At 41.0% G+C, this 72,089-nt stretch overlaps 1 long non-coding RNA gene and 1 other non-coding gene across 2 annotated transcripts; one reads left to right on the top strand and one right to left on the bottom strand.

The window, feature by feature from the left end:
• Positions 1-5,578: 5,578 nt before the first annotated feature.
• Positions 5,579-5,650, bottom strand: TRNAE-UUC (transfer RNA glutamic acid (anticodon UUC)). The gene has a single exon. It is a non-coding gene; the product is annotated as a tRNA-Glu (tRNA).
• Positions 5,651-39,039: 33,389 nt separating this feature from the next.
• On the top strand, positions 39,040-56,311 carry LOC130540846 (uncharacterized). The gene is made up of 6 exons (XR_008954849.1): positions 39,040-39,267; positions 39,425-39,529; positions 48,523-48,627; positions 54,951-55,030; positions 55,573-55,634; positions 56,158-56,311. It is a non-coding gene; the product is annotated as an uncharacterized LOC130540846 (long non-coding RNA).
• The last annotated feature ends 15,778 nt before the right edge of the window (positions 56,312-72,089 follow it).

Here is a 72,089-nt window from a genome sequence, read left to right as displayed (position 1 = left end):
CACACCTGTAATCCCAGAACTTTGGGAGGCTGAGGCGGGTAAATCACTTGAGTCCAGGAGTTCGAGACCAGTCTGGCCAACGTGGTGAAACACTGTCTCTACTGAAAATACAAAAATTAGCCAGGTGTGGTGGCAAGTGCCTGTAGTCCCAGCTACTCGGGAGGCTGATACAGGAGAATCGCTTGAACCCAGGAGGCGGAGGTTGCAGTGAGCCAAGATCGCACCACTGCACTCTAGCCTGGGTGACAGAGCGACACTCTGTCCCCTCAAAAAGATAAATAAATAAAGTGAATTCTGCTTTTCTAGTGAGACATCCATGGATACAGCTTTTGCAAGCAACACTGCACTCAGGGAACAGACCCCAAATGATGAAAAAGTTAAGATTGTTTATCTTTCCTTGGGCATAAATACAGTAATGACCTCATTACCTGGGGAAAATGAGATACTGGTATTTCACACATGTAGTGGCAAAATATTAATTAATTAATTAATTAATTTTTGAGATGGAGTCTTACTCTGTTGCCCAGGCTGGAGTGCCCTGGCGTGATCTTGGCTCACTGCAACCACCACCTCCCAGGTTCAAGTGATTCTCCTGCCTCAGCCTACCAAGTAGCTGGAATTACAGGCACCCGCCACCACGCCTGGCTAATTTTTGTATTTTTAGTAGAGATGGGGTTTCACCGTGTTGGCCAGGCTGGTCTCGAACTATTGACCTCAGGTGATCCCCCCACTTCAGCCTCCCAAAGTGCTGGGATGATAGGTGTGAGCCACTGCATCTGGCCAAATATTTATTTAAATTATAATTTGGCATTACGTAGGATAAAGGGTCTCTGAAAGTTAAGGTAGTGGAACCAAGAGACTGCTACAATAAACCATTGTGATGGGGGGCTGGCTATTTCTGACTGCACTCGAGGGTTTACAAAAATTCTTAAATTCTCAGTTCAGTATATGATCAGAGAACAAGAGATCTTGTGATGGCTCTCAGATGATCCTCAGACAATCCATTGTCCTTTGTTAGCCACAAGAAATAAGAGATGTAGTTGAAAATCAGGCCCATAATCTGATTCTGCAAGTCACAGAATTCAATATAAGTTAGATTCATAGCCTGTCCATATCGCTGAAGTGAAAGTCAGGGCTCTAATTTAGAAAGAATGGGGCCTCCAAGAAATGGAATGGGGATATTTCGGTTGGCTCAGATGAATCTGAGAATCATGAAGCCCCAAATTTCCTTGAGCTTTTTGCCAGTAGAAGCGGCCTCCCCTTCCTCTGTCTGAGAAAGATTGTCTTCTCTTGCTTGAAGCCTTGATCAGTGCTCTTCAGACCTTGGTGTGCATAAGAATCACCTGAGGATCTTGTCAAAATCAACATTTTGGCTCACTAGGCCTTGAGAGTGGCCTGAGATTCTGCACTTCTAGCAAGCTCCTAGGCGACACCATGGCTGCTGATTCACAGACCACGCTTGGCACACCAAGGGACTCAATAAGTGCCTCCCCATAGCAGTTGAAAAGAATGCCAATTCTCTACCAGATCTATCCTCACCATCTGTCAATATTTCCAGACCTGAAATTAGGAGGTCAAGTATAAAGTGTAACCAAGCATGAGATAGCATTGAAAGAGTTGTAACAATGTGCCAATTTATATTAGAAGGAAGTTAAAGAAGATGTGAGGAAATGGGTCCTAAGATTGCTAGACCAAGGAGAAAGAAGATAACATTGAATTAGGCCAAATTTATCAAAGTAGATTCCACTTGTTAGTTTGAGAGTCGGGGAGTAGTTCTACCTCCCAGCTTCTCTCGTTAGTTGACTGAAACGTGGACTTAACAGTGACCACTTTCATTGGGGTTGTAATGTTGTACACCCATGGTGTGAGGTGGACTAACACTTTTAAAGGCTTAGGCACATAGTTACATTGGAGTGGGATTTATCAAGTGTGACCCACAAACCTGCCCATTCACTGCATTTCCCAGATGGGATCAGACTTTCTTCATTAAAGTGTTGAGAAATGCATTGGTGAGGAGAGCACCAGATGCTTGAAAACTCTTTTGTAGCAATCTTCCATGAGCCAGGTTGGTGAGAAAATCCACAGTGCTTCCTGGTTCAATGGGAATCACGGAATCTCAGAGTGGCAGGGTCTAAGTATTAGATACAGCAAAACCACCAGGAAAAAATGGGCTCAGTTACTGAAGTATTGCTGGGGCAGCAGGGATCTTTGGCAGTGATGTCCTAAGAATGAAATAAATGGGTGGTCTACCGAATGATTGTTTGATATATGCAATTTTATTTGATTGATTTCTAATTTTTTAAGAGACAGGATCTTGCTCTGTCACCCAGGCTGGAGTGCAGTGGCCCGATTATAGCTCACTACAGCCCTGAACCCCTGGCTTCAAGGAATCCTCCCACCTCAGCTTCCCAAAGTGCTGGGATTATAGATCTGAGCCAGTATGCTTGAGTGGTCTATGCAGTTTTAAAACTCTAGGTCTGGTGGCCAGAAACATGACTCAATTTACTGGAATGGAGATGTTTTCTGTCATCCAGTACCAAGAACTGAGTCAGCTCACAGTCCAAAGTTCCACTGGAGGAAGGGGAGACTTGGTCTACTTGAAGAATGGCCCCTCTACACTGCAACAGGAATATGTTGTAAAGATCCCCCTTCCCCATTCTCCGGAGGACCTGTGGTCATTTGTTCTATTAATTTACACTGATTTTGATGTGGCACTGCTTCAATCCCTTGCTGCAGGTAGGAAGCTCAGAATTTTTATTGTTATTTATTCCTCCTTCTCTTCCAATACTTTTGTGTGGTTCCTTGGAGCTTAGTAAGTAAATGATGTTTTGGCCTCAACCTATCTCAGCATGGTTCCTGTGGGTTGCAGACCAACCTGATTCCATTATGTACAATTCAGATATACATACTTGGCAGCTGACATTATTGTAGTGCTCCCAGAATCTTGCAGTGAGGACTACTATGGTGAGAAAAGACAAATGGTGTTCCCAGAACTTCCCCCTTCTTATCAAAATGGTAAAGCCAAAGTGATCCTGCTTCCCAGAGGGAATCAGAGAGATTTGTGCCACCAACAAAGACTTGAAAGATGCAGAGATTTTCCTACCATCTACCCAATTATTCACTTGTCCACTTGACCTGTGCAAAAGACAAACAGATCTTGAGAATAACTTGACTCATGCACATTTACAGCCCCCTTCACCTTGCTAACTCATCCTTCAGGTCTCAGCTAAAATATCATTTCCCTGAGAAACTTCTCTGACATATAGAATAAGTTGTGCACACCCTCCCCCTCCCCCAAAAGTCAGTAAGGCTGAGCGCATAATGGTAGATGACAATTTACACAAAAATAACACTTGTATAGGTTGGTCTAAAGCCAGGAAAACAGATACTTCAAACAGGTAAATCTAACAGAGGAAATTGATTGCTAATTTTTTTTGAGGAGCTAGAGGAGCAAAAGGGGCTAACAATTAGATTATTCAGCTATTAGTAACTGCAGATGCCACCATTCATTTAGGGTTGAAAGAACAACAAAGGAGGATGGTATTACCTGCAGGTAGGAGTTTGCCATGCAAGACCTCTGCTGGGCACGCCATTGCCACTGGGACCACACCACTGTCAAATCCACTTATGCTCTGCTGAAGCTTCCTGGCTCGTGGAGCCCACGGCTGCCCACTACTGCCACTGCTAGTGGCTCTCAGCTGATGATAATCCCTGTCAGAATGTTCAGTGCCACTGGATTGCACAGTTGCTGGCAGCCATCAGGGAATGTCTGCTGCCAAGGACATCATCAGAAGCTCTGCTTTCTTGATATATTCCAATCTTCCAACAGAACCTCCCCGGGGCAGGTGCTAACCCGATGTCTACTGGAAAGGGAGTCTGGGGAATGGGGTTTGCAGAGATCCAGGCCCCTCAAAAAGGAGAATACTATAAAAGATTCTAAAGAGGACACAAACAAATAAGAAAATGACCAGAGCAGTCAACCCTTTTGGCTACTTGGCATCCATTCCCAACCTTCCACTTGAGTTTCATTTCTGTACAATACAACGCTCAGAGTAGCTTGCTGGATTTATGGAGCAAGTGAAACATTTTCATCTACTTTTTCAAAAGGTGAGGCACAAAGTCCCATCTATAGCTGTCCCTGAAGCCAACCCTGGATGAGGCTGACAAGTTAGTTCTGGCCAAAGCCAATGGTACCCTGGAGTTGTGTAATGGAAGTGGGAATGGAGAGTCGCCTCCCACTCCCACTACATAATCTTTTAAGATTGAGTTTTTGTGTGTGTGTATGTGTATTTTAGTAGAGATGGGGTTTCTGTAAAGCATCCCCTGTAAGTATGTCTCAGATGGCAACCAGTATGAGAGATATTTACAGGACAAGTTTTTCAGAACTCAATCATAAAAGAATTGTCATATGTCACATAATAGAAATGTCTAATGCAATAATTGCAAGGATTCAAATGATCTTTTGGGCCAAATCTTATATTGCCTCCAACACAAACTGAGAGCATAGAATTAAAATTCGGTCAAGGAATGGAAGTGACTATCTCTGCATGAATAATACAATTTCCCCCTACATAAAATCGTATCCCTGTCTGCAACTCATGCTGTTGGTTTATCAATGGTCCAGGCTCTCACTGGTTCATGTTCATGCTTTCTTGACGGATTTTGATTTTGATTTTGATTGTCCGAATTAGGCTGAAGCATCAGCACTGGGAGTAGTCACAAGTTGGTCAATCCAAGTGAGTGGCACAATGATTGTTTCAAACAATAGAACTTTCAAAGGATGCCCCTGCCTGTTCTGGAAGCGGTTGGCTCTCCACTACTCACACAGGCTTACATTATGGTTAAGAGTATCCAAGCCTAAGCACAGAAAGAAATATTTTAATCCCATTTGGGAAATGGCTTAGAAGCTAAGAAAGTTTCAAGAACTTTCCACCTCTGAATATGTGCATTTGCTAGGAGTATTGACCTCAACTTAGCCACATGTGTGATTCTATCCAGAGGCTGATCCCGTGCCTCAGTTTCCCCAACTTCTGTGAAAGCTGACTTGGTGAATGGGATCTGGTTTCTGTCCTTGCCCTCTACGTCCCTGTGCAAACCTCTACTGAAGCTATATTTCTACTTGCAGACCTCTCACTTCTTTATATCCCAGCCCTAGTGACTCCTGCTTCAGGAAGCGCCTCCCCTCCCTTCTCAGTCCTCAAACAACTTCAGAGGGAGGCTCCTGTGGCATGGGATCTTCCATGCTCCTTCTTGTCCCTCCATCCTGTTCACCATCTCGCTATCTGCCGGCCGGAAACACTCACTGGGGGCATAGAGAACAGTGAATTGCCTAGAACGTAAGAATTCCTTCGTAAGATTTGACCCCTAAATATTATCATTTGTTGTGAAAATTTGGTATGCAAACACAGCAATGCTGATTACACAGCCCGTTTTGCCGGGGTTGTGACCTACGAGGTGAGTCTTCAGGTCTCCACACATCCTTAAGGATTATGTAGCTTTTCACAGTCGTGTTTTAAGCTTCTTGCTAAGACTTATAAATTTACGAGTTTCACTGTGTTCCAAAAAAACGATTCGGCCATTCCCACACCGGGAGTCGAACCCGGGCCGCCTGGGTGAAAACCAGGAATCCTAACCGCTAGACCATGTGGGAGATGACGAGAAAGGGTTGATTTCTAAACCAATTGAATCATTTCCGCCTGCCCTTGCCTTCCGCCTTCTGCCACGCCTCCGACAACAAATCCCTGTCTGCGCCTGCGCTTGCGCGGGCTTTCGGCGCTGACCCCTTGTTGATAGAACTGTGCTCCTTCTCGAAAGGCGGAGGCAGGGCTGGGCGCTGTGGCTGCTGGCACTGCCCAGTTCTTCAGCAGCGCTGTGCCCGGAGGCCCCCAGCCCCTCGCCCCCCGACTCGCGGGAGGCGGCACCAGACCTCCTCAGGCCCTGGTCCCTAGGAAACTGCAGCCCGGCCTCAGTTTCCAGAAAGCTCCTCCGTGCGATTTGGGAAGAGCACGGTTTGAATGGTTGAAAATAGAGGGGCTGAAGAACCGAGCCGCGCGGGCCTGGCTCCGGGGCTGAGTTCCCTAGCGGGCGCCGAGCGGAGCCTGCCATTAGACCCCATTCTGCCAGTCAGGGCATTTTAACCGAAATTTTGCATTTAGATTAATTCTAATTTCGTGAACCAAGCCCGAATGGATGAAACCCCGAATAACCCATAGGACATGTTTTGGAGCGAAAGGCCTTCCGAAACTGCGGGCTTTAAGATCTTGTTCAGAGAGCATGCTCTTTGCAGGGACGTGGTTGGAGCTGGAGTTCTTTATCCTCAGCAAACTAACGCAGGGAACAGAAAACCAAACAACGCATGTTCTCACTTGTAAGTGGGAGCTAAATGATGAGAACACATGGACACATAGAGGGGAACGACACACTGGGATCGATGGGAGGGTGGAGGGTGGAGGAGGGAGCGGATCAGGAAAAATGGGTACTAGGCTTAGTACCTGGGAGATGAAATAATCCGTGCAACAACCGCCCATGACCCAAGTTTACCTACGTAAGACACCCGCGCGTCCTGCACATGTATCCCTGAACTTAAAAAAAAAATCTTGTTTAGGGATGGCCTTACATTATTAAAACAAAAATAAAAACAAAACACCTAAAATCGTATGGGAAGAACCCACTAATTGCACTATGGTAACAGCACTTCCATGGCCAAAAAAAAAAAAAAAGTAAAAAACCAAACTGCTGAATGGCAGATAAACATGTAAAACCCATAAAAGAAAAAAAAAAGAGACTGATATTAAATAGATCAGAAACTACACATGAATGATAATAAGACAAACACTGCTATATTAAAGTGAGAACTTAATAAGACCAGGCCCTTCATGGAGAGCAAGCCTATGGCTAAAAGGCATTTGAGAAAGATCTCAGCCTCACTGATTCACAGCCAGCATTTGGCCAACAAGCAAAAGTGTGGAAATGTCAGGTACCGGCAAGCATGTGGAGAAAAGGAATTTCCTAGAAACTTGTAAAGCTTGATCAGGGAGGGAGATTGTCAGGATTTCCTAAACGTGCCTATGATCAAGCAATTCCATTTAAAAATTTTTTGCAAAACCAGTATGGTTCTGGAACTGCTGTGCATACACGGAACACGAAGAAATACTGCTTTGAAAATACCTGTGTCAGACACAGCCTAAGGCACAGTAGCACTACCACACTGCAGCCGGCAGAACCGTCCTAAGCAAAAAGCACAAAAGGATGGAGGGGTTAAGAGATTCTTAATTTCAGCTGTAAGAATTTCAAAGGTCTATGTGATAAAATTAAATAATTCTTAAGTATTTCAAACGTTTATGGGATGAAATCACTATAAACAATGCAACAGCCAGCCCTAGGCTGGGAGAAAATATTTGAAATATTTTTGATAGGAAAAGGTGACTATCCTTAAGGCACGACTGAATCTAAGCATGCAAGAAAAACCCACAGAAGGGGCTGAGGCTGTGAATAGAGGATTTAGAGGAGAGGGGTTCTGATTGGTCAGCAAATGGGGGCTGGAGCCAGCTCTACCTTGCTGGTACCATAGCAACACAATTTAAAGCAGTTCTAAAATATCCAGCATTAGGGAGGAAGTGAGGCCACAATCTCAGACAATGACAATAGGTACAGCCCGTTTGGGGCAGGAGCAACCTGACAATTAACTATCAAAATAGGAAGGTGCACCTTCAATCTAGAAATTTCAATTCAGTGTTGCCCAAGGCCAGGAGCCCTGTGATGGCCAGGTCTTAAAGGAGTCAGTGTGAGGGGACAACTCTGGGCAGTAGCAAGCAGTGGGGACTGGGGAACCCTGAGGCCTCTACATCCTGGTCTGCTGCTCCTACAGCAGGACAAGGCCATTCACCTTTCTCACCTTTCTGACAAATGAATAGAGTGGCTGGCTTTCTCCTGCTGTGCTGCGCAGTTTTGCTGGGAATCGCCTGCCCAGGCAGAGGCGGTCTTTCCCAGCTGTTTCTCTCTCGGTGGTGACATGGATGGATAAGGGGTGAGTGTTGATTCCAGGCCCAGATGCTTAGACAACTGGCGATCCTTTCCCACTCTGCTAGTCCACTACCTGAATGTAGAGGATTCTGAGGGTGCAGGAGGAGCCAGCGCCACAGATGGAAAGAGAGTGGGTCCCTGAGTCACTGCGTGGAAGCCACTTCCAACCACCAATGAACACATCGGGTTTTTAAAGCTAGAAATAAAGTTTTATTGCATTCATCATTTAAATTTGGGGCTGGTTTGTTATCACTACCCTAAGCGACACAACAGGATCCTGGAAAAAGGGCAAGCACCACAAAAATGAAACAAATGTTCTAGTAGATGATTACGTGGGGGTGGGGTGGGGAGACATGGGGGTAAAGTATGGTAGAAACTGAAGTACAACAAGAAGGCTTGAATAGTTTGCTTCATTTTACAGAGAAGTATATCAGGATCCTTCGCTTCAGTTTGGTAATATTAATCCAAATAATTTTTAAAAATAAGAATTAATCATACATTTCTATAATTAGTTGGACACTTGATGTATTTTAATAATTTAGAATTTAGATTTCAGAAATGTTTAGATCTGAAAGATAACTGGGGATTGTCAAGGCTAGAACCTGAAAAATATCCAGGAGGTAGAAATCACTGGCCCCAAATCATCCAACTGAGAGATTTAGTGACATCCTTTTAGCAGATCATCCTGTATTGGTCCCATGATAAAAATAATATTGGAATATGATGAAATGAATGAAAGTCTAAACAGCATTTTTTCCATCAAGGAATGGAAAGTTCCATGACAACAAACATTCTGAACCAGTGTCTATTAGTTGTAATTTGGGTGCTATATTATTACTGGTAATCAATGGTTTATTAACTTGAGCAACCTGAGAGTTAAAGTAGAATAATATGGATTGTGTATGTGTGTCTGTGTGTATATTCATGTGTATAAGTTTCCTCCCTCTTTTGAAGTCAGATGTCCCTGGCATAAATGCTACTTCTAAAAGCTGACTAGGGCCGGGCAGGAGAATCGCTTGAACCTGGGAGCAGGAGGTTGCAGTGAGCTGAGATCGTGCCACTGCACTCCAGCCTGGTGACAGAGCAAGACTCCGTCTCAAAAATAAAAATAAAATAAAAATAAAAATAAATAAATAAGAGTTGACTAGCTAATTTTTGGGAAAACTACTGAACCTTTGAATTTGAATTTCCCTCTATAATAAAAAGAGTCACTGTGAGAGCACTGAGTCCTTGCGAGGGTGAGTTCTTAGTATCATGCCTGAAATGAAGGTGATACTTACTGTGGGTTAATTGCCAGTGTCCACTCTCACCCTACAAATATTCTGTGGAAAGCCTCAGTCTGGCCACCTCCACTCAACTACTGAACAGGGGTTAGCAGGGACCCGTGGCTCCTCCAGTGACAGATCTTGTGGATGATCATTTCTCCAGTGGTGTTTGGTTCTGACTGAGCAAATTACCTGCATTTCACCCCTATTCTGTCTGCCCAGACCTCTGTAACAGTATCATCCCCAGAAAGCTGAAGGGACTTGCTTAAGTGCACGCAGCCAATTTGGCCAAACTGCTGGGAAAGATATCGTGTGTTCTCTGTGTGTACATGCGTGCTTTCCTCTTCAGCTCTCTTTCTTTTGCTGGAATCTTGCAGTGCTTCTTGTCTTTATTGGTTATTTGATAACTGTTTAAGGCCTTGTGGTTTTTATCATCTTTAAGCCAATTAATCAGAGCTCTTTCATATGTAAACATCACATGTGCAATACATGTAAATACACAGAAAGACAAAAGAAGGTCCAGTAGTTGTAAGATTTTTCATTTGCCAGTTTTTAAGTTTCTTAAATGTATGTTTTCAGAAACCTTAAATTGAATGCAAGTTTCTTGGGTAAGAGTCATGTCTGCACTGTTTTTCTGCCCTGTCCGTGGAAAAGCATGGAGCCTAGTACACAGGTGAAGTGCAACTACTTTTTTTTTTTCTTAAAGAAAGGGAGTCTCACACTCTTGCACAGGCTGGAGTGCAACAATTTTTTTTGATAGGTTTATTTCCTTTTTAATGATAGTTAAGGTTGTAGAAATAATTTTTGGCAAGTCCAACTTTCTCAACTCATGTTAAATAAATGTGTCCAGTGGGGAAGGAAGAATGATGACTACCCTTATTCTTGCTCTAACAAACACACAAAACAAAACAAAAATTGACATTGCTTCCAGAGAGTGTCTTTGGTGGTTCTCTAAGCCAAGCAAAACTTCTGTTTTGAAAAGTAATTGTTTAATTATATTAGCTTAACCTCATGAAATTGTCAAGAATCCACTGGTTTTGACTTACTACAATGGAAATCTCATATCGTTCAACTTAATTCCTCTACCCCTAACTGTGAGTGTCAGATCTACCTATTATATTAACAGGGGAGACTAAATGGAAAGCTCACTGTTTAATTAAAATCTGAGGTTCTCCAACATCAATAAGAACAGCGATAACAACAAAAAATTGTACTTGCTTCCAAAATTACAGATACTTTGATTTTTAAAGTGAAAGAATATTTCAGGGGAAAGAGACATTTAACTGATGGCAATTAAAACATTTTATTTTGCATATTTTTACAAAAACATATGACCCTAAGAAGATATTCCAGGAGCTACTCCCAGGGCTTAGAAAAGGCCGGAACAACTGAGGTTCCCGGAAGCTTAAGCCTCATTAACTTTGTGAGACTTCACCTCCGGCTGAAAGGAAAGAGTTAAACATTCCTGTCAATGTTCTCCCTTAGGTCCTATTATCAGTGAGTGTGGGTCTTCACTGGGTCCCTCCAGAACTGTTGGATAGGCTTCCTCGCTGGTCTCTCGTGCCCCAGGTTTGTCCTCTGTCTAATACGATTATGCAAGTCCACAGTTTAAAACCCTTTAATGGCATTAATCATATCAGATCACGTGCAAATTCCTTAGCAATTCGGGAAGGTTATTAGCATCTGACTCATGCCCCAACCCACAGCCTCACTTCTCTGCTTCAGATCCTTGAAGCTTCTCCTAACACACCCAACTGCTTGAAAACATTTTTCTTTTGTCTGATTTGTTTCTTCCTAAAATCCTTGCTTTCCCCTATTTTATGCATGTTATTTGTCCATTTTTCTCTACCTAAGAAATGTGTACCTGTCAGCAAGACTCAGCTTGAATGTAACTTCATTATAGAAACACTCCTAAATAAATGAATAGTTCAAAAAAGAAATCCTCCTGGAATTGACTTCTGTGCCATGGTGCCTCCATCCCCATCCCAAGAGGATTATTCTCATCATACCACTGATTAAAGAAAAACTTCAGCTGAATTAAATGTAAAGGGGTTTAAGCAATGAATGATTCATGAATCAGGCAGCCTCCTGAGCCAGAGTAGACTCTGAGACTCCAGCACAGCCATGGGGTGGAAGAAGATTGATGGACAGAAAAAGGAAAGTGACACACAGAAAATGGAAGTGAGGTACAGAAAGAGCTGGATTGGATACAGCTTGGTGTTTGCCTTATTTGAACAGTTTGAACAGTTGGCTACATTTGATTGGCCAAAACTCAGTGATTGGCACAAGTGTAGGCTGCAGTCTGTTTACACCTCCACTTGTTGTAGTTCACCATGTGCAGAGAAACCTTTAGGCTGAACTTAAAATATGTAAGGAGGCAGCTTTAGGCTAAACTTGATTTAACAATTTCACCCCAAATTAGAGAGATCAAAACTTTAGTCATTGATGTCACTATAACCATTGTAAATATACTTATTTGGTCTTTAAACCCACTGGGAAATGGTAGAACAGTGCGTTTTGCAAGGTAGGAGCAAGGACTGAGTAGAAGGTACCTCCTTATGCCGGAATGTCCTGTTTACAGGAGAAAAACAAAACCTGATCTGTTCTAGGATCTGTGTGTTTCCTTAAAGTCTTAGTTTGATTATATCACATTTAATGTTAGTGACTCCATTTTGATTTGGTCTGGTCCTTTTGGGGCCTAGTGCATGAGCTCAGTCCAAAACAATGGCCTCTCATAATTTTGTTTAAAAATTCCTCCTTTTGGGTCAGGTTCTCACTTAGGTGAAAGTGTGACCAAAACTTAGGGCTTTAGTGCCACTTTCAGTACCATCAGTTTGGGTTTCTGGTCTCAATGTGGTCATTCATAGGTTACGATGTCCTCATGGTCACATATTTCTTTCAGTTCTTGTCATTCCAGTTGAAGAAAGACCATTTGACATTTTAGAGATGGCTGCATGCAAACATTTAAAACTTTTGAGAGAATACAGCATACCAGGGAGACTACTATTATAACTATCAGGGGGATAATAGCAAGAGTTTGGAGTATGCTCCTTACCCAAGACCCCCATAAACCAAATCACCTAAAATTAAATAGATCAAAGAATGAGCTAAAGAGTCGACTTGCTTAATTAAGTGGTCTCTTTGCTAATCCTTTACAACTGAATCTCTGTAATCTACTTTTGATATATTTCTCTATAGGCCACAAGTGTCAACAGTGACACAGATAGTCTTCTGTTTAGCCAGTTCTATTATTTAGCATAATTTTCACAAGATAATTTAAAGTCTGCTGTGTAACCATGGCTTTTACAGTAGAATCTGCTATAGAGCCTATCATGAGGGAAACATTTCTAATCATTGCCTTTTTTACTCGAAACCATGGAAAAAAGGACCTAACAAATGATGCCCTTCTAGAAGAGTGAAGCTCTCCTGGTAATGCTGTCTTTAACCCATGATGTGGGTTAAGAGGAGTGAGCCAATGCTCTGTTTCTGACTGATTGTCAGGCAAAGTGTGTACCATTAAAGTTTCTGTTTCTCACCTACATCGGGCCTTCATCTTTCATCTGTCAAGATATAAGGTTATCCATGTATAAGGCTGGCTGCAAAATCCTTCATAACTAAAAGTATACCCCATGAGTGCACAAAACAGACCCCTTTTCCACTTGTATTGTTCGTACAGGCATAAGCAAGGGAAAAAGTATTCAAAGATAAGAGTCTCATGATAATAGAAGTCTTGATCTGTGATGTTGGGAAAAGCTTTTTGCATCAAGGATGCCATCTTCTTCTTAGGGAGAAACTTCCCTGGTTAGCTTTACCTTAAGGGTTCCAATGGGTGTACAGCTCCAAGAGTGTGGAGGGACCCTTCTCAGTTGTGAGATTATGAACCCAAGGCTCGAGGTCCTGAAGTTTTACTGCAGTGAGGATGGCAAAAGCAATCTTTCTCTGATGTCTCAGAAGATCCAGTCTTCGGGTTCTAGATGGTAAAGGAGTTGATTGTCCTCAGTGAACCATAAAAAGGTTTTTTGCCTGTGACATAATTATTGTTATAACATCAGTCCTCTTGCATGGTAAAGCTTTCATACAACCAGAAAATATGCACTGAAAATGACAATTAAATGAAATCCCTCCATAAATGTTTAAATGACCCATTGGGTAGCCAAATGTACCTGAAGCTTTGATTGTCTTCCCAGGAGTATAGGTTTGAAAAACCAAACATTGGTCATAAACTATTTTAGCAATTTAGAATTCATCATGCCAATGTATATTTAATTTGGGTCATTTTATCTTTTCTATGATGAGTCATGGAATGCAGAGCTTTTAATAAAATCTTTAAGGAGTCAGAAAGGACAAGGTGACTGTCCTGGTTCTCCATGAGTCCATGCTTAACATTGGACTTATGTCTTCTCGAATACCAGTTACTTCTCCAATTTAGATACATAACGCTGATAACTGATGGGTTAACATAGGTAATTTGACTTAGACCATGGAGTTCATTCAAATTGTATATCTAAACAATTTCAGTATTGGCTGATTTAGCGTGAAAATCTTGCAAAGTATTTTCTTGGTATTCAATTAATTTTTATTTTACTTGGGTTAGCAGTTTTGTAACCCAGTCAGTCTTTTCATTAAAGTTCCAGGAATTATTACCCAGTCCAAATGATATGATTTTCAAGTTACCAGAAACCTGTATACAAGAGTGATTTTCAGGGTCTTTTCCATCCTTTCATGAACCTCCCAAAAGACACCATATTCTAGGATTTGGTGTGCTTGTGAAGTTTTCAGAAACTGCGTCAGCATTAAGCAATTAACTGTGGAAATGGCTTTAAATAGTCATAATTAAAGCCACACTTGACAAGGAAATTTGGTTATTTCTGTGGTCTAAAATAACTTAACATATTATGATTGATAGCATATACCAGACATATTCGAATTTTAGCAATCCCATACAATTTTGGAACATATATTAACATCATTCACTAAAATATAACATGAAGAATGTTAAACATTATTTTTTATTTTTACAGAGCTTCCCATATAACTTAACATGTCAAATAATCCTGTTGACCTCTTTTAAAGTCTTCAGGGGCCCTCTGTAGCATGTCAAAGTTAGAGGTCAGAAGAGACGATTTTGAAGCTGAAATTTGATTTTGGGAAGCCTGTGTAACCACCCAGTGGGTTCACCTTGCCCACTGCCTAGACAAAGCCAATTTATCAAGACAGGGGAATTGCAATCAAGAAAGAGTAATTCATGCAGAGCCAGCTGTGTGGGAGACCAGAGTTTTATTATTACTCAAGTCAGTCTTCCTGAGCATTCGGGGATCAGAATTTTTAAGACCAGCTTGGTGAGTCAGGGGAAGCCAGTGAACTGCAAGTGCTGATTGGTCAGGTCCAAGGTGAAATCATAGGGAGTTGAAGCTGTCTTCTTGTGCTGGGTCATTTCCTGGGTGGGGACCACAAGACCAGATAAGCCAGTTTGTCAATCTGGATGGTGTCAGCTGATCCATCAAGTGCAGGGTCTGCAAAATATCTCAAGCACTGATTTTAGGAGCAGTTTAGGGAGGGTCAGAATCTTGTAGCCTCCAGCTGCATGACTCCTAAGCCATAATTTCTAATCTGTGGCTAATTTGCTAATTTGACTATAAGGACAGTCTAGTCCCCAGGCAAGAAGGGGGTTTGTTTTGGGAAAGGACTGTTACCATGTTTGTTTTAAACTATAAACTATAAACAAAGTTTCTCCCAAAGATAGTTCAGCCTACACCTAGGAATGAATAAAGACAGCTTGGAGATTAGAAGCAAGATGGAGTCGGTTAGGTCAGATCTCTTTCACTATCTCAGTGACAATTTAGCAATGGCGGTTTCACCTATAAAATATGTTAACGGTTTGAAACACTTGATATTATGAAATAGAATTCTAGGTCACCATAAATCATTCATTTAGTCAAAATACTAACTCGAAACTTTTAAAAAGGCAAAAATCTTCACTCATTGATAGAAGGAAGACTTAGCTTTCCAAACAATCTGTCTCTTGTTTTTCCCTTCTTTATTCAGTAGTTTATTCAAAAGGCAAAGTAAAATCTTTCGTTATTGTTTACATGAAACAATTCGTTTTTACGAATTGTTTACATGAAACAATTTCGTTATTGTTACATGAAAATCTTGTTGAAGAGAAAAAGCCAAGTTTCACCCTTGAATTAGGATACTATTAATGTCAACCCCAATCTTTAATAAAACCTTATAGACAAATCTATTTAATCTTAATCAGTTTGATCATAAGGTGAGATTCTCATAAGCCCTTTATAACCCTTTACAAATTTTTGTTAAAGAGCAGATCAGTGCTCTAAGAAAACCCTGTTGAGCTTTTATTCCAATATGTAACTTATGGAAAAACTGAATAAAACCCCTTTAACTTTACTGAGTAAGTTCACACACAGAGTTACTTTTACAAGATTAACTTTTCACAAACCTTCCACAACTTGCTTAAACCTTCAGCTTTATCCTTATCTAACTGAAAACAATCCTTTAACCCTTTAATCTAGGCAAAAATATCCACATTCCCATGACTTCTTATGATCTTTTACTAAAAACACATTTCACTTTCTTTATACCCCCTGCATGTAAAACTGTTCCTTCAGTAGTCTCAATTATATGTTACAATGTTAACACTTAGCAACTTTTTTTTTTTTTTAATTATTTTTTTGGAGATGTAGTCTTGCTCTGTTACCCAGACTGGAGTGCAGTCGCATGATCTTGGCTCACTGCAACCTCCACCTCCCAGGTTCAAGTGGTTCTCCTGCCTCAGCCTTTCGAGCAGCTGGGATTACAGGCACTCACACCACTCCTGGCTAAGTTTTGTATTTTTAGTAGAGATGGGGTTTCTCTGTGTTGGCCAGGCTGGTCTCAAACTCCTGACCTCAGGTGATCTGCCAGCCTCGGCCTCCCAAAGTGCTGGGATTATAGGCGTGAGCCACCGCACCCAGCCTCACTTAGCAAGTTTTATTTTTGGTGAAAAACCTGGTAAGTGAGCGATTCTGATTATGTACCAAGTCTGGAACCTAGAACACCAGACAGAAGTGCAGATAAAGTCTGACTCTTTCCAGCATAGCCAGGGGCATGGGTAACTCCACTTGTCCCCAGGCCTTATTTAGAATCTAATAGCTCTGAAGCAGTTCAGTCGAACACTTTTCAAAAGTCAAAGCAGCTTATGACCTTAAAGTATTTAGTAAACCTAATATCTGACTTGCCTAATTTAGACCAAATGTCTTTATTTTACCAATAACCTTTATAGCTGTTTCTATTTCCCAAAGATTACTGAAGTCATGTGAACTAAAAAGCATTACATTTTTTACTTTTCTGACAAAATATTTGATTTAAGCACTTATTATTTTTAAGCCAATTAATCAGAGCTCTTTCATATATAAACATCACATGTGCAATAATATAAATACACAGAAAGAAGAAGATCCAGCAGTTGTAAGATTTTTCATTTGCCAGTTTTTGAGTTTCTTAATTGGATTACTGGCTTCATGGTGGAGTCCTTGGAGGAACAGGGCTAGGATAACACGCAGTTATTTTTTAGGGTCTAATAAACAGGCACAGCTGGAAGGCAAAACAGATCCCCCAAAATTCAGGGTTCTATTATCATACTGACTCCTGGATCCCCAAAAGAGAAATGCTGTGGAACAAGACAGTGCAGTGATTTTCCTGTGCATTTGATTGCAAAGTAACCCAAAGCTGATCAGCCCATTCTGTGATCAGCCCATCCCCCAGGGGAGTCTTATCTCTCAGCCGGGGTGGGGGCATTTCCATACTTTCTAGCTGGCCGGGAGCATGCTTTTCTGATCCAAATGTGCAAAAAGCTGTGTCCCCCATAGTTACCATTAGCCATCCCTAAAAGCATATTTAGCCATAGATTCTGAGAGGGATCTATCTGCTTTCAATTCCTGGGGTTTCACGAGGAAAACAGGTTTTTCCCAAAGCAGGATCTATGGCACCTCCTCCATTTTCCCCAAGGAGTCCCAAGCTGTTAGAAGTTCTCTTAGATCCTCTCTTGTGTGCATCAAGAGTGGCAAGACAAAATGGAGAAAAGCAATTCAGCCAACTGAGAAGGAAAAAAACCTTTTTTCTCCAGAAAAGAAGATTCAAGAAGAGAAAAAATAATAAAGACCCTTTAAATATATGCGTGGCTTAGATATCTGCTTTTAATTAAGCTGACTTTTAACCACAGCGCTCTTTAAAATTTCTTATTACCCTACTTTAGCCAGGCCAAATGGTGAATATTTCTGGCTTTTAAGCTTCATCAAAACTAACCTCACAGGCAAAACCAGCAAGCCTCAATTAAGGTTATGACTTAACCATGACTGTATGAGGTATTTTCAAAGAGGTGGTTAGCAGTTTTTAAAAAATCTAGACTCTCCAAAGGTAGATCAGAGAAAGGAAGATTCTACAAGGGAAGCTAGAAATTGTCCATGGAGGGGAAGAAAATGAACAAATGGCCAAAGTTACACAGACATCAAACCAGAAAGGACTCATTCTCTTGGGCCAGAATTGAACCCTGAACCTGGGCCACCACTGTGAAAGGACAAGGTCCTAAGCCTGCGTTCTATCCTAAGGTTCCCCTCTTCATGACAGAATGACACAGAAAGACAAATTCATAGCACAAGGTATACCAGATTCGCTACAGCTTAAGACTGGCCTCACGAATCCTTTTGCCCGTTAATTAAAACTTTGCAAGAGAGAGTGATTTTTAACCATTCTAACAACTGGTTTGCAGAGAGACAGAGAAAGACAGAAGAACTGCCTGCAGCAGGGTGGGGAAGGTGAGGAACTCAGGGAACCCAGAGAAAGACCCACCCGTTGCAGTGATACTGAATCAGAAGTTCAGGCGGCCACTCGTCGGTCATGAAGGGATCTTTTCCAGCAGTCCCATCAGCTCTCAAGGTTTCCCCTTTGGGAAGGAAAAAGCTCCCCATGTCCAGTGAGCCTGTACATGCCTAATCCTGTCCCCCACAGCCATCAGGAAAAAGTAGAAGGCAGATTAATCCCAATAAAATAGCAGTTAACATCCCATAGTACCAAATCCATTTTTAACCGAGAGGGACTTTACTGAGGGGAGGGCCTCTAACCCATTCCTATCTTTTACCCAGGTAAAATGTACCCCACTACTTTCCCAGAGTCAGCCAGTTGGTGCTACAGCCCATTTCCTTTGGCTCGAGATCACAACTAAGCCAAAAGTTAGCAGATTTAATTTTTTTAAATCAATTACTCACTTAAGCTTTTTATTTGACTTTCATAAAGTCTTTAAATAAAAATACTGAAATCCATTTAGAAGCTTCTGCCTATCAATAGGCATCTCTAGATGAGACTAATTTGGGAGCCCTCATTTTCAAACGCACTTCAGTGCAGTGTTGTTCATTTGGAACATTCCACTATAAGTTATGTTTAGTAAGATTTCACCATTTCTGTCAGACTTTGTGGCTTCTGGGGCCTAATACTTATGCATGTATAAGCCAGAAGGAACTCAGTTCTTCAGAAATTAAGGATCCCATTTTCACCTAAAATATTGGCTTTCTCTCAGGTACCCTTTATCAGCTTTGCCAATGATTTTTCCTATCTAAGCACTCAAGAAAAATGACACAAAGGAGTAGAACACAAAAATCCCTGCGAATTCCAAAAAGCCAAATTTACACTCCCTGCAATATTGCCATTTACCACCATTTTTTTTTCTGCCCCAGTCAGATGTAACAGGCCTCTAAGTCAGTTAATTACTGCATCCAACCCAATTATGCACGCAGTGCAGTTTCTGTCACGACTTCCAAACCAAGTTTACATCAGAAATTTGCTCAAAGAAACTCGGAGAGCTCAAAACACAAATCCATGGAGCTTAGGAATCTGAGCGAGATCTTACCACCGCCCCCTGCTGCCCTGAGAGAGCAACGGGCACAAGGAGCCCGGCGGGTCCCTCGCTTGGTCACTCAGTGCTCACGGGGGTCGCTAGAAGCTCTACCTCGATCTGTTCTGACGCCATCTGATAAAAGAAAAACTTCAGCCAAATTAAAGGAGTTTAATTGAGCAATGAATGATTCGCGAATCGAGCAGCCTCCTGAGTCGGAGTAGACTCAGAGACTCCAGCGCAGCCACGTAGTAGAAGATGATTTATGGACAGAAAAAGGAGAGTAACATAAGGAAAATGGAAGTGAGGTACAGAAACAGCTGGAATGGGTACAGCTTGCCGTTTGCCTTATTTGAACATGGTTTAAACACTTGGCTACATTTGATTGGCCAAAACTCAGTGATTGGCACAAGTGTAGGCTGCAGTCTGTTTACACCTCCACCTGTTACAGTTCACGATGTACAGAGAAACTTTTAGACTGAACTTAAAATATGTAAGGAGACAGCTTTGGGCTAAACTTGATTTAACACCACCAGTCTACCTTGTACACGTTGTTGCAATTCACTTCCCATCCCATAGTATGCTTAGTTAATGCTAATTCTTTGCTTATATCTATTTTCCCCCAAACTTTACTTTTTGAGAAAGAAAAAAACAGACCAAACTAAACAGGCCTGATGTCTGAAAAGCTGGCCTGGTATTCCCAGCTAGACCATCCTGTTCTCCTTGTGCACACACTCAATCCTGCAAACACCAACTTCAGACAAGGTTACTCTGAGGCCATGATACAGTGAGACAAAATAAGCCCATTTCATAATTTTATTTAAGCACAGACAAAAACAAGTTTGCTGTGCCACCACAAAATACCAAACATCCTTCTCTCTTGGCTAAAATGAGTGACGACAGCTCCTTATCAATTACAATATTTACACTTGCACTAGTCTGGTTTGTCCTCCCCACAGATAAGATTAATTGAGACACCGAGTGACTGAGTTGCCTCTGCTTTTGGATGATTTCCAAAATAAGGCAAACCCTTCCCTTGAATCTTCCTCAATTCACCAACGTAAGCCCAAATCATATAACAGCTTCTGACACCTCCTTGCTGAGATGCCATGGTTCTCTGTGGTGTGTGTTCTGCTCACTGCAACTAGCAATAAACCCACCTTGTTCAATCACAAGGGTGCTCCTGGTGTTCTCTAATTCAAAGACACGGATAGAAATAGAAGTTCCTCTGAGATGCAGCTGAGATCCGCACTGCCTCAGACTGGGATGATGGACTCTGTGTATTAGTCCGTTTTCACACTGCTATAAAAATACTATCCAAGCCTGGGTAATTTATAAATCATAAAGGAAAGAGGTTTAATGGACTCACAGTTCCATATGGCTGGGGAGGCCTCAGGAAACTTACAATCATGGCAGAAGACAAAGGGGAACAAAGACCTTCTTCACATGGTGGCAGGAGAGAGAAGTGCAAGCAGGAAATGCCAGACGCTTATAATTCCATCAGATCTCATGAGAACTCACTCACGAGCACGAGAACAGCATGGGGCAAGCCGACCCCAGGATCCAATCACTTTCCTTCCTCCATCCGTGGGGAGGACAATTTGAGATGAGATTTGGGTGGGGACACAGACCCAAAGCATATCATTCAGTGAGGGAGCACGCATCTGCACAGCCCTGCGCCTTGGGTGCCACCTTTCCTGGCTGGGAGGTAAGTTCATGCTACATTGAACTGCTGTATTTCAGTGTAGCCTTTCGGCAATGGGTTTATTTTGTTTTCCTAGGCGTTATGTCCCTTGGGATTTTTAGTTATCAGATCTAATTTGTACTATTCTTTGGCAAAATTGTTTCATGGCACCTAACACTTGCTTTTCTAATGCACCAGCTGTTTGTCCGTCTGCTTGTCTAGTGTCCTGAAAGTTATTTGTCTCTGAGGGGAAAGTTTATAAGAAGACAGTGTTTCTAAGCCTGAGAGTCCATCATCAAAGCCAACCTCAGAAGAAACTGAGAAGGTTTCTTCTCAGGCCTGTGTTCTATTGGCCCTGGATTACCATTTCAAAATCTTGTAAGTACTTCTTCCTCAGTCTTGCTTTTGTGTCCCTGAGAACTGTTTTTATTTAATTTTGTCTGCTTGGAACCAGGAGATTTTGTCTGGCCCCTGATGGATGACAATGGGTCTTTGCCAAGCTCCAGAGACAGAATGAGACAAGAGCCATCGGTAGGGACAGGCTGTAGGTTTCATGACTCTCTTCAAGATACACCATACCCCCTTCAGGCTGAACTGCAAATTTCTTTATGTTTTATTACTAGAACTCTTACTCTTGTGCATAGCTTTTTAAGTGGCACAATTTTACCAAAACAATTCAAAACTGCAGTGATCACTTTAGAAAACTGTTTATCGAGTAGCACTTTAGAACAAAAAAGAAAGAAAAATAGTCGGTTCTTTTTACCTGATATGAGGAAGCTTCTAAATCCAATTTAGGCCCCAAATTTGCCCCACTAAGATACTCATTAGCTACAGTTAATGAAAAACATAGAAACTTATCTCTCTAAACAACATCTTTACACAGTATTCAGGATTAGCTACTGCTGACATTTCCAAAGACTTCTTTTTCTGTTGTTGTTGTTGTTGATGGTTTGAAGCCACAAATTACAGATGATTGTAAATTTAAAATTGGCTAAGAAATCACCTTACTGCATGATCTTCACTATTTGACTGAACATTTTGTAGAGACTTGAGATATTAAAAAGTTTGAAACCCTCATGAGGGAATTGTCTTGCTTAAAAGAAAGCATTTTGTTTAACATGGGAGCTATCGCCACCTTCGTTTTCATCTTTTTCATGGCTAAGTCTGACCTTTTTGATCGGTTGGCTTGATAAAAATTTTAATGATCCCCATTGTGTGGAAACCAGCTAGATGACACTCTTTTGGGTGTGAATATGTCCAAATCTTTCTTTCATACATATAAACTTTCTTTCCTCTCTTTACTAAAACAAGATAGTTAGCTTGGTCTGACGAGCACTTCCTTTCTTCATTCTGTCACATTCTTATCTCGTGAGAAACTTTACCCATTAACTGATAAAAAAAATTCAGTTGTTGTATGCATATACTCTAGAAAGATTTAACTCAGATAAACAGTCAAAATTGTCTAAAAGAGACAGAAACAAGTTATCAAGCTATGTTTCTCTTTGTGGCTACTGAGAAGTTCATTTACAAGATAGCCTTTGTTACAACAGCTATAAGATAAAAATAAGAGGCTTCAGTTTCAAAATAAAAGGAAACCTTGGCATGATTCAGTCTTCAACAATTAGCTTACCGTAAAAAATGTTAGTACAATACTTGGATTGTTCAAGACCAAGGTTAAATTTCTTGTGCTTCAAACTTCCCACGTCAGCTTTCTAATTTAAATTTCCACTGTTTTCATAACTTGCTTCAAATTAAAAATTATACATATAAATTTGTATTCAATTGAATACAGTAATAATGATGATGTCGTTTTACTAATAAATTTTAGCTTTAGAATCGTATTGTATGTGCAGAAACGTTGCGAAGGTAGCACATAGCATTTCCATTACGCCACAGTGGGTTTCCCTGTTATTAATATCTTACATTAGTATGGTGTATTTGTTGCTATTAGTGAACCAATATCAGCACACTATTATCAACTAAAGTCCATACTTTAATCAGACCACCTTAGTTGCTTACCTAATGTCTTTTTTTTGGTTCCAGGATCCCATCCAGGATACCACGCTTCATTGAGTGGTAATGTCTCCTTAGATTTCTTTTGGCTCTGACAGTTTCTCAGACTTCCTTTGCTTTTCATGACTTTGACAGGTTTTAGGTTTTGTTGCCGTTGTTGTTTTGAGACAGGGTCTCGCTCTGCTGCCCAGGCTGGAGTGCAGTGGTGCAATCTCAGCTCACTGCAGCCTCGACCTCCTGGACTCAGGTGATCCTCTCACCTCAGCCTCCCAAATAGCTGGAACTACAGGCACGCGCCACCACGCCCAGCTAACTTTTTGTATGTTTTGTAGAGGAGAAGTCTCGTTGTGTTGCCCAGTCTGATCTCAAACTTCTGGGCTCAAGCAATCCTCCTGCCTTGGCCTCCCAAAGTGCTAGGATTACAGGCATGAGCCACAGAGCCCAGCCAACTTAGACAGTTTTGAGGAGTACTGGTCAGGTATTTTGTAGAATGTCCCTCAACTGGCATTTGACTGATGTTTTCCTCACGATTAGACTGGATTTATGTGTTTTTAATGGAAAGATGGCTGAAGTAAGTGCCATTCTCATTACATTCTATTACAACATGACTTGCTACTGTCGACCTTAACCTTGATGGCCTGGCTGAGGTCCTGCCTGTCAGGTTTCACCATTGGATTACATGGAGCCTACGCTTAGGGAGGCAGGAGTTATGCTCCATCTCGCTGTGTGGACAATCTACATGAATTATTTAAGATTGTTCTGCAAAGGAAATTTGTCTGTTCTTCTCCATTATTTACTCATTTAATCATTTATTGTGTGCATGTGAGTTTTGGCACTTTTCTTACCTTTTGGCACAATAAAACGTACCAGGCTCATCGTGTATCTTCCCTGCCCCAATCCTAGAATCAGTCATTTCTTCAGGAAGCTTTGGTTTCTTTTATTGGAGAACCGTGTTAGGAATCAAGATCTGTGTGATAGGTGTGCTCATTATTCCTGGGGCATCACTGCTTCTAGGCCCTCTTAACAAAAAGAGTATATACATGCATGTGTGTACACACCCTACGTATGAGTTTGTATTCATAGATACTGCTAGAGATTTTTAAAGTTAAGGAGGTATGTATTCTTATTTTATTAAGGGTTTCACAAAAATAAATGGCAAATATTTAAAATATATCTTTTCATTTTCTACAGGGATGATGGCTTTTTACATATAAATGTATAAATTATATTAATAAAATTGCATTATATTCAGAAAATTATATGAAGAGATTTTCCAGTATTGAACTACACTTGCATCCTTTAAATAAACCAGAAATTGGTCAATCCTCATGAGGCAGGAGAACAGGGAATTAGGGTAACCAGAGGTTAAGGCATAAGCAAAAGAACAGCAGGTGCAGCCATTTCTAGGCGAGATTAGGCAGCATCCAGGCCACATCTTCACTTCTCTGATAACAAGACAGAAGTTTCCACTTCAGCCTCTGATTCACTGCAGGCCAAGTCTCCACTTCAGGCCCTGATTGGTTGCCAGCCAATCCTTCATAGGGCGTAACCAATTGGAGGCCTCTAAAGGGCACCTGGGGGTGTTACCAAATTCTTTTTGGCCTAATAAAAACCCTAAAGAACATTGCAATTGGGTTCTTAAGCATATATATATATATATATATATATATATATATGCTTATATATTCATATATATGCTTATATATTCATATATATACATATCCATTTATATATGAAGCTAAATGTGAGTATATACTGATGTCTCCAACTCTAATCTATTACCTATGGGTCATTCTAGCCTTCTGCTTTTGCTTATATGTAACCTCCCCCTTTAACAGTGAGAAACCTGGCACCCACCATTCACCACTCATTTCCTTTTTAATTCCATATAGTGTGTAATAGTTTCAGGAGTGTAAACTCATACTTTGGGGAAAAATTACCATATACAGTGCCATGTATAGCTACTTTTACCATTAGTCTTGCAATCTCTACTCATTTCTAAAATTGCTTAGGTCAGCACTTTTCTCCTTAACTCTCTTTAGTGAGGTCCGTCATACATTTGTAAGACTGTTAGATTTTTTTGCCACAGTCCGCATTTCATCCTGAGATTCCCCAAACTCCTAAATGATTTTTTAAAATTTGATGCATTAAAGTTCCCCCTTGTGCTATAAGGTTCTGTGCATTTTGACAAATGCATAGTTTCATGTATCCGTCACTACAGTATCACACAGAATGATTTCACTACCCTAAAAAATTCTCTGTGCTTCACCTACCTTCCCTCCCCGGATCCCTGACAACCACTGTTCATTGTCTCTGCAGTTTTGTCTTTTCCAGAATGTCATATAAATGGAATCACATTGTATGTGGCCTTTTCAAACTGGCATCTTTCACTTAGCAATGTGCATTAGGATTCACATGTTTTTGTGTGGCTTGGTAGTTCATTCGTTTTTATCATGGAATAATATTCCTGTATTTCATCTACAGTTTGTCTATCCATTCATCCACTGAAGGACATTTTGGTTGTACCCAGTTTTTGGCAATTTTGGATAAAGCTGCTATAAACATTGTATGCAGGTTTTTGTGTAGACATACATTTTCAGATCAGTTGCATAAATACCTAGGCACACAATGCCTAGATCACATGATGAGACTATGTTTCACTTTGTGAGAAACTGCCAAAATGTCTTTCAAGGTGGCTGTAGCATTTTGTATTTCCACCAGCAATGTATGAAAGTGTTTCTTGCTCTGTATTCTTGCCAGTAATTGACTTCGTCAGTTTTTTGGATTTTAGCCATTCTAGTAGATGGGAAGTGGTATCCCATTGTTTTAATTTGCATTTCCCTAATGACAAATGATGCTGAGCACCTTTTCATATGCTTATTTGCAATATGCTAGGTTCTCTGACTCTCCTCTGATTTTTTGCTTTCTCAGCATTCGATGGTGTCCCTACTGCAGGAAAAGCACAGTCTTGCCTTATGGCACATACGTAATTCCATGTGCCATTTCTTACTCAGCTATAGGCTCTAGCAGGCCAGGCTAGTGCCTGCTAACCCTGATGATCCAATGACACATGGTAGAAACTTCTGAAAACATGTAATTATGAAAATAAATGCCTACCCACACTTCCAACCAGGAATAGCCAACTCAACCGATTTGTTGCAATTCCTTTTGGCCTTTATGGGATTATTTTTTCTTTGTGTTGGACATTTAGTTTATTTTCAACTTTTTCTTATCTAAAATCATGCTGAAATAAACCACATGCTTCACAAATCTTTGACCTCATTTCAGATGAAACCCTAGAGTTAGAATTAACGTGTAAAATTTTAACGCCTTTCAAAGGTTCTTTAATACACATATCCAAATTGTGTTTTCACCAAATTGCTGCCATGTGACTTCCACAGGCAGGGGAGGAAGCTGTTCCTTGCCACGCCCCCACCAGCACGGAGGAGGGGCAGTGGCTTTCATCTTTGTCAGGCTGTCAGCCCCACCTAGTATCCTGTGCTAGTTTTGATGTATTTAATTTATGAGCACATTTGAACATTCTTTATTATGCTTGAAATTAGTTTCCTATAATAGTTTTTGTAAAGTACTCATTTGCGGCCTCAGTGACGATTCACTTTAGTCTGAGTCACAGCCTCAAACTGCTTCTCCAGCTATCTTGGAAACACGTCCTTAGTCACAAAGCAAGACCAAGGGAGGGTGTGGAACACACAGCCCCACCTTCCAGGTCAGCAGAGGCAGATGTGCACCGCAGCCTCTCCATGGCCACCGCTCTGGGCCTTTGTAGCCTCATTTGCAAAACTGGGGGCATCGCCTACGCTTTGCAGAGTTTTGTGAGGATGACAGAAATAATGCATGTGATAAGCTTTCCTCTTTTCAGGCTATTTGCCCAAGATTGTTCGAGAACTTAGCTACTGTGTCCTCTGTCCACTGCTGCGATTGGAGAATACGGGAGGCATGTTACACGGAGGACAGGGTGGAAGGGAGGATCAAGGAAATGGGGATAGGGTCAGACTGTGAAATAGATCTGGGGAGGTAATTTTTGTTTGTTTAAGGACCGATTTGGAAGAAGGGTAGTTTCACAGAATAAACTTTGTCTTTCTGCCTCAAGAGAGCTTAGTAGTTTGCAAGCTGGCCCACTGCCAGTCCACAGGAGAGGAAGCAGATCCACCCTCCTAAGTGGTTCACCGCTTCTCAGCCGACCCTTCTGACCCAGCAGTGGAGGGCGCTGAGAGCTCAGGAGCAGCCAAAGAAGAGAAGGAACTGTGGCCGTGCGCGGGGGCTCACACCTATAATTCCAGTACTTTGGGAGGCCGAGGCAGGTCATCACCTGAGGTCGAGTTCGAGACCAGCCTGGCCAACATGGTGAAACCCTGCCTCTACTAAAACTACAAAAATTAGCTGGGCATGGTGGTGGGCACCTGTAATCCCAGCTACTTGTGGCTGAGGCAAGAGAATCACTTGAACCTGGGAGGTGGAGATTGCAATGAGTGGAGATTGCGCCACTGCACTCCAGCCAGGGCGACAGAGTGAGACTATGTCTTAAGGAAAAAAAAAAAATTGAATCAGAACCAGCGAAAAATCCTGTCCACAATTTAGCTTAAAAGCAATAAGACTCAAGAGGAGATACAGTAGAGCACAAATATGACTTCCCCAATTCTAAATTTTATAGGCAGACTGGAAAAATATTTCACAATGTTAGAACAAAAATGCCAAAGGAATGGAAATAATGAAATTAAAGATGTTGGAAACTGAAAGTAATTTTTGGGACTGTAACCAGCAAATAATTTAGCAGTCCCAAGAGATAAAAATAAACAGCTCCAAGAGAGATAATAACTAAATAATAAAGAAAAATTTCTGAGATGAAGTCTTGAGTCTGCAGATTTAAAAGGCTCACATGCTAGTGAAAAGATTAACTTAAAAAATAATTGAAAAGATGCCTGGACATACCTATTTCAAATTCTGACATTCCAAGTATAAATTGTTTAAGCTTCAAACTGAAAAAAAGGACTACTTAAAACTACTTTTCTCTGGTAACACTGAAATAACATCTGCAAAATACTGAAAGGAGAGGATTGCGAGCTAAGAACATATCTCCAATTAAAATAGCATTCACTTGCCAGGGCTAAAAATGATGCTTTTGAATGTGCATTGATTTAGGTTATATTACCTAACTATTATAATTGAGGAGAATACTTGTGAAAGTTTCTCAAACAGGTAGTGCTTTAATCAGAAGAGAAATCTCAAGACAAGTAAGTAGATTGCTGGCCCCAGCATCTAAAATCTAAATAAATTAATTATAGTTTGATAGAGAACTACTGCTGTATGTTTTAATTGTTTGACTGTTCAGACAGAAGAGAGATATAATGTAAGGACAAACCTATGGGAATATTTAAATACATATTTAAAGAAAACATTAATAAAGAAAAACAAATTCAAGTCTACAAATTTATTGTCCAAGAAAAACTGATATGGGACATTACATACCAAATTTATACCAACAAAATTTGTGAACTTCAAGAATTGAGAAACAATCCCTTTGCATTCATGTATATGATTGTCGCACTTAATTTAAAAAATTATAAACATGACTGGCTTTACATCTTAGATTACTCCATATAAACATTCAGTATTAAAAGGCAGTAGAGAAGTAATTTCAAGTTCTTATGGAAAGGAGGTATAGACAAAATTCTATCCCGAGGTAGAGTCTTTCAGTTATAAAGGCAAGAGGACAAACCTTTACAAATCTGATAGCTCCTTTGAGCTGATCCTGAAGAAAGTGCTGAATGCTAATTTCAGCTAAGCAATAGATAAATGGATAAAGCATGTGGAAAAAAGGTGATTGGAATTGACTGAAGCCAATGTGAGAATTCTGATTAGAGAATTTATTTATGATTAGGATAAACATTGCATATCAGAATGCTGATGCTGCAGACGGTGCCGTTGAAGCGCTCCTTCAAAGGAAATAAAAGAAAGGGTAAAAGGTGATTTAAAGATCCTGATACTTGGGCTGGGTGCGGTGGCTCATGCCTGTAATCCCAGCACTTTCGGAGGCCGAGACGGGCGGACTGAGAGGTCAGGAGATTGAGACTATACAAAATAAAAAAAAAATTAGCTGGGCGTGATGGCACGTGCCTGTAGTTCCAACTACTTGGGAGGCTGAAGCAGAAGAATTGCTTGAACCCTGGAGGCTGAGGTTGCAGTGAGCCGAGATCACGCCACTGCACTCCAGCCTGGACAACAGAGTGAGACTCTGTCTCAAAAAAAAAAGAAAAAAAGAAAAATCCTGATACTCTTGTTTTCCTAGCTGGTGTCAAGATAATTTCAAAACTGACAAATAAAATAATAGAGGAATAAGTATTTTTAAACTTTAAAAGTAAACACTAAAATAATAATCAACTAAAATACAGTGGTGTAAGGGAGACAGGAACAGTGTTTAGCAGTGGGAATACACTATGTTCATTGTTACAGCAGGGAAATAATCTGTGCCGTTTGAACAAACAGAGGAGTGAGTTTTGAATAATGGTAAAGCCATAAAGTTCATTGCTGAAATAAAAATTAAATAAAATTCTCCAGGTTGGAAAAAGACACATCAACACAAAAGTAAACACCAGAAATCAAAAATGGAACCACAAAATAAATTACAATAGAATTCACTGACACAAATTCTACCAAACCCTTAAAAGAACAGGAAGCTGTTCTAAGTCTATTTAAACTACCCAACAGCAGAAAAAGCAGAAAATCTTTTAAAGTATTTAAATAAAATTTACCAAACATGGAACAACAAAAAGAACAAAACAAAAAAAAATCAGACTAAGCTGACATAAATGTCAATGCAAAATTCTAGGTAATATATCCCGATTAATAAAATATTTTAGCAGACAATATCGTGTTACCAGATAGAAGGTCTTGACTGTGACTTTTCCAGGTTCTTGGTGTGTTGAACAAAGAAATGAACAAAATGCTCAAACAAAACAACCAAAGGAGGAAGCAACGAAAGACAAAACAACAAAAGAACAGAGTAATGAAAGTACAGATTTACTGAAGCAAAAGTACACTCCAGAGAGTGGGAGCAGGCTTAAGCAAGCAGCTTGAGATCCCCAATTGCAATGTTCCTTAGGGTTTTTATTAGGCTAAAAGAATTTGGTAACAACCCTAGGTGCCCTTTAGAGGCCTCCATTTGGTTACACCCTATGAAGGATTGGCTGGCGACCAATCAGAGCCTGAAGTGGAGACTTGGCCTGCTGTGAATCAGAGGCTGAAGTGGAAACTTCTGTCTTATTATCGCAGGAGTGAAGATGTGACCTGTATGCTGCCCAGTCTTGCCTAGAAATGGCTGCACCTGCTGTTCTTGTGCTTATGTCTTAATCTCTGGTTACCCTAATTCCCTGTTCTCCTGACTGATACTGACTGACCAATTTCTGGATTATTTAAAGGATGCAAGTGTAGTTCAATACTGGAAAATCTCTTAATATAACTTTCTGAATATAACGCAATTTTATTAATATAATTTATACATTTATCTATAAAAATATCATTATCTCTGTAGATACTGAAAAGATATATTTTAAATATTTGCCATTATTATCAAACCCTTAATAAAATAAGAATACATACTTCCTTAACATTTAAAAATCGTGTGTGTGTGTGTGTGTGTGTGTAATCTCAAATTAAAGGCCGGTGTCATTTTTAATGAGAGAACACAAGAATCTCTTCCAACCATTAAAATTAAGTAAAAAACAAGGATGTGAAATATCACTACTAGTTAATATTATTTCAAAACTATTAGCCAATGCAAAAAGTAAAAAAAAAAATGTAAAAGAGAAGACAAAGTGGTCATTATTTGCAGATAGTATACTTTTATATTTGGAAATTCTAAGAAAGTTACAAGACAATGTTACAAATAGAGGATGCAATCAGCTAATTAAATATAAAATTAAAACAGAAATATTTGGGTTCATGTGTGCAAACTGCAACTATTTAAATGCTTTAATGACAGAAAAAACTATTTTTTAGCAATAATAAATATGTATTTAGGAATAAACTTAATATGAAATGTACAAAACCTATGTGAAAAAATGTTTAAAATACCACTGAGAAGTACAAATCAAGATATGAGCAAACCCTTCTTGGGTAGAAAGAATTAACATCATGATGATATTGATTACTACTATATTAATTGGTATTTTTAAAGTAATTTCAATAAAATACCACCAGAATATATTTGCGTGAACTAGACAAGCTCATTACAAAGCTTGTATTAAAAAATAAACAAATAATAATTGCTAGGAAAATTCTAAGCAGGAGTGATGGTGGAAAAGCAGGTTTATCGGAAGTTGAAATACATTTTTTTAAAGTTAATAATGAAAAGAGTGCGGTGCCTACTCATGAAAGGAAAGATAAACAGAATGGGTAGTACCTAACTTGGGTAAAAATTGTAGGGAATAAAACATGGTGACTGTAGGTAATAACAATGTATTCTATTCTTGAAAATTGCAAAGAGAGTACATTTTAAGTATTCTCACCATGATAAATAATAAGTATGTGAAATAATGCATATGTTAATCAGCTTGATTTAGCCATTCCACAATGTATACATGTTTCAAGGTATGTTGTACTCAATCTATACAATTTTTATTTTTTAATTAAATATGAATGTTTAAAAAATTAATAGGGAATAAATTTATACGTGGTCTTGGAGAATCTGCATATCCAAATACATTTACATTTTTCACCAAGAAAACTAGAGATAGGCAAATATTTTTATCTAAAAATCAAAACAAAAAATTAAAATATAAGAGAATGTTGGTAGGGAGTGGAGAATGCCTTTTAAAATATGTTATAAAAATACAGCAATATAAGTAGAATGGTGGCTGCCTGGGGCTAGAGGAGGCAGAATGGAGAGTTAGTGTTTAATGGGTGCAGAGTTTCAGCTTAGGAAGATGAAAAAGTTCTGGAGATGGATGGTGGTAATGGCTGGACAACAATGTGACTATATTTAATACTACTGTATTAAATACACTTAATGGTACGCTTAAACCTGGTTAAGATGGTAAACTTCATGTTGTGTATATTTTGCCATAGTAAATAACATATAACAGCATAAAACTAAAACTTTGAAAAAATCAATACATACAGCTAAAAAAAATCCTGACAATCACCCATCACCAAAACAAGATCAGAAGACAAATAACTGGGAAAGTTATACACAATTTATATCACAAAAAAATACGGTTTTCCTAACTGAACAAAGAGCTCCTATAACTCAATAAAATCCTCAACAAGCAAACAGAAACATAAAAAAGGATTTTAACCTTTTTCAGGAAAGGAAATAAAAATTGTTCCTATCTATATAAATAGTCAACTCAAATGCTCATGCCACTTTTCACCTAGATTATCAAAGATCAAGGTGGGTGAGGGCATGCCTTTCTGGGAAGGGTGCAGGGACCTTGGCACTTGTATATATTGCAGGCAGAACACAATTGAGCCAGAAGTACTAGAATGTAAAAAAAAAATCCACTTTTTGTCCCAGTGACTCCACTGCTGGGAATGTAGCCTATAGATACATTCAGACATGTGCACATGGTATGTGTGCAGGGGCATTTGCTGTAGCATTATTTGTGGCAGCACAAGATTAGGAAAAATAATTAAATGAAGATTGTGCGGCCACCATAAAGAGTGAAACAGTGAATTAATACGTGATGAAAGCCAAGATTTATTATGAAGTAATGGGCAGAACAGAGTGTATTGTCACCATCTGCTGAAAGTGCACGTGGAGGTGAAGGTTCTAGAAAGATAGGTGAGAAACTACTCAGTGAGTGCTCAGGAAAGGAAGTGGGGGACAAGAGACAAGGGCTGTGTGTGTTACATTCTTTCCTTTTGTATTTGTTTCCTGTGGCTGCCGTAACAAATGATCACAAACTCAGGCCTTAAAACAACCGAAATTCATTCTCTCATGGTTCTGAAGGCTAAAACCTGAAATCCAGGTGTCGGCAGGGCCCGGAGCTTTCTGAAGGCCCCAGTGGAGGATCCTTCTGCCTCTTCCAGCTTCTGGTGGCCTCTGGGGTTCCTGGGTCTGCAGCAGCATCTCTCCAGCCTCTGCCTCCGTCTTCACATGGCCATCATCCCTCGGTGATCCTCCGGGCGCTTTCCTCTTCTTATGAGATCCCCAGTCAACGACTTGAGAGCTGATGCTAAATCCAGGATAATGCTATCTTGAAGTTCTAGAGAATAGTTACAGCTGCAAAGGCCCTCTTTCCAAAAAATCTCACATTCGGAGGCTCTGGGTGGATGCGAATTTTTAAGGGACATTGTTCAACCCAATACACCTGTGTATATGCTTTTGGAGCATTTGAAATTTATACTATGTATATTTATCACCCTTTCAACATAAATGAGGTCATTAAAAACTATGAAAAACACATCTGTTTACAGATGGGAATATATGATGGCATTTATTTACACATATATGTATTCATATTTTTATAACGAACAGTTTTAGAACAGTATTTACCAGGTTAAAATGAGCCCTGCAGTAGAAGGGTTAGAGATAAGGAGGAGGAGAGGGTGGAGGGCTCATGACCATGTTCTCTGTAGGTCTCCACAATGGCTTGTGGTATTTGATGCACTATTTATATACTGAGATACATTTTATGAAAGATTATATTTTCAAATAAATATGCTTGAGTCCCAAGGAAAACAGATATAGCCTTACAACTTAGGATCAATTCCCCTATAGAACTCAAGAACGACAATGAGAAGCTTGACATGGTCTTTATCAGTACAATGTTCATATCTGAGTTACTTGGCAAGCAACAACACACAGGCGACTTTCTAAACCTGCATCCTAAGATTAAATCCTGTTGTACCCCAACACCAAAAGGCCACATGTGACCATCGCCTTGAGCTGGTGAATGCTGCGAGCTTACTTTGCCTGGTCAGCAAGAGATGAGTGCAGCGGTCTGGGTGCTAGGGTTAGACAGGCACACAGCGGGTCCACCATCTGTAGGGGAGTGGGGACACCTGGAGTGAATGGGTAGATGTAGGACAGGCCAAGAAAGTTTGGGGTTCCTTGGTTCATCAAGGGGGCTGCTCTTGGGGAGAGCAGGTGAACTCCCCCAAGTAAGAATTATTTTCAATAAAAATCTTTTCCTGGCAAATAATTCGAAAATATCCCCTAGGTTGACCTGGAGCTGTTAATGTGCTTTCCTTCTCTCCACCCCAGGTATTAAGGGATTCACACACATAACCGTTCAATATTAAATGGGAGGCAGTGTCCTGGCCACGGATATTACAGCTGGGGGATCTCTACCTCGTGGGTGGGCACAGCCAGTTTGAGGGGTGCCAACTGTCCCTCCTTCAAGGAGGTGTTCCTGGTCTGCTTTAAGGAGGTCACTGAGCCAGAGCCCCAAATACTCTCCAATTAATCAGGCCAAGATCACGGTGCTTATTAAACATCTAAGAATGAGCCATGGAGGCAGCTTTTGAATCTTTCTTCTGGAAATTTTGTATTGAAAATTCACGAGGCTTCAACGGAGCCTGTGTACCAGGAGGCGGTCACTGCTAGGAAAATCTGTCCTTAAAGTGATCCTTTCTGGGAGTTACTTTCTGCTCTGCAGTCTTCTCTGCAGAGAAACTGAGCACAGAGTCCCTGGAGGAATTGCAGAGAACTCAAGAGACTTGGCAGTGGTGCCAGAGCCACGTGCCATGGCGGTGGGTGACCGGGAAGCGCACCCTCCCCAGCCGGGTTACCTGTTGCTGTACATGTGATGTCCTCTGTACCAGACTAACTTCAAAGCCTCTGAGGACAGTGGGATGCTGATGCCCCAGAAAGAATGTGCAGAAGACAGCTACCTCACAGGGATATGGAAACGTTCGGCTCCTGGAACCAGGTGCCATCGTCTTCCTTGTCACACACTGAGATGAACACGATCACTTTACAGTATAGGTTGTTTTTCCTTTGGATTGGACGTTCTAGCGTGCTCCTGTGTTCTCCTGGCTGCTGCGGCTTTGTAGGTCATCAATCGGGGTGCTGACTGGCAGGAATGACTGATGATGCTGCATGCCCTCTCCTGCCCCACGGTTTTCCAAATCACAACTCATCTTCTTATTGGCATAAATGTACCTCCTGTTTATTTAAGTAGAATGTAAACAGGGAGAAAGGCTATGACCCACGCTAATATTCCTCCTAGGTGTGAGCACACTAGTTTATATATCTGCCCTTTGTCTCTTGCTAAAGTCTCTCATTTTCAATCATATTCTTTACTTAAAATGTCTACTTTTCAGTGTGAGGTATCACAAAAAAGACACATTTAATCGTTGTGTAGTAGGAAACCCTCTTGCAGGAATAAAATAGGATGGAGAGGAGTTGCCAACATAGGCCACAGTTCCCAAGCTGACCCTTATTTTTATTGAACTAAAGTTGCATATAAATCTTTTATAACACATAAATCCTTGCTGCCTTGGCACCGCTATGTGCTTTTTTGTTGTTGTTGAGACAGGCTCTCGCTCTGTCACCCAGACTGGAGTGCAGTGGCATGATCTTGGCTCACTGCAATCTCTGTCCCCTCCCACCTCAGCCTCCCAAGTAGCTGGGACTACAGGTCCCTGCCACCAGGCCCGGCTAATTTTTGTATTTTTAGTAGACACAGGGTTTCGCCATATTGCCCAGGCTGGTCTCAAGCTACTGAGCTCAAGGGATCCTCCCACCTCGGCCTCTCTCAAACTACTGAGCTCAAGGGGTTCTCCCACCTCCGCCTACCAGAGTGCTGGGATTCTGGGCATGAGCCATCACGCCTGGCCCTGCTGGGTACCTTTTGTTTCCTACATTACTTGTCTTTCCTGTTGTTTATTCTAGTTATTCAAAGTTTGTTTTATTGATGATTTCATAAAATATTATTTTGGTGCTGATTATCTGAAAGTTATGTCTGTGGGTTTTTATTGAATTAAATTGTTTTTCTCCTTATTAATTTTCTTCTAATTTATTTGGGTTTATTGTGCTGTTCTTTCTCCTGGATTCTTGAGCGGAAAGCTTTTAATTTATTTTTAATGCATCTTTGAATCTAATTAATGCATTTAAGAATACTCATGGTTCTCAAAGTGTCTTTTGCCTCCTTCATCTCACAGGATTCAAGAGGTGCTCTTATTTATTATTCAGTTACACAGGTTTGCAATTTCTACTTCTATTTCATTTTTAATTAAAAGTTATGTAAATGTTTGTTTTTTGTTTTCTAATTTTATTGCTTTGTGAAAATAAATGTGGTTTTAATGGTGTTAACTTCTTGAAATTTATGATTGCCTTTGTGGTTGAGAATAATTTATTTTAAAAATTACATGTGTGTTCGAAAGCAAAGCATATGCCCTCCTGAATAAATGCAGTCCTGGGGATTGTGAATTTGAAGCCTTTACATTGGTAATGGTTTAGATCTGTCTCTTTCTGAGAGAAGTTTAGAGCTACCACTATGTAGAATTAGGAGTTCTACATTTTGAAGCTATATATATTTTTTAAAAAATTTTTGTCACACATACCTGTAAACAATTTATGATTAAAATTTTCATATTTTTGGAAATCATCGACATGGACACACACATTTATTCCTTCCGGTTACTCATTCCTGCTTGTTTTGCTCACCATGACGTTTCCAGGGTTAATCTGGCTGGAGCCCACTGTCATTCTGGGACTTCTTTGGGGGTAAATGCTCCCCTGGAGATTTCTGAGATAGCAGGCCACGATGAATTCAGAGCACCCGCCCCAGGCCAGCCTGTGATTGCGGTGGTCGTTCCTGACTGGTCCCCGCCCCGGTCTGTGCCCTTTGGGTAGGTCCCTGGCCTGGAGCCTCAGCATGCCCTGGCTGCTTCCCCTGGAGGTCGCAGGCGTCCTGAGGAAGGGGGCGGGGCTACAGGCTCTTGCCAATCTGGTCCCTGTTTTCTTTTCCAGCCTCTGCACTTTCAGAAATGATTTTCCCCACTCACTTAAAATATACTTTTTAACTTTTCTATTGTTTTTCATTGATTTCAGCATGATGGCGTTTCAGGATATATGTTCAACGTACAGTTAAAAAAGGAAACCAATAAACCCATTTTTGTTTACTAAAAAGATGTACTCAAAACATTGTAGGAAACACAATAACATGAAGATACTAAAATCACAAACAACTCAACACCAAAAAAGAATCCCTCGTATCACATAGATACTTTATCTCCTACGCTTTGTAAAAATCCCCGCTGCATATACAGATTTTTAGGCAAAAACCGTAGAACTACACTGTTCCTTTACTTTTGATCTTATTGTTAACACTCAGTACTCTTTGATGGCCACGTCCTTACCCACTTCTGACTCCCTTCTTGATCTGCTATGTCCGGAGTTGGTTCCTTCCGGCAGGTTCGTGGTCTCGCTAACTTGAAGAATGGAGCTACAGAACTTCGCAGTGAGTGTTACACCTCTTAAAAATGGCCCAAATCCAAAGAGACAGCAGCAGCAAAATTTACTGTGAAGAGCAAAAGAACAACAACGCCACAGAGTCAACGGGGACTCCACCGGGTTGCCGCTGCTGTCTGCGGGTGGCCAGCTTTTATTCCCTTATTTGTCCCCACCCTTGTCCTGCTGATTGGTCCATTTTACAGAGTGCTGATTGGCCCATTTTACAGCACACTGATTGATCCATTTTACAAACTCTAGCTAGCTACAGAGTGCTGATTGGTGCATTTTACAAACCTCTAGCTAGCCACAGAGTGCTGATTGGTGCGTTTTATAATCCTAGCTACAGAGTGCTGATTGGTGCATTTTACAATCCTCTTGTAAGACAGAAAAGTTCTCCAAGTCCCCACCCGACCTAAAAGTCCAGCTGGCTTCACCTCTCACTGCCTCCCCCACCCCCAACCCCCAACTGCCTGCTCTATGGTGGCATGAGCCACCATGCCCAGCCAACTTTAGTGTTTCTTGTGACAGAGAAATCTAGCTTAACTTTTCTCCTTGGAATTAACCAATTGGCTGAGCATCATTTATTGCATGACTCTTCCTTTCCCCACCAGCCAAAATTATTACTTATATAACTCCCTGGATACAGTGGGGTCAGTATCTGCCCTTTTATGCAGTTTTACTGGGTGCCAATCTATTTCTGTGCTGGAATAATACTTTTGTAATTGTACCTTCGTGATAAACTTTATGTGCACTGATGCAAGTTCTGTATCATTTTTCTCTTTCAAAGTTTTATTTTCTATTGTCTCATAAACTTTAGAATAATTTTGAAATGAAAGTTGAAAACAATCCATATAATACTGTAGTTTTTTAGGGGTGTTTGTTTGTTTGTTTGTTTGTTTAGATGGAGTCTCGCTCTATCACCCAGGCTGGAGTACAGTAGTGCCATCTCGGCTCAATAAAACCTCTGCCTTCCCAGGTTCACGTGATTCTCGGTCCTCACCCTCCCATGTAGCTGGGATTACAGGTGCACACTACCATACCTGGCTAATTTTTATGTTTTTAGTAGAGACGGGGTTTCCCCATGTTGGAGGCCAGGCTGGTCTCCAACTCTTGGCCTCAAATGATCCGCCTGTCTTGACCTCCCAAAGTGCTAGGATTACAGGCATGAGCCACCGCGCCTGGCCTATTATAGATACTTTAAACTCAGTTGGCTATTTGTCTTAATCTTATCCATGAGGAAAAAAAAATTGATATTTAAAAAGTTATAGATAAACCCCATCGATATTCTTCTTTATAGCTTCTGGCTTTGATGATGTGTCAGTGTTTAAACTTTGGCTGCTTGTGAAAATAATATTAAAATATTCACCTAAATTAGCTTGTATTATTTTACTTTTATAATTTTTTAAAAATTAAAATGTATTTTATCTGGAGCTTATCTGTTGCAAGGAATGAGTTAAATATTTTGTTTTAAAAATTGTTTTAATAAAATAATGATTTGAAGCCTAACCTATCTTTTCCTCACTGATTGCAAAGCTCCCTTTACCATATGGTAGATTCCGGTGTATCCTGAGCTGGACTCTGCACTCTCTGGTGCCTTTCCCAGCACTTTTCTCCATGCTGTGTGGTTACTATTATTGTCTTTTGAAACTTCAAAACCTATCCGAATGTAGGCCACTAGGTCAGGGCGTCATGGAAACCCTTGTGTGCAGGGAGCAGCGGACAGATGATTCCCCAGTCCCGGAACACTCTCGGCCCTCTTCAGCCACTCCCTCCCCAACCCACACACCATCAACCCCCAGACCCTCTCGCTGTGGCTTAGAGGTGTCTCTGACAACGTGGCACACTGGGAAGGCCTTCTTTCCTGCTACCAATACAAATGCATTCTGAATTTGATATTTCATTAAATGTAAAAATACAGCCAATTTGAAACGAGCAAATGGAAATTCCCAGGAGCCAAAAACAGAAAGAAAAATCAGAGGTAGGTAGAAACCCACGCTGCTGTGGGGTGGCCTGCGGAGGTTTTGCAGGAGTGTGCAGTGAATGTTTAATAGCAGATCTCCAGGGAGGAACAGCTCTGATTTGTAGTGTTTGCCAATTTCCACGGTATAATTACTTCCATCTTGGTTGTTTTCCAGCTACCGCAGTGCTGTCCCTGCAGACAGAATTTGGGAGAGGTACTCATAGTCACCTCCTGTGAGCCTATGCAAGCCAGCTCCTGCACAACCCTGGTTTTACTCCAGGTAAAGGCCCGCCCAGGTGTTTGAATATGGACTCCTCACATACTTCTGCAGACTCCAGCTTTGGGTTGACCCATCGGGGAGAGGGAGCTTAGCATGAACCCTTGTATAAAAATGAAAATCTCTTTCATTGGAAGAGAAGATCACTGACTGGGCTAGTCTCCCAAGACCTAGGAAAGAGCTGGGCTGTCAGAGGGTGTGCTAGGGAATGAACTGTGCTTGTTGATATCCACATCCAAGGCTGATGGCCGGAGGAGGCAGTTAAGAGCAAAAGGCAATGGACCAAACTACATCAAAGATGGGATTATAACAAAACTTTAAAAGTTTGTTTACAATGCAGAAAATTCATTCTTCTGGAAACAGACTTGAAAAAAATAAAATATTTACTCTACCTTTCTTGTTCAGAACCATGCCTTAGGGTAGGTAAATATTTGATTATGAAAGGTTCTTTGTGTGGAATAAATCTAAATAATAATTGCTGAAGAAATGATATGATTAAGATATGGCCATCTTTGGTCAGGCATGGTGGCTCACGCCTGTAATCCCAGCACTTTAGGAGGCTGAGGCAGGTGGATCACAAGTTCAGGAGTTCAAGACCAGCCTGGCCTACATGGTAAAACCCTGTCTCTACTAAAAATACAAAATTTAGCCGGGCATGATGGTGGACACCTGTAATCCCAGCCACTTGGGAGGCTGAGGCAGGAGAATCACTTGAAACTGGAAGATGGATGCTGCAGTGAGCTGAGATCACGCCACTGCACTCCAGTCTGGGCGAAAGAGCAAAACTCCATCTCAAAATAAATAAATAAATAAAAGATATGCTCATCTTCTTATTAAATAAGGTAATGGATCTAGTCATCATTTAAGTCTTCCAAAACTTTAGCGAAAGTGAGACTTTTAATGACAGTCTTGTAAAATCAGGTGTCTGGTGGGGAGGCATACCCAGCATAGTTTCAACAAGCAATTTATGCCCTAGCACACAGGTCCCTCCCCAGGTTTCTCATAGGCTGACTACTATGAGGTCACAATCTTCCTGGATGTCATCTATTGATTGTTGGGTAGAGGCTTTAGGTGTTTCTTTAGGGCTGTCTTGCTGCATTTTGTTGCAACCCACAAGGCATTGCAATCTTAGTTAGCTCAGGGGCTCTTCAAGTGTTTGACTTATGACCTAAGTAGCTGGGCAGGCTGGTAAGAACAGACAAAATGAGCTATCTTGCAGATTAGTAAAGTTTTATCTTAGACTAAACCTCTTTGGTTTGGATGAGGGCAACTAAGGTGCAGGAGAAGGGGAAGAAGGGGAAGGCTGACAAGCAGGCATCTGCTATCCAAGCAGCGGCCTAGTATATCCTCTTTCTTCTGTAGTTTGCTGACCTAAGCCCATTCAAGGCACTTTGTCTTGGAAATGGACCACTGTATACATTATTTCCTTCGGGTGGGAGACATGGAAGAGGCAGAAGATTTGAAATAGCCCTTGTCTTAGTGTCATTGGCGGAAGTGAGTGGGGTTTGCAGGAGTGTTAAGCCTGTTAGTCATTGTAAATTCATTGTGAACACAGTTAGCCTTATTAGGTGGTTTTCTTCAGAATCGCCAGGCTGCTCCCAAGCCAGTTCCTGGCAAGGAAATACTTGGTTTTCTTGGGGTGGCAGTCTGCTTTTTAAAATGCAGGCTTTATTATTTATTTATTTATTTATTTATTTATTTATTTATTTGAGGCGGAGTCACCCTGTTGCCCAGGCTGGAGTGCAGTGGTTCGATCTCAGCTCACTGCAACCTCCACCTCCTGGATTCAAGCAATTCTCCTGCCTCGGCCTTCCGAGTAGCTGGGACTACAAGCACGTGCACCATGCCTGGCTAATTTTTGTATATTTTAGTAGAGATGGTGTTTCACCATGTTGGCCAGGCTGGTCTGGAGCTCCTGACCTCAGGTGATCCACTGGCCTTGGCCTTACAGGCTTTATTATTATTCAGGTATGGTGAGGCTGCAGATCTGGTGATGGTTGTCACTGACAAGATAGTTTGTGATTTGTGGTTCCCAAGGGGAGGAGCATGACATGCTGCATGCTGGTGGGGGCCAGACAAAGAAGCACTGGGGCAGCCAGGAGTCAGATGGCAAGTGGGGACTGTGGATGGAAACCTTTACTGCACTTTTAGTGAGAAAGAACAGGCAAGGCAGGGTCAGCAGGTTTAGGATTGAGTTGTGAGAACAATCTCTGTGGGCTCTGGGGCCTAGAGAATCTCCCTTGTTGTCTGGTACCCAGCCCTGGGGTGATGTGGGAAGGGGGATGGTGGCCCAGTGTGAGAGTCCAGTCATGACTGGACGTGGTCGGGGGTGTTGGCTGGGATTGGCTTGTTCGTATTTGAAAAGCATACCCACGGGCAGGTTGTTTACCCTGTCTTGGAATTAGCTAGCCCTGGGAGGGGCAGTCCCTGCAGGGTCAGCAGGGCCCCAGATGTCGAAGCGTCAGAGTACAGAAATCAAAGATGTTTGGTGCAGTGTGTGTGTCTGCTGGTGTGACAGGAAGACAGACCAGCAGCAAGGGAGGTAAGGCTAGCAGAGATATGTGATGGAGGTGGTGAATCATGGAATCTAAGCTTGCTCACTGGGAAGGTGAAGAAAGTACAGGGATTAGAAAAACTGAGTTCCTGTTGGGTTTGTGGGCAACAGGCTGACCCAGGAATGCCCAGAGAAGGGAGGCTACAGCCATTTGGGATGCTCACACTTATTCAAGGTGGGATGGTTTTGCGTAACGCTCCAGGTGACTGTGAAGGGAAGTGGTTCCTAGACGGGAAGGAAATGATAGGCCGTACGTGGGAAACAAGACTTGCCAGGATCCTGGAAGGCCATGACGCGGCCATGCCCCTTCCAGGCAGGTGGCCTGTCTCAGCCACATTGCTTGCTGTGCCTTCTGTGTGGGAGCAGGGAGAGCCTTCACACAGGAGAAACAGAGCCATGCTTATTTTCACCAAATGCCACGGCACCGAAAGAAAGGGTGGAATATAAACTCCATGAGATTTTTTTTTATCTTTGAACTTCCAATGCTCATTATAAAGACAGAAGCTGATAGGTGCTCATTATAAAGACAGAAGCTATTAGTAGTTTGAAATAATACATCAAATAAGGAGAGAAATAATCATACATGTACTTTTACTAATAAAAAAAGAGACTGACAGCCCACCCCAGTTAAGGATTGATGACATAAGGCATGTGAGTGAACATGGAGACACACAAATCAACCCACAATCAGAAGGTGGCAGAGGCAATGGGAGTGGTAACTTAGGTTGAAAGAAATGGCATTTTAGAAACGGCAATGCAAATCTGCCTTTGATAAATACGAATAAATCGCGGAGTGGGCATGAGAATGGATAGAATGGTAGCATAGAAAGAGATGGAAAAGAGATCCCATGTACATGCTGGGGAATATCAATCACCCTTGGAACCTTCCATGAGCCTAAAATAGAACAGGAATCCAAGTGTCTCAATGTGGGAGAAACGTGACTGTGGTCATTTCCACGTCAGCCTGGCTGCGGAAGCAGGACCCCGGGTGACCACGGGCTCGTCAGCACAGGATCTCACCACCTGGTCTGCCAAGGCCTGGGGTCCTTTCCAAGCAATAAAATTATAGGTGTGAAATGCACTTAAGCTATTTTCTCCAAAACATATCACAGAAGATCACAAGAGGACGCAAAAGATGACTTCCTCCCATTGAAATGGCTAAAACAAAAGTGATAAAAATAAATTTGTGGTTAAAAATATCTGAGAATTGGTAGGGCAACAGGGTATCATTACTCAGAATCTGGCCTGCAATTAAAGACTTCCAAAAATGGCAGATCGCCTCCTTCTTCACCAATTTCACATTTACCCCCACCAGTTCTACTTGCAGAAGGCAAGACTTCCGAAGAGGCTTCCTTACAGCCACGGGATTCCCACATTAGAGTGTGGCTCTCACCCCAATACTTTCACTATTCTGGGTTCTTACCGTGTCTATTTCTAAGTTCGTTTGTTTTGATGGATCACGGAGGAAATTGTTTTCCTGTGTTGACGTTAACCATGCTTCACGCTTCCCTGCTAGCCATCCTCAGGTGTATTACTACTGTTGTTGTTGTTATTAACTTCAAAAGGGAAATCTCCTTAAGAGCCTCTACAATGGCTGGAAACAATTGCAAACAATTTTTCTTTTCCCTTTTCTTTTTCTTTCTTTTTTTTTTTTTTTGGAGATGGAGTCTCGCTCTGTCGCCCAGGCTGGAGCTTGCAGTGACGTGATCTCGGCTCACTGCAAGCTCCGCCTCCCAGGTTCATGCTATTCTCCTGCTTCAGCCTCCTGAGCAGCTGGGACTACAGGCTTCCGCCAGCACGCCCAGCTAATTTTTTGTATTTTTAGTAGAGACGGGGTTTCACCGTGTTAGCCAGGATGGTCTCGATCTCCTGACCTCATGATCCGCCCTTCTCGGCCTCCCAAAGTGCTGGGATTACAGGCGTGAGCCACCGCCCCCAGCCTTTTTTTTTTTTTTTTTTTTTTTTCTGAGATCGAGTCTCACTGCATCACCCAGGCTGATGTACAGTGGTGCAATCGCAGCTTACTGCAGCCTGGGCCTCCTGGGCACAAGATATCCTCCCACCTTAGCCTCCCAAGTAGCTGGGACTACGGGTGTGCACCACCATGCCTGGCTAATTTTGTTGTTGTATTATTTTATAGACACAGGGGTTCCTCATGTTGCCCGAGCTGGTCTCCAACTCCTGACCTCAAGTGATCCTCCTGCCTCGGCCTCCCAAAGTGCTGGGATTACAGGTGTGAACTACCATGCCTGGCCTCAGAGAATAATTTCACATTTTAAACTTTAAGTACTGGGTGTTGGCTGTGCAGAACCTGTTCTTTTTGGTTTGCCTTTTAGATGCCATCCTTACACATGTCTCTTCTATCTGGTCTACCTAAAAGAGAATGCAGAGAGAAGATGGAAATTCAAATCTAGGAGGATGTAGATTTCTTAAGAATAAGATATAAAATTTTTACCATTTAGGATTTTCTTGCACGTAGTAGTTAATCGGTTAGCATTTCTTGGGTGAATAAAATCACACCATGTAATTAATGTTAGGACTTTAAGGCAAATGCCAAAGAGGAGAAATATACACTCATTAAATATCAAGTTACCTGAGCAGAAGCTCAGCTGTCTGTCTGCTGGCATGACACATAAAGAGCAAGGTTCAGACTGCCAGCATTTACCATGCAGACAGCTTTTTTTTCTTCTTCTTCTTCTTCTTCTTTTTCTTTCTTTTTTTTTTTTTTTTTTGAGGCGGAGACTTGCTCTGTCACCCAGGCTGGAGCAGCATGATCTCGGCTTGGCTCACTGCAACCTCCACCTCCACTTTCCTTCTTGCATGGCTATTTCACAGCAGAAATGAGATGCTTGGAAACTTCTGCAACTGCGCCTCATAGTTTCTAAATGGTAAATGGCTTCCCTGCCTGCTTCCAACCCTGTTGGGAGGGCCTTTCAGGTCTCAGGGCTGGAGGCACAGGAGTCTGAGGCCCATTTCCTAAGGAGCAAGTTGCTATTGCCAGTCGGAGCACCTGCACCACCCTCTGTGCTCTTGGTAGTGTCATCTCTGCTGTCGCCTGGATGTGCTGGGTCCAGTGTCCGGCTGTGGGCGCTGGGATCATCAGCCTGTGTGATGCATCTCCTCATCTGTCATGACAGGCTGATAACAGCTGTCTTGAGGGGATGTTCTAAGAGTACAAACAAGGTGGTAAGTTGCATGATCCACTGAGCATCATGCCTCTGCCTCGCAGGCTCAAACAGTCTTCTCAACTCAGCTTCCCAAGTAGCTGGTACCACAGGCGTCCGCCACCACACCAGGCTAATTTTTTTAACTATTTTTAAAATTGTGCTAAAGTACACGTGATACAAAATGTACTATCTTTACCACTTTTAAGGGTGCAGCATAGTGGCATTAGGTACATTAACTTAGTTGTGTGACCACCACCACCATCCATCTCCAGAGCTCTTTTTGTCTTGCAAAACTGAAACTCTGTACCCATTAAACACAAGTCCTCATTTCCCCCTCCCCAAGCTCTTGGAAACCATCATTCAACTGTCTCTATGAATTTGACTACTCTTGCTGCCTCCTCTAAATCCAATCATAAAGTATTTGTCCGTTTGTGACTAGTTGATTTCATGTAGCATAATGTTCTCAAGGTTCATCTGTGTTGTAACATGTGTCTGAATCTCCTTCTTTTTTAAGGTAGAATGACATTTCTTGGTATGGATAGGCTACATTTTGTTTATGCATTCATTCCTCAGTGGGTATTGGGGTTGTTTCCACTGTTTAGTCATCTTTTAGCTATCGTGAATGATGCGCCTGGGGACATGGTGTACAGATATTTGTGTGAGTTCCTGCTTTCACTTGTTTTGGATATTTCCCCAAAGTGGGATTGCTGGATCGCATGGTAATTCTATGTCCAGCTTTTTGAGGAATCTCCATGCTATTTCCACAGTGGCTGCATCATTTTTCATTCCCACCAGCAATGCACAAGGGTGCCAATTTTTCTACATATTTGCCAATATTTGTTATTTTATGTTTTTTTTTTTTTTTTTTGCTGTTGTTTGTTTGTAGTAGTCATTTTAATGGGTGTGAAATGGGACCTCATGGTGATTTTGATTTGCATTGCATTCGTGATAAGTGACGTTGAGTGCATTTTTATGTACTTATTGGCCAACTGTATATCTTCTTTGGATACATGTCTATTCATGTCTGAAACTTTCATGTGTTCAACGAGTCTATTATTATTATCATTGGAGAGTTTTCACAGTGAGGCAAAAATAAGATAGATTTTTAGTTAGAATTGAAGTCAAGGTCACAGTGACACTTAGGCTGAAAACTTTAGGCAAGTTTTATGTCTCCCCCGGCTTATTGCACCACACATCCAACAGGACTTGTGAAGCAGCTGGTCCTTCACTTAGCAGAGCTTCGTGTGCACTGCCACTGGTAGAAGCCTTATAACCATAACAAGTGCGGCCTCCAATACTAATGGCAGAGTCAGTGGACACGCTGAAAGGAAGCTCAGCAAAGTTGCAAATGTGTTCCGATTTAAATATTTTACGGGAAGCTGATGGAAGGACGGAGTAGCCTGGCATTTGCCATTGGTTCTCTGATTTTGGAGACGGGAAAACTTCCTGCTGGCAAAGAAAATTTGCAATGATGATCCTGGATTTGAATGGAGGCTGAATTCAGGAGATTTACCAGAACGAGAAGACGTAATCTTGAGTCTGGTTTCACCAGGTTTGTTATAAGAGGCTACAGCCAGATTCGTGTGGGCAGAAACTCCTAACTCCTTAAAAAACTGCGACACTGGCCACACGCAGTGGCTCATGCCTGTAATCCCAACACTTTGAGAGGCCGAGGTGGGTGGATCGCCTGAGGTCGGGAGTTTGAGACCAGCCTGACCAACGTGGAGAAACCCCGTGGGAGGCGGAGCTTGCAGTGAGCCGAGATCGCGCCACTGCACTCCTGCCTGGGCAACAGAGCGAGACTCCGACTCAAAAAAAAAAAAAAGAAAAAGAAAAAGAAAAAAAGAAAAGAAAAAAGGAAAAAAGAAAAAAAAGAAAAGAAATACAAAATTAGCCAGGCATGGTGGTGCATGCCTGTAATACCAGCTACTTGGCAGGCTTAGACAGGAGAATCGCTTGAACCCAGGAGTCGGAGGTTGCAGTGAGCTGAGATTGCGCTACTGCACTCCAGCCTGGGCAGCAAGAACGAAACTCTGTCTCAAAAATAAAAAGACTGTGATGTTAATATCTTGAATATTTGTCCAGAAGGCTTTTTAAAATTTTATTTATTTATTTGAGACGGAGTCTCGCTCTGTCGCCCAGGCTGGAGTGCAGTGGCGCAATCTCGGCTCACTGCAAGCTCCGCTTCCCAAGTTCACGCCATTCTCCTGCCTCAGCCTCCCGAGTAGCTGGGACTACAGGCGCCCACCACCACGCCCGGCTAATTTTTGTATTTTTAGTAGAGACGGGGTTTCACCGTGTTCGCCAGGATGGTCTCGATCTCCTGACCTCGTGATCCGCCCACCTCGGCCTCCCAAAGTGCTAGGATTACAGGCATGAGCCACCACGCCCGGCCCAGAAGACTTTTATAGATCTTTGCAAAGCATATGTTTGTACCTTATTTTTATCTTTTTGGTTTTTTTGAGACAGAGCCTTGCTCTGTCACCCAGACTGGAGTGCAGTGGTGCGATCTTGGCTCACTGCAACCTCCACCTCCCAGGTTCAAGCGATTCTCCTGCCTCAGCTTCCTGAGTAGCTGAGACTACAGGCACCGGCCACCACGAATGAATAATTTTTGTATTTTTAGTAGAGGCGAGGTTTCACCATGTTGGCCAGGCTGGTCTGGGACTCCTGACCTCAAGTGACACACCCATCTCGGCCTCTGAAAGTGCTGGAATATCTTTATCATTTTTTTTTGTAATCAATTCAGTATTTGAATAGGGATAAAATTGATTTCTGGGACTAGACTTCTCATGTATGCTATTAGCCCCTCCGCAGATAAGATCCACCTTAAAATGTCCAGACTTCCAGCTCTCTCCAGCAACAAATCAAGGTGTCAGCCAGCAGCTCGGGCCTGCCTTGAGAGTCACTGTGGGGATTAAGTGAGATGAACACCGCAGTATGGAACCAGAGGACTCCCCGTGACAACTCCGACTCAGGGAGCCCTGGTGTGGCTCGCAGAGGAGACAGGCAGTGCCCCAAGTCATGTGTCGTTGAGAAGCCTTTTCCACTTCTGGTCCCTCGTGTCCACTTAACATCCCCCTACATTAAAACACTCGGATGCATCATCGCCTGAGTAGCCTACTTAATAATAATTTGTTAATATCCTTCACAGTGTCAGGAGAAGGTTGTCTGGAGAAGTTTTATTGTATTTTAAGTTTTATATCGTTTTAGTTTAGTTCACTTCTTTTGTATCAAATACCTTAAACAAGAGTGCTTATATCTTTTTCCCCCAGCCTTCTGCAGAATTCCACATTAAACAGGATGAAGAATAGGTTGTTAGCAGACTGAGGTACTTGGGGCAACATTTCGTACACAACAGGAGGGAGAAACGACTCCAGGTGAGGAGTCTAGCCAAGTTCTCTGGCTGGGGTGTGTGCCAGTCACACAGGAGCGGCATTGCTGCCCTCTTCACTGTATGCAGGCCACTGTGCTGGCACAGCCATGCTTCCCCCTGTTAGACACAATGGTGATTCTTAGGGTTGACATTGTGGCTGTATAGTTGCTGAGTTCATCTTTGTGTCTGATGGACCGAGTAATGCTGCCCCATGGAGGAGAACCATGGGTTTAATCTCTAAACCACCACCTCCACGTTGTTTTTAGAAAAACAATCAGATTTTGGTGAAATTGATGTTTGCAAGTGTGAGTGAGCCCCATGTGCTGAAGCTTCAGGAACCCCTGAGATGGCACGAGTTCTGCCGCACTGGGCAATGGATGGTCTTGAAGCACACAAGACACTAGAAGACATGAGGGCAATTGCTACACGCCAAGCCTGGTGCCAAGCACGTTGTGCAGGTTGTTTCGTTAATTCCGGGCCTGGCCTTTGAGATCTGTGGAGGATACCATGAACTGGCTGGCTCTGCATCCTGCTTGCAGGCACTGGCAAGCTGGAACCTGCTTTTCTACGCCACACTGCAGAGGGCCCTGAATGTGATCTATGATTGCAACAAGCAGCCCTGATGCAGATCCGGAGGGCAGGGATGACGTGGGGGCTGCCATTCTGGTTGACCTGTTGGTAAGCATGGCCTTATGGATCTATCACCAACAGCACCCAGTCACTTGGGGAGGCCGAGTGGCAGGGCTGGGGCATCCATCAGGGTTTGATTTTGCTTATGTGGACCGGCAGGTGCAGCACAGCTGCATTTTAGTGCAGGGCTTCCTGATCCTGCAGCACAGCTAACACCGTTCTTCCCAAAGGCAGCAGCTCCCCCAAGGGGTTGTTTCCCCAGTTCTGGGCATCAGTCCCAGAGGCGAAGACGGGAGCCATCCACTCTGGCTCTGCCAACAATTCTGTGAGCACCCAGTTCTCTGTATGAAATTCCTTTCTGCTTTAGATAATTAAAATAACTTTTCTTCCCCTGCAACTGAACTGAGTGATAAGCATGGGAATTATTATTTTGATTCATAAATGAGGCAACTGGGGCTCAGTAAGGTTAAGAGCAAATGATGACTAAGAGTCAGAGGAAGGGCAGGGTGCGGTGGCTCACGCCTGTAATCCCAGCGCTTTGGGAGGCCAAGGCGGGCAGATCACGAGGTCAGGAGGTAGAGACAATCCTGGCTAACGTGGTGAAACCCTGTCTCTACTAAAAACACAAAAAATTAGGAAGCAGAACAGGAGCACCATACTGGTTGGGAGAGAAGTTTTGATGTACATTTAATATGAGTTCCAGAGGTGAAAATAAAAAGAGAGGATGATAATGTTTGAAGAAGTGGGAGTTACCCTTCTTCCAGAATTCATTAAAGATATTGTTCCTTATTCAGAAAGTACTAGTACTGAGAAGGACTCATTTGTAAACTAAAACGCACCAAGATATCAATCACCAAAGACAAAGAACCGAACCTAAAGCAGGTTACTTTAAAATAGAAGAAACAATTAGACTCACAGCAGGCTTCTCAACTTGAACTGTAGAGCTGGGATCAGCAAACTACAACCCATGGTCTGGATGGCTGCCTGTGCAAATACAGTTTTATTGGCACAGATACGCCCACTTATGCACATGTCTTTATGGCCGCCTCCACTCTTCAATAGCATTGTTGAGTACCTGTGATGGAAACCACATGGTCTGCATGTGGTTGATTCTTAAACAAGCTCTCTGTTTCAGAAAATGTTTGCTGACCCCTGGTATGGAGAACAGAATTCAGTGAAATAATATATTTAAAACACTGAGAGAAAATTGCTGACACCTAGAATTCTATACATACTTGAACTTTTTTTTTTCAGAGGAGGAGGTAAAATAAAAATATTTCAAAAAACAAAATTTTAGAAAGTTTACCTTCCTTTTTTTTTTTTTTTTTTTTTTTTTGGAAATAAGGGTTAAACTATTTACTTCAGTGGAGGAAATAAAACCCAAATCAAAGGCAGGTACTACAACAAGAAGGGGGCAAAATTTGCTAAATTTATAGGTAAATCTGAAAAAAAGACATTTGTCTTAAAGAATATTAGTAATGATAAAAATGGCCAATATTGAGGTCATAAATAAAGATGAAACAAAAATGCTAGGTGACAATAACACGTAAGCTTGTGAGGGTAAGTGGCGATCAGAGCTTGGAATTCAAAACCACTTTTTTATTTTATTGGGAGGAGGGTGGAGACAATGGCTAACTTTATACTTTGTTATATGAACTGTGTGCATGTTTCCATTTTAAGAGTAGCCTCTAACACAATAAAAATAGAATTGTGTATTGGAGAGGTAAGGCTGAGTGACAGTCAAATCCGCAATCTCTAGCCTCCATGTGCACTTTATTCATTATTCACATAAATTCCACTGTAGATTGGGCAATTCCCCAAGGCAGCTGCCCTGCCTGCTGTGCCCCAGCCAATCCTGGGGGCTTTGATGGATTGCGCACACATGCCATGTTGACATGGCTTCCCCACTCTACACCAAGAGGGAGGGCCAGGCATGGGAGCTCACAGCCACTCTTCTACCTTAGCCTGAGAAATGGCATCCAATGGATAACTTCCCTGCAGGGACTCACAGTGCAGTCTAGGGGTACATGGAAAACGTTTGGTGAAAATTTCCATCACTGTTGCAACCCATTTTTATGGCTGCCAAATACCCCTTTGTTCCCATATATATCCCAAGGAAGATAGCTCACAAGTCCTCCTGAGTTTTCATGTTCAGTTCAGAGTTCAAGATCTCTTGACCCTATAAATTCCACTATAGGAGGATTGTTAGTCCTTTAGGTGCTGAATCAGCTCAACTTCCTTGACTGTTTGGAAACTGTGGATCTTCCAACTCAACACACATTGTCCAATTCACACACAGAGTGGAGAATTCACACTGGCCAGAAGTAGTCACCTGGCCTTACCCAACAACAAAAGGGCTGAGAAGTGCAGGGAAGCACCAGAAAATGAACAACTTCAAATCAATGAAGAGAACAGGAATGAAAAAATAATCTACTTAATCTCTGGGAAGGTGTGTGGTTGATTAGAAATGATGACAATTTTTTGACCATTGGGACATGGCAGTCAAATTCTGGGATGAACTTAGAAACTTGTTTGACCCATAAATTGCCGTGGAAGTGAAGCTATGTGACTTACGAGGCTAGGTTTCTAACAGCCTGCAACTTCTGCCTCGGTCTTTGGAAACACTTTCTCCTGGAGCCCTGAGTCATCATCTAAGATATCTAACTACCCTAAGTCCAAGCTGGCCGCATGGAGAAGCCACGTGGAGAGCAAACACAGGATGTCCCACCCCTCCAAGCTCTGACTTCAGGCATGTACCCGGAGCAATCTCAGACTCCCCAAACTAGCCCAGCCACTAGCAAACATCACCAGGTGAACCCAGTCTACCTCTCACGGAACAGAAGATTCACCCAGCTGGTCCTTGACCCGTTTCCTGAACCACAGAGTTATTCACTATAATGAAATGGTTGATGTAAGGCACTAAATGTTGCAATAGTTGGTTATGCAGCAGTAGACAGCCATGGTAACCGTCTACAGACAGCCACAGAAAAGAATAACACGGACACAAAGGCAGAGGCTGGGAAACCTTGACCCGGTGCCCGCACATCTGCAAATGACAGGAAATTTTCCCAAATGAAAGTTTAAGTCCATTTTTAGTCTGTGCTGATATAAATAAGATGATCTTAACATACTTTGAAAAAATATGTACAAACATAAACATATGTTTTTTAAAAAGGAGCCCTCAAACAAGGAAGATATGATCCAAAGAGACAACTATTGGCTTTAAAATATTAGTTAGTCAGCCTTGGCTAGACAGCTGCTGCTGCTCCTGAGAGCTAAGTCCCACTGTGTGAGGTTACCAGTTAGAAATGGGATTTTAAATCAAATGTTGGGCAGTTTGTCTGTGAACACCAAAATGGCATGATATTCCTGACCACCATCATCATTTAGCAAATGGCAAGACCTTCATAAGCACATGCTAAAAGCCACCAGAGCTTACGATGGCAATGTCTTATCTTGCCACAAAAGGCACTGCATTTTTTCTCAAGGAGTCAACCCCACGCTGAGCCCTGGCAATCCCTGATAGACTGTTATGCAGGTCCTCACTGGGGATCAATAAGCCATAAGGCACTCAACGTCATGAGTGTTCAATAACAATGATAATTAAGAAAACTGAAATAAGGGGCCCGAGGAGATCCATCTGAAACTGATTAAAAAATATATATATCCCTCATAGCCAGGCACGGTGGCTCAAGCCTGTAATCCCAGCACTTTGGGAGACCAAGGTGAGGGGATCACTTGAGGCCAGGAATTCAAGACCAGCCTGGCCATCATGGTGAAACCCCGTCTCTATTAAAAATATAAAAATTAGCCAGGCATGGTGGTAGGCACCTGTAGTCTCAGCTACTTATGAAGCTGTGGCAGGCAGATCACTTGAGCACATGAGTTTGAGACCAGCCTGGGCAACATGGTAAAACCCGTTTCTACCAAAACAAACAAACCCAGAAAATTAGCTAGGTGTGGTGGCACGAGCCTGTAGTCCCAGCAACTTTAGAGGCTGAGGTGGGAGGATGGCTTGAGCCGGGGAGGGCAAGGCTGCAGTGAATGAGATTGTGCCACTACTACATTCCAGCCTGGGTGACAGAGTCAGCCCCTATCGGAAAACAAACAAACAAACAAATCCCCTCTTAATGACATCCTGCAAAGGACTGAGAGAGAAGGACAGTGTGAGAGAGAAGAGATCATTAAGGCTTGTCACCAGATGCCATTTCAATGACAATGCACAGCCCTCATGGGCAAATACCTGTATTTAAAAAAAAAAAAAAAACAGGTTGATTTATTTCTATGGAAAATAGCAATCATTGCTTTTAGCAAACATTGTTTAAAACCAAGACTGTCTTCTTTGAAAATATGGAAAGAACATTTTTCTTTAACATGTACAATGTTGCAAACCCCTCCTGAGTTCACCAATTTATGTAAATAATGTTAATGTAACTCACTTTGTTCGTTTGTTCTAGAGAAGGTATGGCATTTTTTTTTCTTTTTTTACTTTAAAATTAACATCCAAATACAGCAGCGGGGGATATATACCAAATGCATCGTTAGAGTTTATTTTACACACTACAGCATGGACTGTTGCCTGAGTTTATCGTAAACAAGAAAACTGTGATACGAATTTAGTGCTAATCACATGTTTGAGAAGATTTGAGAGACAGAACAACCTACAAAGCTCTCAAATAATTTTTGTTATAAGTTCAGGATCTGATTTTTCACTTTGATTTTGTTTACTGTGTTTTGGAGATCCAAATATTTCCCCTAAGACAAACAAAAGCACAATCAATATCATATTAGCCCTCAAATCCAAAAATTTAAATTTCAAGGGTCTTTGGTAGAGAGTGGGAGAAGCAGGCATGCAAAAGACACAAAAATCGGAATGAATGTTTTCAGATATCCAGATTTCTTTTTTTTTTTTTTTTTTGAGATGAAACCTCACTCTGTTTCCCAGGCTAGAGTGCAGTGGCGTGATCTTGGCTCACTGCAACCTCCACCTCCTGGGTTCAGGTGATTCTCGTGTCTCAGCCTCCCGATTAGTTGGGATTACAGGTGCCCACCATCACACCTGGCTAATTTTTGTATTTTTTAGTAGAGATGGGTTTCACCACATTGGCCAGAATGTGGACTGTGGTGTGTAGTGCTTCCTGACCACACGGACTCCATATCCATCAGCACATCAGAAAGCTGTGTGCTATTTCTTTGTTGCAAGTCACTAAGGCATTCTGAAACCCAGTCTATTGATCTTCAAAATAAGATTAATATGCTTGGCAAAAGTGTGTGAATCATAGTCAGACCAAATAATTATTTGGTTCTACATGTATTAAAATGAATTTTTGAAGTTACTGAATTAATTGTTTTCATTGAATAGTCAATTAAGTGAAAAGGTTTTATTAATCCCTCTGGAAGATGATTATAGAAAACATCTCTAGGATCAAGCTAATGTTCTTTGTATAATTCCAGATAGGAAGTTCTTTACATGGCTCTGAAATTAGGACTAGACCTTTTTGCAAACTGCAAAACCCAAAAAAAGTCGAGTGGACTGTTTACACTGGAGTCTTTCCAAGGAGAGTGAACTCAGTGTTATTTTCAATTGCTTTGCTCATCATTTAGCTCAAACTGTCCAAGTGAATCTAATTGCAAGGCTTATAGCTTTTTAGTCAAATCCAAAATCTCTATATGAATAACCCCAAATCATCATTTCAGGTTGTCTTGTGGTAGAGGAGATTTTGCCTTGCAATTTTACATACTTATGCTACGTGGAAGGCTGGGTGGCGTGACTTCAGGTAAGGCGACGAAGGAGCTCTCTTTTCTTGCAATTTATTGTCATTTACAAAATTCAACTCTGAACTTTTCCCTCCCTCCCTCCCTCCCTCCCCTTCCTTCCTTCCTTCCTTCCTTCCTTCCTTCCCTCCTTCCTTCCCTGTATTTCACTCAAATGCATAATGTGGTTTCTGCTTAGATTTCTGGAACATTAGGGCTGGGAGAGACTTTGGGACCATGTAGTTTAACCCACTTCTCATTTTATAGACAAGACATTTCACCAAGATTATGTTGTGAAATCACAGTCTTGTTCTTTTCTCTTTTATACCTCTTCCTAACCTATATCCTATCGTGTTAAAAATGAGACCAAGAATGTGACGTGGTGGTTTGAAACAAGACTATAATATTTCTGTTTCTCTAAGTCTGAAGTTTTAGTAGCTTTGGCCTTCAGTGATTATGTTATTTTCATATGTACACTATATCCTAGGTTCATTATCAAATATCTATTGCTCTTTCTTCAAGTAATATATATTTGATATGTTTTCCACTTCAAATTACATTTTAGAAAAATGTTTTCTCAGGAAAGAGACAGAGAGAGAGAGAGAGAAAGAGAGAACCCACCTACCTGTAAGTCTTGAATAGTCATGGGGTTCATGTAACCTATACAAAAATAAAGACTTCTAACCCCTTATCTCCCACAAAAAACCCTCCACAGTGTTTAATGTCAGTGAGATACAGTAAAAATGAAATCAATGCATGTAATATGTTTGGTATTCAGCGTGTCAAGATTTATGTGAGCTTATTTCGTGTCTAGCACGGTATCAGTATAGGGATTACTATCCTAAAATCTAAGAGTCTAGAGGGTGGGAGGGTGATAGACAGAAACACCATGCTATCCCGTGGTGGGTGGTAGGGGATTAGAATGCATTGGAATCCACAGGGGATCAGAATAAAGTTAATAAAGAAGGACAGAGCAACTTACTCTGAAGGTGTAGAGCCAGTTTTGCTGTGAAAGAGACATTTAAGTTAGTTTTGTAAGAAAAAATAGGAAAGGGGGAAGAACATTTCAGAGGGTAGGGAGATTGTGGTCCTGAAAGGGCATGGAATATCAAGAAATCTACGTTCCTCACATATCTCTTTTCTTGCCTAGGTTTTGCAAAAGTCTCATGAATCATCCCTTCCTGTGGTCCTGCTCCCTGAGATCCTTTCACCGCTCACAGTGGGCTACTTCTAAGAGCGTGCCTGGCACAGGGTCACTGAGAGCATAGTCTTAATAAAACAATGATGGATGCTTGTCTCTCTCACTGGGTGCCATGCACTTTGATCAGAAGCTTTAAGAATGTTTTCCTCCACTGTCTAGTCACAGCCGTATTAAATTACACAAGGCATGGGAAGAGGCATAATCTGTTGATGATAAATCAGAATTAATGAGAGTTTAACAAGCCTGCTAAATACTAAGTCAATGTAAAAAATCAATTGTAAGCCCATCTATCAGAAAAACACTATTAGCAAGCAAAATTTACATTTTCACTGCTTAACATAGCATCCCAAATATCAAGTACCTAGCAACAAATCTAACGAAAGATATGCAAGACTTACAGAGAAAACAGCAACAGCAACAACTTTGTTTAGATACATTAGCGAAGATCTCATTACATGGAGACATACACTATGCTCATGGACTATACACTATGCATATACACTATGCTCATGGACTGGAAGACTCCATATGGAAGATGCCAATTCACATCTCAGAATCTCAGCAGGTGTTGCAAAGAACCTGAAAATTTGTTTTAAAAATTCATGTCAAAATGCAAAGGTCCTACAATTGCCAAAGAAAAATAGGGAGGGAGGACCACCTGATATCAGCAGTGATTATAAAACAATAACAAATGTGATACCTTGCCTTAAGTCTGGGGATAGACAAATAGACGAGGGGCGCAGGTTGGAGAATCCAGAAACTGACCCATGAATACATTGACACTTGATATATGACAGAAATGGCCCCCAAAGCCATGGATGTCGGGGCATATAGTATCCATACAGAAAAAATATGAACTATCTTCAATAAGAGACATAACACTATAAAAGAAAATCATTTTAAGAAAAAATTGTACACCTGAATGTGAAAAACTAAGCTATAAAGCTTTTAGAAGACAATACAGGAGAACCTCTTTTTCCACCTTCATTATGTGGAGACCCATCTTAATAAAACACAAAAGGCATTAAACATAAAATAAATTTGACTACATTAAAATTAAGAATTTTTGTTAATTAAAAAAACACCTTTAAGAGAGTGAAAAGGCAAGGCATAAAGAGAGAGACAGATTGAGACTTTGCAACAAAGGACTGACATTTGAAACATCTAGAGAACATCTACACATCAATAAGAAAAAGACTCCTTGGAAACCAATGGGCCAAAGACTTCGGAGATATACTCCACAAATGAAGAAACTCAAAGGGCCAATAAACAGAAGAAAGGGGGCTCTGATATTTGCAGCAAGAAAAGAAATGCAAATTAAAACCACAGTAGGGCACCATTACATATACAAGCTCATTGGCAAAAACTTAAGTCTGGAAATACCAAGCGTGGGTGAGAAAGTGGAGCAGTTGGAACTCTCTACAAAGCTTCTGAGAGTGCAAACCAGCACTGCTGCTCTGGAAGGCAGCTCAGCATCATCTGCCAAGGTTGAGGGTGTGTATCCCCTATGGCACAGCAGTTCCTCCGTGACGTGTGTACTCACAGACACTTCCATATATATACACCAGCATAACGTGTGCAAGAATCTTCGGTGGCATGTTTGACATAACCCCAATCCAGAACCCAAGTATTTACTGCAAGTAAAAACACATAAATAAATTGTGGCATATTCATGGGATACAATATTACACATCAATGGACATGAATAAAATTCTTTCATTCTAAACAGAATAACAAGGTTGAATTTCCATATTTAGGGAGGGAAACAAGGCAAAAAATAGCAAGCACTTCCATCCCTGCAGATCATATGTAGTTCCCAAACAGGCAGAATGATGGGATGATGTGTGCGAGGATACATATGTGAACCCCGAAAACCTGAGACAGGTCTCAGTTAATTCAGAAAGTTTATTTTGCCAAGGTAGGGGACACACCGGTGACATAGCCTCATGAGGTCCTGACGACATATGCCCGAGGTGGTCAGAGCACAGTTTGATTTTATACAGTTTAGGGAAACATGAGACATCAATCAACATATGTAAGATGAGCATTGGTTCAGTCGGAAAAGCCGGGACAACGTGAAGCAAAGGCGGGAAGGCTTGGGGCGGGGCGGGGCTTCCAGGTCATAGGTAAATAAGAGACAAACGGTTGCATTCTTGTGAGTTTCTGGTTAGCCTCTCCAAAGGAGCCAATCAGATATTCATTTATCTCAGTGAGCAAAGTAATGACTGTGAATAGTATGGGAGGCAGGTTGGCCCTAAGCAGTTCCCGGGTTAATTTTTCTCTTTAGCTTAGTGATTTGGGAGCCCCGAGATTTATTTTCCTTTCACACAGACATAGCTGGTTAAATTATAAATAAAAGCATGCTTTGGGAGGCCGAGGTGGGGGGATCACCTGAGGTCGGGAGTTTGAGACCAGTCTGACCAACATGGAGAAACCCTGTCTCTACTAAAAATACAAATAAAATTAACTGGGCATGGTGGCACATGCCTGTATTACCAGTTACTCAGGAGGCTGAGGCAAGAGAAGCGCTTGAACCCAGGAGGCGGAGGTTGCAGTGAGCCGAGATCGTGCCACCGCACTCCAGCCTGGGAGACAGAGCAAGACTCCGTCTCAAAATAAATAAATAAATAAAAATAAAAATAATAAAAAATAAAAATAAAAATAAATAAAAGCATGGAGAAGTATTTATCACAAAATCAGTAATACTGACTTGTAGAGGGAGGGAGAGGATCATAATTATGGAGAGGCCCACAAAAGACCCCTGAGTCTCTGGCAATGAGCTATCTATGTATGCCATAGGGGTGTGCGTGCGTTTCTCATATATATACACATCCAGGAAAGGAGTGGGCTGGATGGGCTGTGAGAGCTGAAAGGCAGGAGCTGTGATCTAGGGAAGAGCATCAGCACACACCCAGCCCACAGCAACCTCCCAAAGGCTATCAGCCCTACTACACAGGCTTGACTTAGGGTCTAGTATCTGCCTTTTAGAATAGTGAGTAAAATACTCATTCTACAGTCCTTAATTCTCTTTAGAAATAAACTGACACATCAAATGACATAAAATAAATAGGTCACTGCCTTACATCTGCAGATCAAAATACACTTACTGATAACCACATAGAATTAGTCAATAGCACATACATTCTTAGCAAATAATAATGTTTTTGTTGTTGTTGAGATGGAGTCTCACTCTGTTGCCCAGGCTGGAGTGCAGTGGCATGACCTAAGCCCACTGCAACCTCCGCCTCCTGGGTTCAAGCAATTCTCCTCCTGCCTCAGCCTCCCAAGTAGCTGGGATTACAGGCACATGCCACCACGCCCAGCTAACTTTTTTATATTTTTAGTAGAGACTGGGTTTCTCCATGTCGGCCAGGCTGCTCTCAAACTCCTGACCTCGGGTGATCTGCCCCCCTCGGCCTCCCAAAAGTGGTGGGATTACAGGCATAAGCCACCATTCCTGGCCACAAATAATAATTTTTATTAGACTTAAAAAGATGTTACTTTCTTCCCAGATAGTACTTTAATGTTTGTCATTTATTCCTTTTAAGATAATGATTTATACTTCCCTTCACTATGCAAGTAATAATTATTTATCCCTTAAATATAGCAAGAAAATGGCATTCAATAGTAAATATATAAACTGCCAGCATGCATATTTTTAATAACATTACAACAAGAATTTAAAAGAAATAAATTATTTCTGAATATGACGATTAAATACATTTTGTATAGCTATCATTTCAAATCCTATGAAAGGGATTTAAAAGTAATTTTTAAACATTATTTAAATTTGTTTAAATATAGTAATTTTATTGCTTTGGATATCGAAAGAAGTTGTTAAGCTAATACTTGATTTTTCTCCATACAACTGTTAGAAAAGCAGCTGTGGAATTGTTTGTTTCCATCATAATTCTGGTTTAATTCCATTTTTAACACGTGATCACAGCAAATATCTTTTAATGCCCCGTTTTTTCTTGCCTCAAAGATATTAAGCACAACTAAACTGCTAGTCTGAAAATATTTTTCAATGACGTTTTAACCTCTGCGTTATCATTTGTGTTACATTGTTCTAGTTAGAATGACTGATAAATTATTTTTTTAAAAATCCCTGTTGAAAAAATCTCATCTTTACCATGAGCGTAACTTGGTGAGAAAGCAAATAATGAAACAGTTCAATGAATGATTGCTGATTCAATTGATATGTATGGGTAATTAAATATTATGGACATTAAAAATTGTACATTTACTTTACATTTTTTACTATTTATTCAGTAAAAATGGAGGGTGAGACCTATGGGTATACGGGGCACATGTATGGGGATGTGGAGGGCGTGCATTTACTTGAATACCTTACATTCTCAGGGATAGGTGGAGGCAGTGAATATAGTTGTTCATACACGTGCTGTTTGGGAGAAGTCATGCTTGCTTCTCAGTCTCATGAAATTGATTTTTCCAAGTTCACTAACTGATCCCTTAATTCTAAAGCTAATGGATACCTCTCAGGGTTTTTCTCACTTTTCCTGTTGTTCTTCCCTTCTCTTCCTCTGTTTCCCTGCCTCCCTCTCCTCCTTTTCCTTGCCCTAATATTCTATATCAAGTGTTTCTCCAAATTCTGACCATTTTTTCCTTCAAAGAACCACTCCTTCCCTTTCCCTCCCATCATCTACTGCTTCTGCTCAGACTCTTATCACTTCCAAGCCAACACTGTGGCAGGGGTTTTCCGACTTGAGTCTCCAACTCTAGTCCTGCCTCCTGCAATGGTTCCTCACACTGCTGTCAGACAAATCTTACTAAAATACAGATGGTGCCACATCTTCTATGCATGAACTTCTCCCATGGCCCAGCCATCACAGCAAAATTAAAAACCATAAAAAGGCTCTTGTTCTCTCCCTTTCTGCTTCATCTTTTTCTACACTTTTCTCACGCATCGTTCCAGCAGGCCTGAATTACCAAGTATTGCTACCAGTTACCAATTCACCATATCCCATCATAGAACAGCCCTGACACAGGTCCCAGGAGCTACTGTTATTACCTGGGCATTTCAGATAAGGACACTGAAGCTCAGAAGAGCCAAATCACTTGTCCAACATTGTACAGTTGTCCTAATGTTGTGGAAGCAACATGCAAACCCAAGGATTAGACCCTAAGGCCATGATCCTTTCCCTTTGCCTTGATGTCTTTTCTGACAGTTTCCTGAAAGGACAGGTGACATCTGTGGCTTTGCACAAAACTATCTCCTCCTTTTTAAGCTAGCTGAGCCCACCCCGGCCCTCTACTCCCTCCCACGTCTGGCCCTTGTGGTGCCCCTTGCCCTCCTTGGCGCTCTGCATTTAGCTTTATCAGAGTGTGCTCAGAAGACCTATTTGTCAGTACACATCTTCCTGCAGCTTTCAGATTTGTGTCCTCAGTGCTGGGGACATTGCTGATGCAGACAACATGCTCTACCGGGGTCTATTTTGTTCCCCTGGGGACATTTGGCACCATCTGGAGCCATTTTGGTTGTCACAATTTCAGAAGAGATGCAATTGCATCCAGAGTGTGGAGGCCAGGGATGCTGATACACACCCTACGATGGACAGGCAGCTCCTCCAACAGAGAACTGTTGGACCCCAAGTGGTAGTAGTGCTGAGGTCTAGAAAGTCTGGCTAATAGTGTTGCTCTCACCAGCTGCAGCCATGCCACGGGGGCTCTTGATCCTCAGTTGTGTGGTGCTATCAGCTTTCTGGACCTTGTTCAGTCACAAAGGACACCTATTTTTCACAAAGGTCACTTTTGTCAGAAAGGGCACCTATCAGTGGACCAATGTACTTAATGGACATTCCATGTTCCCCAAAAATTCCTCCATGTCTGGTAGAGATAAGCACCTGAATGCCTTCTAGAAAATTTATTCAGAAAGGTTTCTGACTCTACCTCTCTCACTTCCTCTAGGTCCGTACACCAGTTTGGTCACTGAATACAGCTGTCCCTAGAAAGGGACCATTTTCTCTCATTGCTTTGAGTAGGAATATGTAAAATCATACTGAGCTATTTTGAAATGTGGGAATTCTGCCTTGATGCTTCCAGAAAAAGGGACTGGTGAAGGAGCGGATGACTGGAGAAAAGATAAACTATAGGAACTGGATGGGACCTGCTGATGTTTAGGGGGTATAGGAGGAGAAAGGACCCTGGAAACTAAGGAGGAAACACCTTAGACCATGGGTGTTGGTGGCAGTTAACACTCTCTTTGTTCCCCAGATCCAGCAACAATGGCTAAGTCAAACAGTGGCTGCAGCTGACAATCCGACCTGCTCCTGGGTTTGTACCCTGTCCGTGAGCTATGAAGACAATAAGCTCACGTGAACACAGCTTCTTGTCCTGATCCTGCTGTGCCTGGTGCCATCAACCTCAGCTCTCAGCTGTGAACATGCACAGACCCAAAGGCCATCCATGTGCATGTGCTTCTCCACATATCCAAGAGGCCTTGGGATGTGCCACGGGCAGTGACTGAGGCTGCAACAACTCAGTGACATGGTCCATGCAACTTTACCAAACCACTGTGAAACAATGAATCCCAAACTGGAGGGACCTGTGTCTCTTTGGCTTCTGTGTTTGTACGTGGGCCATGGAATGTTGCTCCATTAGAAATGGGCATGCTTTGTGGCCCATCTGTTGCCCCTCTAGTTATTGACAATGACACCAAAGATCAGAAAGTAAATCTAAATACCTTTGAGTGGGTTGTCATGGATAGTAGTCTGACCTTAGACTACATCTTGGCTATCTGAAAAACACTGTATCTCTGGGACTTACTTAAAATTGACTAAATCTTGGACTGTTGGGAGGAAGGCATAATTGAGGTTGGCTTGACACTTTTTGACCATACCCTTAATTAACTACTGTGTGAGACTAATCAAAGGGCTTCAGTGCCAACATCTTCTGGACAACTGAATCAGAACTGCTGGTAGAATGACATACTCATGTAAAAGTTAGGAGTTAGGGAGAAAATAGTTTGGGAAGAGGGGCAAACTGTCATAAATACTTACAGGTGTCTGTCTTCCCTATGTCCCTCTAGAAACATAAGGCATAAATCCTCAGGGGGAAATTTATATTTCATGCTCAGGGGTGCCTTTAAGAACCAAGAAATAAAAGTGACATATATTTTGGAAGACAGCCTGTATGAGAATCATTCTCAAATCATATCACATAGGTTCCCTTCCTATTTAAACCACTGCACCTAGCCTTGCATCTGAATTGTGGATGGAAATGTTACCGTCTTTTAAAGTTTTGCATTTGGAGAGCAATTGAGCCCTTTGAAGTGGATTCTGATAGATATATGAGGTTTATATTGATATACAGAATCACCCCACTGAGCCAACCTAGCTGGAGATGAAAAAAAAAAAAAAAGAGTGATCTTCAATCTAGACTTCCAACCCATTGCTGGAAAGTGGCAGGAAGAGGAAGTGGAGAAAAAGGTGGGATGGGGGACAAGGATCTGAGGAGAAATGAGATCTGGTTAATACCTGCTATAGTGTGGATGTTTGTGTCCCCAAACTTCATATTGAAATTTGATTCTCAATGTTAGAGGTGGGACTGAAGGAGAGGTGTTTGGGTCATGGATCCTTCGTGAATGAAGGGGATGGATCCTTCATAAATGGCTTGGTGCCCTCCTCACAGTAATGAGTGAATTATTGCTCTATTTGTTCCTGTGAGAACTGGGTTTTACAAAGAGCCTGGCACCACCCACCTCTCTCTTGCCTCCTCCCTGACCATGTGATGTCTGCACACATTAACTCCTTTTTGCCTTTCTTCACGAGGGAAGCAGTCTGAGGTCATCACCAGGTGCACAGGCTGTTGCCTTGCTTCTTATACAGCCTGAAGAACTGTGAGCCAAATAAACCTCTTTTCTTTATAAATTACATAGGCTCAGGTATTCCTTTATAGCAACACCAATGGACTAAGGTATCATCTAAGAAGGGAGTCAGGACTGTAGTTTGGAGATGAAGGCTGCAAGAAATCTGTAGGTTTGGGAATCTTGTCTAACTTTTATCAGTTTATTTTGTCATTTTATTTTCCTCTCTTTGATTCACTTTAGAGATTAGCATTGCATAGTTTAAGTTAAATAAAAATATGCTTATTTTTAGAAGAGAAGAAAAGCAGGATTGGGAAGATCGCATCCACTTTGGCTTCAGTCTTTGAAGAAGGGACCATCCTCAGGAATGGAGTGGGAGGTGGCAGGTGCAGAGAAGAGAAAAGCAAGTTAAACTTGGCCCTGCAGTGAGAAAGAAAGTGTGGCTGGGGACTGATTTGGCCAGAGAAGTATCACTGGAGATTTTGCTGGAAAGCTGGTGTTTTTCAACATATTCTAGAGGAGCAGGTACCTTTGTGTATACAAATGCTAGTGAATTCCCACAAGGTCAACCAGCGAAAGCCTGTGAGATTCCCTTCCAGATATCTACAAAGAAGTTATTTGTTCTCCTCCCTAAAGGGCAGGTCTTTCCCAAGTCTCTCAGGGATCTCCTCAGCTTTAATACAAGCATGAATTTATCTCACTAGGTAATTGGGCTTGTGGCTGGTCCCTGAGCTACCAATTAGCTGGATTATATGGTTACAAAACAACAGGGCCATTAAGGTTATAGCCTCATAATTTATCAGACACATCTTATATTTTAATTGGAATTTATTTATTGTTTCATGAATGCTGTTGGTAAGGTCCAGACCACACATGAAGCCCTGCAATATCTGTTGTTACAACTCAAGCTTCTATACATTCTGCGAATCATGTTTATCTCATGGCACTTAACAAAAGTCAATGTAAAAACAGAATTAGTTTGGCCTACCATGGAGCTGTAACCTCCAGTGTATTTGAAGAATTAAATGTGCATCCACTCTTGGTTGCTAATATTGAATGAAGATAGTGAAGAAAAGGTAAAGCTACTGAGAAAATCCAGTGTTACTAGAGGGAAAACTAGTTTATTGTACAGAAAGAAATAGCATGATTTATTTCTCCTAAGTATTATTTATTATATTCCTTAATTCCATCTGCGCTTTTTAAATATTAATCATAAAAATGTTAACAAATGTTAAGTGAATTTTAGAGGTTCTCTTAGAAAGAGTTTTTAACATTTTGTTGAAAAGGAAGTCTATAATAAATGTGTGAAGCTATTTTTAGGGATGTCTTTGATGCTGAGTAAGATCTTAACTCACAAAATAATTTTCAAGTGGAAACTTGGCCTGGACATGGGAAGGATGTGAGTCCATTGAGTTAGATCTGTGTAGGACACCCTAGAAGGTCAGTCACAGGCTGGAGTCTCAGCCTTTAATTCAACAGGAATCCAGTCTAAGAGGTTTGGTGATTTAATAAATATTTCTGATACTTTGGATCATAATTAATTTTACTGATTTCTCTAAATCTCATGTTATCTTCCATCATCAGATTATTTAACCAGGTCCAGCATTTAAACCCACTCTTTCTTTCTCTCTCTCTTTCTTTCTTTCCTTCTCTCTCTTTCTTTCTTTCCTTCTCTCTCTTTCTTTCTCTCTCTCCTTCATTCCTTCCCTCCCTCCCTCCTTCCCCTCCTTCCTTCCATCGTTCCTTCCTTCCTTCCTTCCCCTCTCCCTCTCCCTTCCCCCTCCCCTACCCTCCCCCTCCCTCCCTCTCTCTTTTTCTTTCTTTCTTCTTTCTTTCTTTCTTCTTCTTTCTTTCTCTTTTTTTTCTTTCTTTCTTTCTCTCTCTCTCTCTTTCTTTCTTTCTTTCTTTCTCTGCACTCCATGATTGTCTAGCACAGAACTTTGAACTGAGGAAAGGTTTCTGAGTTAATTAGTATTAATGCATTCACCAGAATGTCCTTGTAACAGTGGGTTGCCTTCTCTGGATCTACACTTGATCTTAGCCAAAAGGCCAAGAAGCAAAGCACTGGATCTATTTTTCTACGTGATAAATGATTTTTAAAAGTTTTTTATGACTATAATCCTGAAATCGGAATCAGAAAATCTGAGTTCAAGTGCTGAGTGTGTCATTCACCTGCCATCTGCTCTTGGTCAAGTTACTTCAGCTCCAAATCCCAGTTTCCTCTTCTCTGAAATGAAGCCCACAGTACGCTCGTTCCTGTTGTTAGAATTAAGTGAACTGTACTATCCAGAAGTGCCTGTAAGATGCTTGGGACATAATTTAAACGTCATAGACACTTGTTCAAAGTATCCATTGGTTTCAGCAGCAACATTCTGTACATCAATTCCACTTAGCAACTTGAACACAGAAAGAAACGTAGTTTTAGACTATTAACTCTCTTCTCTGCAAGAATCACATGACATATCAAACTACTGATTTACTTGCTTTTAGATGAAGACACAGAAACACATTTTCTCATTTGGAAGATTGACTAGAGAAAGACAATTTCATTTCTCTTTCCCCTTTCAGATTCATTTATCTTTCAAATAGTTACAAATTTCTGCTTGTTCATGATTGCTCCTGTGTAGCACCATGGGAGCAATGTGGATCCTTGCAAAATGCCATACCTCAGCTTCTGGTGGTTCTTTGCATTTCTACAGGGTGGTGCTTTCAATAAAGTCTTATTATGCTCCTGCTCCAATGTTCTCACAGCAGTGTTATGAGGGAGGAGGGGTTGTATAATTTCTCTTTTTGGAATGAAGACATTAAAGTACAGGGAGTCTAAAGGATTTTCTAAAATTTATCTGATAAGCCATGAACAGAGAAATAATAATCCATATCTCTTGATTTTCCCGTGAACTTACCACTAAATAAAAAAGGGAAAAATAATTTGAACGTTAGTCATCTCATACCACCATTCAACTGTTTAAAATTAGGTGGCCTTTTCAAATAACTGGACCTTGTTTTTCACATTCAAATATGTGAATGTGCATAAACATGAATATATACATAGTGTATGTTTAAGTCTGTATCAATATGACCTACAAAATATTATAATGCATATTCATTATTTAAATTGCCATCTTTAAAAATAGCAAAGCTCAGGTGAGAACACAGTTAAATGGATTACTGAGCTGAGGCAGTACGCACTGAAAAAGAAATCACATTTAGCTCTCCCTTTACTTTTTATAGGTGGTACATAATGCACTTACCCTCTCTGAAAGCTGGTTTCATCATTTGCAAAATTATGGATAATAATGCTGAAAGGGCTGAAGGAGGGACATGGAATGTGCCTAACAACATTAGAGTATATAATAGATGCTGAATCACATGTTAGTCTTCTTCCCTTCTTTATTTTATTGTTTCATTTTATTCTGAGACAGGCTCTCAGTTTGTTGCCCAGGCTGAAGTGCAGTGATGAGATCACAGCTCACTGCAGCCTCAGACTTCTGGGTTCAAGTGAGCCTCCTGCCACAAACTCTCAAGTTCCTAGGACTACAGGTGCATGCCACCATACCCAGCTAATTATTTTATTTTTACTTTCTGTAGAGACATGGTTTCTCTTTGCTGCCCATACTGGTCTTGAACTCCTGGTCTCAAGCCATTCTCCTGCCTCGGCATCCCAAAGTGCTGTGATTACAGGTGTGAGCCACTGTGCCCAGCCCAGTTTTAACTTTTTAAATGGTGAAATGAAGTACACTTACAAAAAAGTGTGAAAACTTAAATGAGTGGTCCAAAAAATCATTACAAAATAACCCACTGAAGTTAGGAAACAGAGTATTGGTGGCACACCAGAATCCTTCCCTGTGCCCTGCGATGGTGTTAGCCCTTCACATCTCCCCAAAGGTGACTTCTATGCTGAATTCTAACAGTAGACTTAAGTTTTTCCTGCTTTTGAACTTTTTATAAAAAGGGAATTAGACAGTCTGTGTTGTTTTTTGTCTTGCTTTTTTCGATCAGTAATATTATGCTCGTGATATCCATCCACATTGTATGCCACTACATTTCATTCATTTTCATGCTGTATAATGCATATGGTTTGGGGCTATCATGAAAATGCTGCTATAAATGTTTCTGTAGCCTCGACTGTTCCTGCACACAGGCACATTCCTGTTGGGCATGTGGACTAGCATTGCTGGGTCTGATTGGTCCTACACATTTCCAACCAAAGCAGAACAAATAAAACTTTTTCAGAGTGATTGTACAAGATGCACTCTCAGCAGTAGTGCATGAACATTCAGTTGTTGCACCTCCTAACACTTGTGGCTGTCAGTCTCATAAACTTCAGCCACTCTGGTGGGTTTGTGGTTGTGTAACATAGTGGCTTTCATTAGCATTTCCTGAAGAACTGAAAGTGAGCTCCCTTTAACACATTTATCAACCCTTGTTATGGACTGAATGTTTGTGTCCCCCAGCAATTCATATATTGAAGCCCTAAACCCCAGCATCATGGTATTTGTATGTGGGGATCTTTGTGAGCTGATCAGGGCTAGTTGAAGTCATGAGGGTAGGGCCCCATGATGGGATTAGTGTCCTTATAAGAGGAAGAATCACTAGATCTCTGTCTCTCTCTGCCATGTGAGGACACAGCAAGAAGGTGGCTGTCTACAAGTCAGAAAGAGAGCCCTCACCAGACATTGAGTCAGCTGGCATACTGATCTTGGACTTCCCAAACTCCAGAACTGTGAGAGAAAAATGTCTCTCATTTCAGCCACCTAGGCTGTGGTATTTTGTTATGGAAGTCTGATCTGACTACAAAACTGAGATCTCCTCTTGCCAGGAGCCTATTCAAATTTTTTGCTAATTTTTCTGTTGAGTTGTGTGCGTTTTTCCTTTTTAATGATTCATAGGGGTTCTTCATACGTAATAGAAACAAGTTCTCTTTTACTTATACACCTTACAAACACATTCTCCCTTTCTTTGGCTTGCCTTTTAACATTCTTAGTGGTATTTTTTGTTGAACTGAACTTCATATTAATACAGTCTAACTATTTGATGTTTTCCTTATGGTTAGTGTTTTTGTATTCTAAAAAGACATTTAGTATCCCCATGTCATAAATATATTATTTATAGAATCTTCTAGAAGCATTATTGTTTTGGTTTTAGGTCTACAGTCACCCTAGGATTGATTTCTGTCAATAGTATGTTAGGGTTTATTAATTTGCTGGGGCTGCCATAACAAAATACCACAGATGGTGTGACTTAAAGAACAGAAATAATTCTGGAAGGCTGGGAGTCCAAGACCAAGGTGACAGTAGGGCTGATTTGTCCTGCAGCTCTCTCCTGGCTTCTGAGACAGTCACCTGCTCCTTATGTCTTCCCACAGTCCCATGTGTGTCCGTGTCCTAACCTCTGCTACTCATGAGGACAGTAGTCACACTGGATTAGGGCCCATCTTAATGACCTCATTTTAGTTACCTTTTTAAAGACTCTATTTCCAAATACAGTTACATTCTGAAGTTCTGGGAGTTAGCATTTCAACATATGAATTTTGAAAGGGGACATGACTCAGTCCATAGCTTACAGTCAATTTTTTTTTTCATATGGATATTCAATTGACCTAGTACATTTATTTAAAATAATGTTTTTCCTCTATGATTTTGGTACCAAATTAACCAGAAATTAAGTATTCATATGCATGTGAGTCTGTTTCTAGACTTCCTCTTCTGTCTCTTTAATTCTTATGCCAACAATACACATTAGCAAATATGTAGGATGAGCAAGTGAAAAGATCTAACCTACATGAGGATAATGGTTAATACTAGTGTATCACATTCAGAAATTTTGCTAAATGAGTAGATTATAGTTGCTCTTGCAACAGAGGGGAGAATGGGCAACTCTGTGAGATGATGGATATGTTAATTTGTTCCACTATAGTAACCATTTTACTATATATATATATATATATATATATATATAAAATGATATCATGTGGTATACCTTCAGTGTACACAATAAAAATTTTTTAAAATTCTGTTTTAATTGCTGTAGTTTAATTATAAGTCTTGATATTCATGGAGCAAAACCTTTTGACTTATCGTTCTTCTTTAAGAGTGTGTTGGATAATCTTGGTTCTCCTCATTTCTCTGTACATTTTTTTCAAGTCCCCTTCTCCCACAAAAAAGCCTTATTAGCATTGGACTAGGAGGGAATTGATAATTAACTTCATAGATCAATTTGAGGAGAATTTATATTTTTACAATATTGAGTCTTCCAGTCCACTAACTTGGTTGCTTCCCTTTAGGTCTTTTCTAATTTATTTTAATAATATTTCATAGTTTCAGTGCAGCGATCTTGCACATCCTTTATTAAATGTTTTTAACTTTTAGAATCCTTTATTATTGTAAATTGTATCAAATTGCAAAATTTTACTTTATGTATTTTATTGTATGTTGGTGATATACCGAATTTTAGTTGATTTTTAAATTGACCTTATGTTAGCAAACTTGCTGAACTCACTTATTGATTCAATAATTTATCTGTAAATTTGTTTAGATTTTCTATAAATATAATTACATCATCTTCAAATAAGATGACTGTTTTCATCTCTTCTTTTTTAACCCTTCTAATTTTTATTTCCATCTTTTTTTTTTTTCTTTTGAGACAGGGTCTTGCTCTGTTGCCCAGGCTGGAGTGCAGTGGTGCAATCTCGGCTCACTGCAGCCTTGACCTTCAGGGCCCAAGCCATCCTCTCACCTCAGCCTCCCAAGTAGCTGGGATTACAGGCACATACCACCACACCTGGCTAGTTTTCATATTTTTTGTAGAGATGGGGTTTAGCCATGTTGCCCAGGCTGGTCTTGAACTCCTGGGCTCAAGCGATCCGCCTGCCTCAGCTTCCCAAAGTATTGGAATTACAGGCATGAGATACCGCGCCTGGCCTATTTGTATGCCTTGACTTAATGAATTGGTTAAACCTTCAATATGTTGTTGAATAGCAGTGGCAAGGGCAGCCATATTTTATCTCACTCCCAATCTCAAATGGAATGAAACTGAGTAATGTTCTTCATCAGATTAAGAAAGTTCTATTCTACTCCTGGTTGAGTAAGAGATTTTATAACGATGGGTATTAGATTTCATTATACTTTTTCTTCATCTATTGAAATAACCCTATAAATTTTCTTTCATTCTGTTAATATGGTAAATTAGAGTAATTGATTTTTAATCAATCTCTTGCTTTAAAACCACTCTTGCACTCCAAGAATAAACAAACTTTGTTGTGTGGAATTATTCTTTTACTATAGTTTTAGATTATATCTAGTATTATTTTGTTTATATTTTTTCCAGCTAAGTCCATGAGAGATTTGGACCTGTAAATTTCCTTTCTACAATTTCTTTTTTTTTTCTTCTTGTCAGATCTTGGAATGAAAGTTATGCTGGTTTACATAAAAACAGGTTGTGGGATATTTAATGTTTTTATCCTAGTCCATGAAAGAATTAAGCAAGATTGGTGGTTTTTATTCTTTAAATGTGTGACAGAATTAACTGGTAAAACCAGCTGGGCCTGGAGTTTTCTTTGTCGGAAGGTTTATAATTACAGTTTCAATTTCTCTAATAATTATAGGATTCACATTTTCTATTATTAATTGTATTTTTCTATTGTTAATTCATTTAATCTAAATTTTCAAATATATTGGCATTAGTAGTATTATAATTTCCTCCCGTGATATTTGCAGTATCCTTGTGATGACCTCACTTTTTTTTTTTTTTAATTTTTATTTATTTATTTTTTCTTTTTTGAGACGGAATTTAGCTCTGTCACCAGGTGGGAGTGCAGTGGTGCAATCTCGGCTCACTGCAGCCTCCGCCTCCCGATTCCCTCATTTTTAAATCATAATGACCTTTGTGATGATCTTTTAAAAATCCCTCCTGCTAGGTTTTTCTTGATTCGTCTCATGTTAAATTTTATTAAATTTTTAAAGTTTTCCCAAGAATTAAACTTTAGATTGTTTAATCTTTTCTATCATACAGTTTTCTAATTTATCTATTTCTGCATTTGCTCTATTATTTTCTTGTT

Source organism: Pan paniscus, chromosome 16 (assembly GCF_029289425.2).
Source record: "Pan paniscus chromosome 16, NHGRI_mPanPan1-v2.0_pri, whole genome shotgun sequence".
NCBI classification, from domain to species: domain Eukaryota; kingdom Metazoa; phylum Chordata; class Mammalia; order Primates; family Hominidae; genus Pan; species Pan paniscus.
Note: the sequence above shows the minus strand (reverse complement) of the source record. Positions and strands in the feature narration are given on the sequence as shown.